Source organism: Lithobates pipiens, unplaced genomic scaffold (assembly GCF_037356315.1).
Source record: "Lithobates pipiens isolate NorthernLeopardFrog02 unplaced genomic scaffold, aLitPip1_a1.2 Scaffold_18, whole genome shotgun sequence".
Lineage (NCBI taxonomy): Eukaryota > Metazoa > Chordata > Amphibia > Anura > Ranidae > Lithobates > Lithobates pipiens.
In genome coordinates, this window is record NW_027507758.1 from 540,891,429 (window position 1) to 540,963,517 (window position 72,089).

The following is a 72,089-nucleotide window of genomic DNA, read 5'->3' on the forward strand; positions in this document are numbered from 1 at the left end:
AAAAAAAAAAAACAGAGGGCTCTGTGTAGATGGCTAGGTGGTCAAAAGCCACAGCATGGCAAAAAGTAACAAATAACAGAACGATAAATACAGTGGAGAAAAAATAAAAATAAAAAAATGTATCCCCTGCAGATTTTGTAAGTTTGCCCACTTAAAAAAAAAAAAATGTATTTGATTTATTTTAAATGATCCACACAGAATATCAACCAAAAAAAAAAAAAAAACAACACAAAAAAATAAAAAGGTTTCATAGTAAGGTTGAAGAAAGACACCAGTCCAACCTGAGTGAGTGTCTATAATTGTCCCTATCCCTGTACATTGTACACTCACATCGGTCCCTACCCTCAAAGAGCTCACAATCCAAGGTCCCCATTCATATACTAGGGCCAATTTTGGACAGAAGCCAATTAGCCTATCTGCACGTCTTTGGGTTGTGGGAGGAAACCCATGCAGGCACAGGGAGAACATGCAAACTCCAGGCAGGTAGTGTCGTGGTTAGGATTTGAACCAGCGACCCTTCTTGCTGCTAGGCAAGAGTGCTAACCACTACACCACTGTGCCGCCCCAAAATTAAATTAAGTTGCAGCTCAGTGAGTAAAATAAGCATTTGACCCCCCCAAGCAACATGACTTGGTAGGCAAACAAAGGTAAGACGCTTCTTGTAGCTGGTTGCCAGGTTTACACACATCTCAGAAGGGATTTTTGTCCACTCTTCTGTACAGATCTTAACTAAATTCTTATGGTTTCTTGGCAACTCAGTTTCAGCTCCCAGTATGAATTTTAGATAGGAATAAGGTCTAGAGACTAGCTATTCCACTCCATGACCTTAATGTGCATCAAGCCACTCCTTTGTTGCCTTGGCTGTAGATTTTGGGTCACAGTCATGCTGAAAGACCCATCTTCAGTGTCCCAGATGAGGGAATGTGGTTTTCATTCAATATACAATTTTAAATTATATGGCCCAGTCCTCTGGTCCCATATTACAGCAAAGTCAGACTATCTTTAACAGTGAACAGCCCCAAAGCATGTCTTCACCTCTGTGCTTGACTGTAGGGATGGCGTTTAGGTTATAGTCAGCATTTTTCTACCTCCAAACACAGCAAGTTGCGTTAATGGCAAAGAGCTACATTTTGGTCTCATCTTACCACAGCACTTCCTCCCAATCCTTAACTCACTTTTCTCATGATCATCCTTACCCCATGGAGGCGAAACCTTGCATGGAGCTTTAGACCGAGGTCAATCGATGGTTATTTTGCATTTCTTCTGTTTGCAAATAACCACCTTAACAGTGGTCACTCCCACCAAGCTTCTTCTCTTGGTCTTGTAGCCCAGTGGTCATTAACCCTGTCCTCAGGGCCCACTAACAGGCCAGGTTTGCAAGATAACTGAAACACATCACAGGTGATCCAATTTGCTGCTCAGCAAATTGCAGCATTCTAATCTGCATCTCCAAGGTAATATATAAAAACTGGCCTGTTAGCGGGCCCCGAGGACAGGGTTGATTACCACTGCTGTAGCCCATTCCAGTCTTGTGCAGGTCTACAATCTTGTCCCAGATGTCCTTTGGCTTTGGTCTTGCCCATGATGGTGAGGTTTGAATGGAAGAAGGATCTGGCAGACAGGCGTCTTACATTCACACAAGTTGTCCTTAGGAGCACCTTCTTAAAATTGGCAAGCCTAATCAGTGTACCACATACTGTATCCAGTCTGTGGGAGCCATTATTGGTGGGGGCGGGGGTGTATAATTATAGACCCTTCAATTCTTTGCAAGTGGGCAAACATACAAAGCCTGCAAACACACAAAAGTATGTACGGCACAATTTGAATATTTTGGATAAAATGAAACTAAAAAGACACCCGTCAGGTTTTGTTGTAGCCCGTGACCCCACTGGGGAGCTTCAGACCATTTTTCCTGGTTACTACTGTCCATGATACAGTAAAGGGATGGGGAGATAGATTAGTTTGGAGCTGCCACAGGAACAAGAGGTGAGGGAAGATCTTCCAATGGGGACACCTGTCAGAGTCGCAACTGTCCAACAATGGATTTTTGTTCATTGGATAGACCTCAAACCAATCATAGCAGATCAAATAAAAAAAAAAAAAATAAATAAGAAGTGTCTTGTGCATATGAAGTCTGAACCCCAAATATGCTAGCCTTCAGCAGTACGAGCCTCCTGTGCAGTCTCACGAAAGTGGAGGTAGAGCCAAATTGCTGTGGAAGGGTGTACCTCAAGGGAGACTATTTAGAACTTTGCGGATTTGTTTTAAGAGATGAAAGCTCCAGGCCTCTTGCCCTTTAATAACCTAGTCCTTGACCCAAAACAAGCTGTCAAAAAAGTTGATGGGAGCTCCAGTACATCCACCATGAACAATTTCCTTTAAGGAAACTGGTCAGTGAAAACAGGAGCCTGGCAATTGTTTCATTTGAAAGTATTGTAGCCAGTGGGTCAGCATAATGCAACGTTGTATTGTTACACTGAAAACAGTGTAGGTAACCATTTTTGGCTTTGTATCAGCCCTGTACAGCACAGTTCAGCGATAGAAGTAGCACCAGCTGAAAGCCACATGGCTGCGTTGCAGTACAAGCAGCATGCCGTTAGGAAGAGAGTGAGCAAGCAATGCAAGCTCAATTTCATGCAGTTTTTCCTTTCACTGTCCAGTCATAGGCTGGAGGTGGGGAGGATACCCATAAATGAAAAGTAAATGAAAAGTAAAGCTGCAGTAGTTTTAGGTCTCTTGCCCTACCAGGGACCAATCACAGGACTGCAGACAGAAAAATAGCCCTCATGCATTCATTTTACCTGTGTATTTTGCCTGGAGTTCAGCTTTAACATCAATTTCAGACACAAATGACCAACTGAGTTTTCCAAGTAAAGTTTTATTACAGTAAACCCTTACAACACATTGCTTAAAGTGGATTGGATGAATAACTTTTTTTACATGGCATAACGATTACTACATTTCTAGAAAAAAAAAAATATATTGAAACCAGCATGTGTTGCATAAAGTCATAGCAAAGTTGTAAAGGCACAAAAGATTGACAATTTTTTTTTACCGAAAAATACAAATTTACATAACTGTTTATTGCTGACTTCTCACCTTTAGTCCCTGAGTCAAAAGCCCTTTTAATTAAAAACTGCTCCTTTTATTCAGCGGATTCTTGCTAAGCACACCCCCCTTGTTGTGGGGAGACACCTACTGCATACAAGGAGTTCTATCAGGGGTAAGGCAAGAATTAAAAACAATCTGTGTCGAAAATTTTTAAAAACCTATTTACAGATATAAACATCCAGCAGAGTAAAGGCAGTCTGCTATATAGCATTATATTTTAGAACATTTGGGGGGAGTAATCCATGAGACTTACTCAAGTCAACCCAGGAGGCCCCCCAGACAGTCCCAGTATTTGGATCCCTTCAGAGACGGATTTCCAATGCTCTTATGAAGGTCACCAAGTAATGCAGCACTGTCCTACCTTGTAGTGGGGAAAGGGGCACTGCTGGCCGGCAGCTCTGGATCACGACTTGTTAAAACCTTCCAGAGGGGAGAACACCAAAACCACACACACTTACTAAAAACAGCCAACTGTGCCACAAGTGGCTTACCTAAAGGATCCATTCACACCTACAAGTTGTATCACACAGATTTGATATGGTTTTAAATGGCACTAGTTCTCACCCATGTGATGTGTCCAACTGAAAACGGATGTTGTACTTTCAAAAATGCATCAATCCTAACATGGGTGTTGGTGTCTGGTCAGTAATTTGGGAAGCATTAAAGACATTAGATAAGCATGACAACCAGGTTTCTATCTACTCTTGTATTCTATAGGGTACAACACTTGGATAAGGGTTTAAAACTACTTTAGGTCTCTGCCACTGTCCGTGCCTCAGGTTGGAATATCAGGTGCAGTTTGGGATTGCCCTCTAAACATCAGAGTGCAGCATCTTCCCACAGCCTAGCCCCTCTTGTATGTGAGGGAGTTACAATATATCACTGCTGAACCCTCCGTGACAAGCAGATGTAGGAAGCCATAATGAAAACACAAACACACACACACACACACACCCCATGACATCAGTCAGTGAAACACCCCGTAGGTCTTGCTAGAAAACCCTCATCTCCTTTATTTTATATACACTGCTCCTTCACGGCACTGTGCCATCTTACAACTGCCTGTACAGCCGCTCGAGTTAACGGTAAAGAAAACCAAAAATACTAAAAAAAAATAAAAAAAAGTTAACTTTAGGATTACAAGTCAGGTAAAGGGATGTTTGTTCCTAAAAGATGAAAGAAGCCAGTGTGTTGGTCAATACAACCGACTACCCATAACAAATACTTATACCCCAAAACTCGTCATACTAAACTCAAAAGTTTAAAAACTTATTTTACAGACTCAAACCTCTCTCCATGCATACATACCATGTTCAAAAAGCAAACCATTTCTAGAAGGATAGCAGGACAAGACATTGGTTAAAAATAAAATAAAAATACCCACACACAAAAAAACAAACAAACACCCTCTTTAACCTACAATTTTACACTTTCCCTTAACTCGTACCAAATTTACATTAGAAACATACAATTGCATTTTAAGAACACTATACATTAAAAACTGTTGGCACTGCACTCAAAGAAATCACATGGGGCAGATAGAAAAGGAAGAAAGGAAGGAAGAAAAAAAAAAAAAAAAGGAAGAACGAACATTTTGGCTTGGTAGAGTCTACACAAGAATTATAATTCTGCACATAGTTTATAGAAAGCAAATATCTGTTGAAAAGCAAAAACAAGTATAATTAAAAAATAAAGCAGAAAAAAAAAAAAAAAAAAAAACACACAGACCTGTTGACAGGGTAGGGTAGTGCAATAGATTTAAAAGTTAATATATATTAAAAAAAAAAAAAAAAAAAGTGCACATTGGAATGCAGTTAATGCTTGAATATCAACTGTTTGTGTGCATAAACCTGTTAAAGCTATGAATAAATGTGTGGCAGTTTAAAGCTTAAGAAAAAAAAAAAAAAAAAAAAAATTTTTTAAATACCTCTTGGCACAGCCTGAAGATTGAATATAGATAGGTACATTGAACTGACACATACAGTTCCAATATTTAATCAAGGTATGTTGAAAATGTGCACTTTTAACTGGGTTGAATTCTAACCAACGGGACAGGAGAAACTTGTGCTGCTTATAGTCGATCAGACTCCAACATTTGCCCATACAGTGCAAGTTACAAAAAGTCTGCTGCCTCTGACTGCTACGCACATCAACTCAGCCACAGAGTTCCACATTAAAAGCTTGCAATTTAAGTGCTGGAGTCAAAACTAAAAACAGACTAACCATTTTAAAAGGTCGGGGGGGGGTGGTGGTTGGGGAGCAGCAGGGAATTCTGTCAAAATTTTTGGTTGTGGCAGAACAATCAAGCAAACAAAGCCAAGTTCTTGTTAGAACGTTGAGCACATTTGTACTTTCTTCCGACACAGTTAAGTCAAAGTTAGTCTTTCACCTTAGTCCAATTTAGACTGGCTGCAGGAGACAAAAAAAAAAAAAAGCCTTCATCTTCTAGAAGAGGACACCATGTTGTACAAGAGCCACTTTAGACTAGGAAGGTTTATTGGAGTCTGTACCAAACAAAAGCCACAAAAGAAAAGCTGTGGGCGAGGTCAACAGTAGATAGGCCGTTAGGGCAACTAAAAGTGAAAATGTTTTTGTTTTTTTAGCCATGGACGTCTACGCATAGAACTCCCTCTGCTCCCGTGGTTTCTGGTATCCCCCATTTGACTGTTTTGGCTCCTCCAAGGAGTAGCTTCCTTCATCTTTCTTCTTCATCCGGTAGAACACAAATGCCACCAAGGATGCAGCAAACAGTAATCCTGCTAAACCGCCAGCAATGATACCTGGAATTGGAATGAAAAGTAATGCATTAGGCTTGGATAATAGGGATTAAGCCCCTTTCACATGGGTGTGTGCCATTAGTCTATTTTTTAGCCACCCGATGTATGGAGAAAAAATAAAATAAATCAGACAGCAATTCATTTCTATGTGCAAACACGTTATCCATTTAAAAGGCGTTCAAGTTTTTTCTATGGAACAAGTCTCAGTTCCATTACATTTAAAATAGATTTGAATCAAGGAAAACATATGTAAAGGGAGGTCTGTCTGCATCTTCAATTGGTTGTTAGGAGCTGCCAGTGTACGAAGGATAAGTCATGATTAAGCACACAGCAGGTGGACAAAAACCAAACTGAAAACGGATGTAAAACTGGATGCAAGCTGAATCTGTTATTCTGCATAAATGTGACTCGCATGAAAAAAAAAAACACACAAAAAAAGGGGAGGGCCTTGAAAAGCACATACATGCACACCCCCAAACTTTTTTTTTGTAAACACAAGTGTGACTGGTGCATTAGACCCCTTTCACACAGGGCGGATCTGTTTTGACAGGCTCTGCTTTCTCAGCAGGGATCACCCTGTTGATCCCTCTCCTCTATGAGGAGATCGGATGAAAAAAACCTAGACAGCCTGTCGGTTTTCATCCAATCCCACCCACTGGACGGATGGTGGACGTGTCGCCATAAGTTTGTTTTCAGCAGATCTTATCAGATGTCAGCGGACACATATCCGCTGACATCTACAACCCAATAGAAGTCAATGAGTGGCACGATTGGACAGGCAGGTTTGATCGTGTGAAAGGGGCCTTACAGTATTAAGTACAAACATGCCTCTGCATAAACCAAAACATTCCACCCCCGCCCCTTACCTGCAAGAAGCTCCTTCCTTTCCATTATTCCATGTGAAGCACCTGCACTGCCATCACCAGGGGCAGGTGCCATCCTGTTATCAACCGAAGCTGTAACTTCAAAAAACAAGTCCTGGAGAAAGAAGAAAACACAAGAAGCCTTTAACAAGTATTTGGAGAAAGGAGTAAGAAAATAGAGACCATTCAATGAGGTTAAAGCATTTTTTCTTGTACCTCTGGAAATAAAGTTTATATGAGGATATTTACAGTGAAAAGCTATCACTTTTCTAACATGGACAGTTTCAGATATAAAAGTAAAGAATCTTCAACACAGAAACCTAAAAACTTACATCTATTGGTTCCACCGGCTCCACTGGTCCATCTCCCGATTCCTCCTCACTGGAATCTGGGAGGTCTTTGTCTTGTACTGGACCAACAGTGTAGTTATACTGGACAGTTGAGCCAATAGGTTCCTCATCTTTAGATACTGGAACTGCAGTTGTCGTTTCTGCAGGTGGAACGTTGACCCTCCTGCCCTTAGGTTCCTTGGTATGACCTATATCCTGCTCAGAGGCAGTAGACTGGGTGGCCCCTGGTGTAGTTGTATGGTGATGATGGTGTTTGTGATGATGGTGCTCATGGCCATGGTGTTTATCTTCACTAGTTGGTGTTGTGGTGGCTTCTCCTTGCTGGTTTTCATCTTCTGGCTCAAGATGGTCAGATTTTTTCGTCGTCATCTCAATAAGAATATCAGATTCATCCAATAGGATTGCAGTGGTGGTGGTCGCAGTGGTGGTGGTCGCAATGGTGGTGGTGGTCGCAGTGGTGGTGGTATGATTATGATGATGGTGGTGATGGTGATGTTTACGAGTGTGTTCTTCATCTGTCACAGTAGTCTTTTCCACAGAGTCCACAAAGCCTGGAATTTCAACAATATCTGGTAGACCCGCAGTTGTCTCCTCATTTTCTGCATATACAGTACTCGTTAAGCCTGAGGTGGTTTCTGGATGGTCAACATGTTGGGCTGAATCTTCAGTTGTTGGTACGACTTCTTTAACCAAATCAATGTCACCCCCATCTGGAGTACTTGTGGTAGTTTCCTTAGGGGGAACAAAAGGCTTTTCAACTTCAGTAGGACCAGTAGTGGTGTCAACTAAAACAACCTCAGCAGGAATGGATGTGCCTGGCGTGGTTGTATGGTGATGGTGGTGTTTTTTTACATCAACAGATTCTACAGTAGAGGACTGATGGGTTGTAGGTTCAAGAGTTGTACCTTCCTCAAACGGTTCTTTCCCAACAGGGCGAAAACCAAAAAGATCGAGATCATGTGGTTGAGTAGCATTTTCTACATCAACTTTTTCAATAGTAATATCCGTTTTCTGGGCTGTGGATAACTGTGTAACCGTAGGGGCTAGAGGAGAGACTTGTGTCGGGGAGACAGTCTCTACCAAGACACCTAGAAATAAGAAAAACCAAATGAATAAAGTGGGTTTTGACCAAATAAATGCTATAAAAAAAATAAAAATAAAATAAAAACATTTTCACCCTACCAAAACCAGAACTCAGGCTTGAGAAGGAAAAAACATGCAACGCTTGGCACTGTCAAGTTAGCACACTTACTTCACTGTGTTGGCCACCCCATACTTTGACGTGTGTCCTTGACTTTGTTTTAATGCATCTTGTGGCAACAATTGAAGAGGCTGGAATGTCAATTATCTCCAGCAAGCCTTGCCACATGTCTACAGTTTAAATAAATGGGCTTCTGTAGCAAATTTTACTGGCCATTAGCAGCACTATGGTGAGGTTATGGGCTCCATTTAAGGGCCTTCGGTATCAAGTTGGCTCTTTATACTTTGCAATCATGTAGTGCGGTGAATTTAGAATTTTCCAGTACCATGTTTCACCAAGGTGGATTTACACTTTAAATTCTCCTGCAGTTCAGTTAAGAACCAAAAAAAAAAAAAAAAAAAAAAAAAAAAAAAAAAAAAGGCATGGTTATCGGAGGATAGCTTTTGTAATAACTGAACTTACTCTCCATTCCTGAGCCTGAAAAATCCTCCTCATCATCTCCAGAGCCACCAGAGCCATCAAGGTCTTCAGGAGCTGTGGTTTTCACATTCTGAAAAACAAAAATCACGGAGTAAGAAAACGCAAGCATTTAGCCTCAGTACCCGTTAATTCAACTTGCACACTTGAACTTTCCAAACTAGGAAAAAGAAACTGAATGAGGTCCACAGAGCACTACATGGCTTTTAAAAGTAAACGTCTACTCTAAAATAAAACCCGTCCTCGGCAGCCTTTTGAAAATTGCTGGCCGACTGTAAAACTAGCTTCAGTAGTTAATGATCTAGAACAAGCACATAGGCCTTCCATGCTAGTATTCAAAGCTATATGGCCATCTTCTGCATCAACTTGTCTCCCCACCTGTACATTACAGACCGACATCTGCACTCTGTCCCAGCAACCCCTGGTCTCCTGCACTGTACAGTACCCTGAACCGCAACCAAGAAAAAAAAAAAAAAAAAAAAAAAAAAAGAAGTGTACCAAAAGATCTTTTGTAGTAGTGAACACTAAAGGATTTATAGACATGTTTAGTTGTTAGACCCGTTTGCCTCCACTATAGTTAAAGGAAACATACACTGGATTTTAAACTTCATTTGAAAGAAAAAGGAAGGAGTTCAACAAGTATAAATGTATGTAGTTGCATGCAGATAAATTGGGTAACCCATAACTGCTGTTTTTAGGTCACCAATTTCTACCATTTGAGCATTTGGTGTAGGTCTCTAATGCTGGTATTTTATACCCAAAGCTTAGTATTTATATCCCTGCTCCCCACCCAACAGTGATAGGGCACTCAGGCACCAAGTGCTGCCAGGTAAAGGGGCAGCCTTTTCACAAAAAATTCCCTTGCGGTCATCGCTAGCGGGTGCCTAGCTACCAGCAATAAGCACAGTTTTCTCCCAGCAGGGACAGCTTCGTCCACCTGCTCCAGTGATCTCCACTCGCTTATCCCATGTTGAGCAGCCAGCTCGATTCATAGTGAACACAAAGTCAGTCGCTCACAAGCGCCATTCAGAGAATGCAAAGTGTTCTGTGATTGTATGAGGTGGAGAGGCAGGGAGGTGATGTCACTCCACCTCATCCAATCAGAGAACACTTTGCATTCAATCAGGACAAACAAGGCATCTAATAGATTTCTGTGCCAAGCGGCCAACCTCCTGTCTTTAGTAAGCTTACTTCAGCAATTTCCAGCTTCCAGGGGTATCAGCCAGGTATGGTATATATGCATTGGTACCTGTTGGACCAATATTACCAAGTAAAAATAAACCATACATGGAATTCTTTTGTTGACACAGCGGCCACTGTAATAAGTTTCACCTCCTGCGCTGCCATTGGACGACTGTTCTGTCCATCATAGGAGGCGGGACTTTGTATTAAAGAGGCCACTGGAAAAAAAAAAAAAAAAAAAAAGGGGAGGGGGGGGGGGGAGGTTTCTCCTTATGTAATCTGTTGGCGCTCACCCTGTCCCCCTCCGAGACTGCAGATGGGCATTAGTCTGTACTCATAGCAATGGAGGGTGCTGCAGATAGGCACTGACCCTTATTTTGCTTCAGTTATTTATTTAAAATAAATTTCCCTGAAACTTCCCTCTTAAAGTGAAGGTGCGTGATATACGCTGATAAATACGGTATAGCCAAATCACACCCAAGCTCATCTCTTCACCACACAGCCACAAAGGCAAGAGAATTCTTATTGGGCAGTGCATTAGTGCTCAGAACACACTTTGAACCATTAAATTCGGTCTAAGAAAGTCAGACAAAAACGGTCGGCCCTCACGCATGTTCATCAAATCTGGCCCATTTTCAAGTCTTTGGAAAAAGTTTGGACACCCCTGCTCTATACATTAGCCAAGCTCTGCTAAAAAATTCATTTAAAGTATATTTACAGCTAAATTTAAAGTTTTTCAGCCATAGCCCACCTCTAAAAACAAATCCATCTAGCCCTGTAAAGAAGTCGCTGTACTTGCCAGTTCTGTAGCCACTCCAGTGCCACCCTGAGCTGTCAGTGGTGGATTCTCTATGTAGGCGTGTGCAGGAGAGGCTGCTGACAACGAAAGCCCCAAAGGAAGTCTATGGGTGGTGTCACTTTCCAGCCGTTGTCAGTTCCCTCCTGCACACAACATCCGCCACTGGAGACCGGACCAGATCGGCTTCAAAACAGGTATGTATAGCGATTTCTTCTTTACTGGGCTAGAGCAATTCTTTTTTAGAATGTGGCTGCGAGTGGATAGAGTTAGTTTGGTTTTAATGTATTTAAAAGTAGACGTTCACCCAAAACCCAACAGTACTTTAATCTTCCATTCAGAGAACCATAGCATGAATCAGCTTAGCCCTCAAGATAGGAAGGATAATTAAGGTGTGCGAGGGTGGACTGAAATTACAGTTGGGAGGATTTGCCGTCTGACTAGACATTTACATCCAGGGAATGACTGGGGCCATGAGGATTTGTGCACATTAAGGCTCAGAATGACTTCAAGGCCCGTCTCAAGGTTCCCAAGTGACCTTTTAAGGGATTAGCGATTAGGGGAAAGAGGGCCACATCCCAAGACGCCGACTATCGTATAGAGTGGATGTGATTACATGAAAAGCTTGTGCTGTCTTTAAATTAATTTGATATTCAGCCTTTGTCCTGGACACTGACAAAAACAGCCAGTAAATGCATTTCTACAAGACCTGACTGTATTGCGCAGCACTGTCAGCCCAACATATTTCAGCCACTTGGTGATTAACAGCCCGTTCACACCTGAACGTTTTGTAGCCCTACGCCTGAAGCTACAAAACGCTGGAGGGGAAAAAAATCCATTATTCTCAATGGAGATGGTTCACATCTCCACTCCATGTCGCCTGAAGCCCTACGCCTGAGGGGGAGGGCTCTTCAGTACCATGATATCTTACCAACTGTCCAGTGTGCAGTCTGGGGATTGCGAAAACAAATATGCTACAAACCCTTTAATATCAGCACCATCGATGACTGAGCTTTGTAAATGAGTCGCTACCGAGAATGTTGGTAGTAGTTGTCACACAAAGCCATTTCATTGTCTGGCTGGAGTTGGATTTTACACACATGCGTGACACGGTACTCATCCAGCAGGAGCTCAGAAAGCAAAAAGGGACTTTTCATGACCCTGTTTGGTCAACAACTGTGTGCCAAAACTCCCGGAGAATGCGAGACGTGAGCATTGAACAATGAGAGCTTTTGAAAAGGAGGGAGAAAAAAAAAAAAAAAAAAAAAGTTCCCTTTTTAATTCACACTCCTTAGACAACAAGTGTGTGCCTGCACTGCTGATCCCCCGCCAGGTCATACAACTATCGGTTTACACAGGATCCACACCGGCCTGTGGAGGCAATGGGCTCCCTCCCACACATTGACCAACAAGTGCAGCTTGGATTTTGAGACAAAATACAAAAAAAAAAAATAAAAAAATAAAAAAAAAAAAAACCTTGAACGCCTTAACCAAACATTTGGTATACTAAAAAATGTGTTGGGTTTGTCTAATCCAGTAATAGACAGCCACAAAAAAAAAAAAAAAAAAAATAATAAATAAAAAAGGGCCCATGCACACTGGGGGGTGGGGGAACAAAAAAAAAAAAAAAAAAAACGCACTTCCAATCCTGTGCCAACAGCCTTAGGAAAGACCATTTGTTTCATCATGTCTGACCCTGTGCAATGCCAACATAAGATATGGGGAGATTAAAACTAAAGCAGACAAATTTGGAGCAACTTGTTTGGTTAAGCTTTGAAAGCAAAAGCAGAATCTGATTGGTTGCCATGCACAGTTGCTCTAGCCTTTGGGAGAAAAAAAAAAAAATAAAAAATTCCCCTAATTGTAGTGTTTGGCATTGGAGGAAAAAGGCAAGAGGAACTTCATACAGCTATGGGAAATGAAGTCTGTTGCGACAAAGAAAAATAAAAAATAAAAATAAACTAACCCCCCCACCATGACATGCAATTGTGCAACAGGAAGGAGACGTGAGAATTCTATGGAGATGTGTGAAGGTGTGCTGTAAGGGGTCTGCACAGAGCCATGTTGAACACCTTTGGGATTATCTAGCATGCATATTGTGAGCCAGGTCCTTCTTGTCGTCCATCACAACCTGACCTCACAAATGCACTTTTGGCCAAATTGATTACATAGTTGTTTTTAGGCTCAGATACAGTCTTGAGGACTATAACCGTTATGCCTTGCAGCAGATATTTGGGGATCGCCTAGGTCAGCAGGAACAGGTGTTTAGCATGGTTTTTAACTACACCCTGTCTAACTAAATGGGCCCCTGGGGGCAAAGTTAACCTGTCACCTTGACTGCTTAAAGCAGCGTTTTACCCAAAAGGGGAAGTTCCATTTTAAGGCCTCCTACCCCGCTCCAGTTTATGAAATGGCACATTTGGAGGTGGGGTGTTAGGCCCCTTTCACACTGGGGCGGTTTTCAGGCGTTACAGCCCAATAAATTTTAGTTCCGAATATAAAAAAAAATTCTCTGGAATGGTGTCTTCCGTAAGTGTCCATTTTATAAATGCCACGCTAAAACGGATCAGGATCTTTAACCCCCACACCACGTGGTAGCCCCAGGTGCACATAAGCAGTTTTGCTCAGCTGGCACACAGTCCACCGTAATTGCAGCTTTCATAATACAGAACAGAGTATCCTTTACTATTCCAATCAGAATGCATGCAAGGACATTGAGAGGCAGGGTCATAGCAAGCACATTCATCACCGGTATCACAGCAATAAGCCACTACTAAGGGGGGGAAAAATAAAATAAACCCCCCCCCCCCCACAACCTTTACTCTGTTCAGGGCACAGGAAGCCTAGTAACTAGCATTTTCAAGAAGCTCAGCAATGGCAGCCTCCATACATGAAGGAGCACATGCATGCTTTAGCCCAAGAATAGGCAATTAGCGCACAGCGTTTGAATAAGAGTGAGCATCAGCAGCTGGATTGACACACCAACATCTCTCCTGGATTTAGACATTGCAGGTATGCCATATACCCCATTGTCATGGCATTGAGCTGGGCACTGTCGAAACTTGATAGACTGTATTCATGGTGTTTGAATCAGAGCATGTGCTCTTGCATTGGCAGAGGCGAGTATCCTGTGCCATGCATCTGTAAAGCTACACATCAGAACTACACGAAAGGGGTTTTGTCCAACAAAAAAATAAAACCCACACACAAACTCCCTCTGTTGGGCAGTCAAAGCACTATAGTTTGCACCCAATTAGTGGAATCGCACCTTTACGTGTTAGTGTGCCACCATGCATCTGGCACCTCAGTGCACCAAGGCAAGATTCGGTACAGCCATTCCGAGAACATATTGCATTCTCGAATTGGATAAGGTGGAGAGGTCACCCCACCGCAATTCGCGGGAAGAGAAGTGTGAGTCCAGCTTTAGGGAGATAGCAATGTTCATCAGCCGAACTCCTTGTACTCTGGGAAAGAATACAAGACATTTTCTGAATGGAGGAAATGCCCATGTACGAGCAGCAGACCTCACAGCAGCCAAACTTGCAGATCAAAGCTCATTATTATGGTAAGCAGCATAATACATCTAAAGTTTAGGCGCCAACGGCAATCCTCTAGACATGGTATTTTAAGAATTAGAGGTAACCAAGCTGGACTCTGCAAAAGTCAAAAAGAATGTGTTTTCTTGGTGTTCTACTTTAAAGCAAGTAGGTGCACGGAGTGTTATTACTGAACTAGTGAGTGACGTTTCTATGGGAATTTAGTTTTGAGACAATCTAAAAAATGAATTATACATTACAATCCTGAAGCACACAATTCCTCTACGCAAAGAGCGTCTTACATTCTCTGGCCAAGACAGCAAGTTCACAAAACAGGAGTCCATTAAAATGGAAGTAAACCCTTCCAAACAACTTTGACCTACAGGTAAGCCTAGATTAAGGCTTACCTGTAGGTCCAAGTAATATCTCCTAAACCTATATGGTTTAGGAGATATTTGCCCGAAAATGGGCACCGCTGTCTACGGCGCATGCGCCGTAGACAGCGGCGCGCATGCGCACTAAATGCGGCAAGTCCAAGAATGGATTTGCCAAATTTGTCGACTCCCGTGCGCATGCGCGGGAGTGACGTCATCGCGGCCTCGCCGTATGACAGCGGCGGAGCTGCGAGGCGCGACTCCCGTGCGCATGCGCGGGAGTGACGTCATCGCGGCTTCGCCGCTGTCATTGGTCGGAGCTGCGAGACGCCACCAGCAAGATGGACGCGGCGGACTACAGGGATCAAAAAAAAGGAAAAAACAAGAATCTTTTCCATAAAAGGGGTTAGGGACTTTTAGGAAGCCAATGCCGGGTAAGGTCATGTATTTCCATCCCTAGGGACTTACAATGATATCATGATTTGGTAAAGTCATGAATATCTATCCCATGTACATTTGAAAAAGGAGGCTTATCTAAAAAGACAAGAAAGGTGGGACTTTATATGAAGCACCGGACAGCAAAAAGGTACTAGGATGAATATATGGAATTTTATTGGAAAGCTCAGTTAGAATTTTTATACATACATAGTATCAATAAGCAGTTACATGGATAATAATTAGATCATTTAGGTACAGTCCATATAGATTAATGGTAATAACAATAATAGGCAATAAGAATGATAGCAATACAGTTATTAGTAGTAATGCATAAATATATACACATAAGATTCCACAGTTCATCTCAAGGAAGGTAGGTAAAAATTGTATTCGAATGGTATTGCCTGCGGGACCTATGGCCTCACTAAACCCGAAAGGGTAATTAATATAATCATTTAAGAAATCTTGGTAAGTAAATAAATACACGGCAACCAGTAGCTCTACGCGTTTCGTGGCTTTCACGCCACTCGTCAGGAGCAGGAGCGTGTAAGGTCTGCAAAATATTACTGATATAAAATAAAAGAAAAGTTAATACAGGACTACAGGGATCAGCGGCGACTTCGCTGGCTCCTGTGTCAGGTAAGTGACACAATGAGCTACTATGCGATGCATAGTAGTCCATTATGCTTTACCTTTGCAGGGAAAAAAAAGAGGAAGTAAACCCATCAGGGTTTACTTCCTCTTTAACTAATCTACAGACAGACTAGGAAGTAACCACACAATAGGTAGCTTTAAGGCATGGGTCTTCAAACTATGGCCCTCCAGTTGTTCAGGAACTTTGCCTCATGGGATGTGTAGTTTCACAACAGCTGGAGGGCTGTAGTTTGAGGATCCCTGCTTTAAGGTGACCCCACCTTTGTGAAATCCTGTACAGTAAGTAGGACAATGAAAATAAATTGTGCCAACGCTACGGACTGGAAGTTTCCATTTTAATAAAAGGTCATGGAGATGGGTCACCAGCTTGATTCTAGCTCACACGTTTCTATAGTACCTAGATAGCAGCAGGACAACCTGAACATTTAACCAGGCAAGATGGAAAAAAAAAATAATAAAAATAAATAAAGTATCTATAGCCACTTTTTTCCCCAGCTTCGAGATTGAATGGAAAGTGTTGGGGGGAGAGGGGGAGAGGGGGGAAGAGGGGGGGAGAGGAAGAGGGGGAGAGGGGAAGAGGGAGAGAGAGGGACTGACTCACCTCCTGTTCAGGGAAAAGAATGGCCCCTTGACAGTGTAAGGGGTTATTTGACAGCAGTAAAACCTGGCGATACTCTAAAGTAGAATGCTAACTAGGCAAAGTATTGGAAAAAATATATTACACAAAAACATCAGACTTTTGTACAAAGTACAAACACGCATGCTCAGAATCAATGCAAAAGATCAAACAATACAGAAGTTGACCAAAGGTGGCGCTGGAGTAATGGAACGTGCTCTTTTGAAATGTCATCAGTATGTTGAAATGTCACTACGTTCATGTTTGTTACCTAAAAAGTCAGATCGTGTGTATGCAATACAAACTTACGGCCAACACCCTTTGTACAAAAGTCCACAAGAAAGTTTGTACAGTAAGTCCGATTGTGTGTATGAGGCATTACTGGACACTGATGCGCGCACAAACAGTGTATGAGCAGTTATATATAAAAAAAAATAAAAATAAAAAAAAAGTCTACTTGTTCATGGTTCCCACATGTAGGAGGGACCACAATAAAAACCCTTAACGACAATCTAAATACACAGACTCGCTCATCATACTGCTTAATGAGCTTTTAAGGTTGTGACTCCAGGGCACGGTGTAATGAACAGATTTTAAATTGTGCAACATTCACTAGATTTTCAGGCATGTGGTTACATGGATTAATGCTCCACTCCCCACATGTCGTCATATAATAGGGAAAATCCAGGTGACGGAGCAACTGGCACTCTTACTGTATAAGTATCGACCATAAAAACCCTGTAATTCTAGGAGACGGGCTCATAACACCCTCCCCCAGCAATGTACCAGCTTAAACCCTCTCCTGCACCTCTAGCCTGTTCAACAGCTGGACAATAAAAAAAGGACTCCTCCAAACCGAGTTACTGGTCTTGCGATAGGTGGCTTTTATGGCAACCTTAGAAATCCAGTGCCAAGATATCCCACCTTAATGCCCTTTCCTAACCATCACAAAATGATATGAAGCCTACACTACAGATTCTGCATAATTCTGTGACGAATAGAATGACTAAATAGGAATCTGGCTCTGAGGAGATAACCATGCTTTTTACCCCTGGAGAACAGAGATACTTGAGAAATCGCACCTAGAGTCCCAAAGCACTATAGAAACAGTCAGCACATCCTACCAAAACCTCTATACAACATTTGATCATTTTTAATCAGGCCGACCATGAAAACAGAAGCGCAGCTTTAGGGCTTGTTCGCACCATGACCATTGATGCGTGGCGATTCGCATAAATCAATGCAAGGCCCACCCCTTCATACAGAACTATAGCCCTCCCCGCCATCAGATATAGGTTTTACAAATTTTCAACAAGCGGCACGCATAGTCTTGCAGGCATTTTGTCATTTGACCATTTTCAAAACCTGCAGAAGAAGGCGAAGAGTAGCTGACGGAGTTTATTGTGACAGCCTACACAACTTCCTCCTGAACTTTCTCCACAAGGAAGAGACCTGTAATTATACTGTGGAAAGCAGACAAGTAAAAACAAAAACACAGTAAACCCAAGTTCTCTTCACATGCAATTTGCGGATACCGTTCCAAACGTCAACCATAAAATTCTTCTACAAAACACGTTTAAAAGGGTCAACTGAACTCAAAAACTGAAGATTTGCCACCTTCCAGGGAACGTGTAGACAAGTTAGGGTTTGCCCAAACAATTTGTGAAGATCAAACTTTTCTTCAAATCGCTCCTGAAAAATATCAGTAAACTTCCCAACACGCGACTGTGCCTAGGCAACCCTGTTCCGTAGCCTCATGGCTGTTAGACTTAAGGTTATTGTGAAGGTCACTCCTGTCATCCATGGTTCTGCATGCTAAAGAGCAGGCTGTACACAACCTCCTACCCTGCAAGCTCTCATTGCTTTGTTTTGTGGCCTCTTAATTTCTCCTGCTGTTTTTATTGATCACTACCGCACCAAAGGAGCAGCTCTGATATCAGGAAGCAAAGCACTGCTCCTCTACCAAGCTGGTCACCTCCACAGACATTATGGGGCAAGTGATCAACTGCTGAGAGACTACAAGAAATACTGGTGACAAGTAACCCTGTAGCCAAGCAAAATGTTAATATAGGAGGAGCACCAAAAGGTCATGGGACCCACCTACTAGCATCAGTAAGCAAAGCCATTTTCCAGAAGATGGGGCGAGTATAGCTGGTGTACCCCTGGACAAAACCGTTAAAACACTCCCTCCCAAAAAAATAAATAAGTGGGCTCTGGGCGCAGAGCATTGCACCCAAAGCCCACCCAGTTCTGCAACAATAACGAATGAGCTGGGCGATAACAGGGTAGCTGGTTAATGCAGCACGCACACACACACTATTTAAATCTTCGCCAAACCTGCAGTGTGGATTCTTTCCTGAATACTGCACTTTATATTTCCAGAAGACCAAATACAGCTAGAAAATCCACACTGCAGCCATGTCCTTGAACTGTCTGCTTTCCAAACAAACAGCAGTCACAAGGCAGATTTGTGACCCTGATCATGTGTCCTTGGTTTACATAGCTTTCTAATAGAATAATCATTCACTGTCCATTTAAGATATGATCTGATGCTGGAATTCTGCAATGCGTATAAAGTAGAGCTACAGAGTAAAGTCTCCCAAAACAGACAGCTTCTATGTACAAGATCAAACTCAATGGGGTCAGATATAAAAATACTCCAAACAAATCATTCTAGTGAATATATGGCCTGGGGAGGAAAAAAAAAAAAAAAAAAAAAAAAGTGTGAATTACTTCTATAGTTAATACCAATTATCCCCTGCTTAGACAGAAACAAGGGCAATATATTAAAAAAAAAAAAAAAAAACCTATGCTACTAGGTTCACTTTTAGGTATGTAGGCCACACAGTATCCAGTCACGTCAGGCAAGAAATGGCTTGGAGAAATTCTATTGGTAGACTGGTTTAAATCTTTGAGGGTCCATGCACACTGGGCTTTTAGCCAGTGTCCTATCATATTGTGTCCCTCCCATCGGATAGTGTCCACTGTGTACTGCGCATGCGCAGTACACAGCACACACAGATTCCGAAAATAGCTGAAGATGAACGGCACAGTGAGTCCAGGTTCTAGCCCCACCATCCAAGTGGACATAGAGTTAGAATATAAAAAGAGCCGTGCACAGCGAGGACGTGCCCGAAGTGTGGTGGGCGAAGGGGCCCTCTAATATCGGCAGCCCTATGTCCACTTGGATGGCGGGGCTAGCACCTCCACTCACTGCGCAGGCACCGTTCAGCTTGAGATTTTCCGAAGATCCTTCTGCTCCGTACGGCGCAAGCGCTGCACAGTACGGGGCGGATAGTAGCCGATGGCCGGACTGAATATGCCAGAACACCGGATACAGCAGCAGCTTGGGAGGGAGGGGCCAGGAGTTTTTCTAAACACTAACCAGAGCAACACAATATTACACTATAGCAACATTGTACTACCGAGAAAACGATCATGATGATTTTTTTTTTTATTTTTTTTTTTTTTTTTAAAACCACATACACACTGATTGCATATACCAGCGAGTTTCAGTTATAAGTAACCATATTCACTGAATGAAATGGATTCAGTTTGTACTGTGATTAGCCACAGATGAGCTGTGATTGGCCCAGTCTGTACCGATCACAGCTAGCAACACAACTGTACACAATAAAATGGCATGAAATTAAGACATCCATTGTTTACAATTGTCATCTGCTGCGATTGGTCACAACAATCACATGGTGCTGGCAGGGCAGTGACCAGGTACAGTACTCCGTCATGGGCTATGACCGGTAACAGATCACACCATCATAGGAGGTCCACCCAGAATCCTGCCTGGCCATCAGACTATAGAACAGGTGGTAATTTTTTTATTTTCACTGAGCTTAAACCAACATTAAAATGTTCAAACAATTTTCTCCCAAGTTTTTTTTCTGTTTTAGCCCAGTGTGCATGGACCCCCAAAATTATATAGTGAAGGGGATAAACAAAATTTGCCCCCCCCCCCCCCTTTTCATTTGAGTATCCAGTTAAACAGCAACGCCCAGAGTGCCACAAGTTACAGCAGCCAATACATTTCATAGGCAGACCTGTATAGGATTTATTCAGATTGGCAGCGAGCACCATAGTCACTCAATTAACACAATGTTCTTTGCAAAATGTATTTAGCACACCCATCAGAAATGTTTGAATTTGCGGTGTGTTAAACCGTTACTAAACCAACGCTAAAATTAGTCGGTATATGCAGTAAAGCACACTTGTTGTACTCACTGAGGAATCTAAGGGGTTAATCCTGTGCATTGTGTAAAAAAGGTGGTTTGATCCAGTCTTTAATTCTCCTGCCTCTGTCCCCAAGCCATCTCCTGATGGAACAGAGCCTTGGGGGCATTCTGCACATGCTCAATTGGGTAGATAATGCTGGAGTTTGTCTTGGGAAAGCACATGTGATCAGCACAGAACCAAACAGCACTGTCCAGAGGGTCAGGTACTCTGAAGTCTCAGCAGTCTTTAGAATGGAGAAAAAAATAAAAAAAAATAATAAAAAAAAAATATTGCATGCATACATACAATGGGGAGATGGAGAAGGTATTGAATTTATTCTCCAGTGTTTGAGAGAATCGCTAACCAAAACTGCAGTGTTTATCCTTGACACATCACAGGAAGCACCCTAATGGCTAACAGAGGACAGAATTAGAACACTTAACATTAATAAATCACCAGGACCGTGGCTTGCACCCAAGGGTTCTTGGAATTCAGTCAATTACCAGACCATTGTTCCTCATTTTTACTGACAGTGACTGGAATGGTACCAGCCGATTTGAGAAAAGCCAACGTAGCACCAATCTTTAAAAAGGGCCCAAAATACATCCCTAGGAATTACAGACGAGTTAGCCTAACATCAATAGTATGTAAAATCTTGGGGGTAAGGGACTATATACAAGATTTTAGTAATGAGAACGGTATCATTAGCAGTAATCAGCATGGATTCATGAAGAATCGTTCTCGACAAACCAATCTATTAACCTTCTATGGGAGGTGATGAGTTGCCATCTAGATAATGAAAAGCTTGGATATGTGGTATCTGGATTTTGCAAAAGCATTTGACAATTCCCCGCAAAGGTTTACTGTACAAAATAAGGGCCGTTGGCATGGATCATAGGGTGAGTACATGGATTGAAAACTACAACGGTGAGTTCAGAGGGTGGTGATAAATGGGGAGTACTCGGAATGTTCAGGGGTGGGTAGTGGGGGTCTCCCAGGGTTCTGTGCTGGGACCAATCATATTTAAATGTATTCATAAATGACCTAGAGGATGAGGTAAAAAGTTCAATCTCTATTTGTGGACAATACTAAGCAAAGCAGGGCAAGAACTTAAAAATCGGCAGGATGTGAAAACCTTGCAAGAAGATCTGAACAAAATTGGGGAGGGCAACTATAAGGCAAATGAGGTTTAATGTAGAAAAATAATGCACATAGGTGGCAAAAATATGAATGCAATCTATACACCGGAGGAGGTAGATTATAGCAGCAACTTGCCATTGCTGAGCCAAAAAAAAAAAATAAATAAAAAAAAGCAAACAGAATATTGTCATGCATTAAAGTGGTTGTAAACCCTTTTGCATGACTTCTATTGATATAAGTAAGCCTGGAATAAGGCTTGCCTATTAGGTAGTGGAAATATCTCCAAAACGTGCACCTTTAAATTTCATTTGTAGTGCGCCAATGTAGTAATCGGCACATGCGCTGAAGAAAAAAAAAAAAAAGAAGGAACACCGTGCCGTTTCTTCCCCCAGTGCGTTTGCGGTGACTATCCCCCTCCAGGGATAAAGCGATAATTTGCCAACCCTATAAGACTCTAGTCTGGTGGTACCTGGAGTATGCTGTCCAGTTCTGGGAACCAGTCCTCAGGAAGGACGTACTGGAAATGGAGCATATATAAAAGGGAAAAAACGAATCCAATAAAGCATCTGGAGGACATTGGTTATGAACACTGAACTTATCCCCTCAAGTGTCTTCTCCAGAGAATAGGATTTCACTTTACAAATGCCAATACTAGTGACCCCACAACTGGGTTAAAAAAAAAAAAAAATAAAAAAAAAACCACCACAGGTTTAACCTTAAACTACGTAGAGGGTTCTTTACTGTAAGAGCGGCAAGGATGTGGAATTCCCTTCCACAGGCGGTGGTCTCAGTGAAATATATATATATATATATATATATATATATATATATATATATATATATATATATATATATATATATATATATATATATATATATATATATATATACACACACACACACACACACAACGTAATACTAACGCATAAAACACACACACATAGGTTTGTCCATCTTTTTTCAACCTCACCTACTATGCAACAAGACTGATATATGCTGATGAGAAAAAAAAGGTATTTAGCGGTTGATATTTACTAAAACTACTGCATTTCTGTGTACTGTGGGAGACCAGATAGTGAATGCAGGATCCTGGGTAACGATTTAGTAACACTTTAAAAGGTTAGGTTATAACAAACTGGGCATAAAGTATTTAATTCTGGTGACCTAGAAGATTTGGGCAATTACCATGGTGACAGTATGGTAAACACAGTTTCTAAGACTTGTGTGAAAGCGAAGGACTCCCTCACCCCACCCCATTCCTCCTCTGTGCAAACAGCTGGCATGACCCAGCACGGCTGGCAAGAGGCTTCTGGCTCACATGTACACTTCCATGGGTAAAGCTGTACTTAGTGGGGCAGAGGTGCAATCACAAGTCCATGCAAAGCCCTTTCCACCCGGCTTCTGAAGCCAGTGACTTACAGGAACAATCATGCAGATTGAATGTCCAATGCAAAAATAAAATTAGTCTCAATTTATTGCTTAGCATCTGTATGAAATCTTACAAATAAATGCACATCTGGAAGAACTGTTAAATTAGGAAACCACATACTAACAATATGTTACTGTAGAATGCCCAGCACAGAGAGCCAGAGAGAAGACAGTCAGGACACCTCCTTCCAGCTAGGAGAGAGGGAATGGAGGCCTTCCCTTCTGCTTAAAAAAAAAAAAAAAAAAAAAAAAAAAAAAAATTAAAATAAAAAAGTAGGGGGTATCCTTTCTCTGCTAGGATGAAGATGAGCGAAGGGCAATAGACAAGACTTCTAGTATTCCAACTGTAAATTTACTGTGTGGATTACAGAATTGGGTACCTTGAGCATCACAATGGCTTCCAGCCAAAAAAAAAAAGAAATAAAAAAAAAAAAAAAAAAAAAAAAAGAGGCAGAGGCTGTACAAGTGATATAGAACAGAACCCAGGAGACATTTATGAAGGCTTATGGAGCCCATGTAACAATCTTAAGCAGCCCGTCGCCAGACTGGTTACTTTAACAATCCTCCCATAACATTACGTGTGCACTCCTGGCACCCAAAAAAAAAAAAAAAAAAAAATTTAAATAAAAAAAAAAAAAGTCATAGTTACCTGCTCTGTGCAATAGTTTAGCACAGAGCAACCCCAATCCTCTTCATCGGGTGCCTCACAAAAAGCCATTTTTCCTGGGGCACCTGTGCAGGCCCACTGCTGTGTCTTAACAGCGGCCTCCCCCCATGGCTCCTGCTGCCATCTGGCCAATGAGGAGAGGCAGCAGCTGGAGCCACTGTGCACATCGCTGGCCCAGGTAAGGAGGGAGAAGGTGGAGGGGCAGCTGCAGCACAGGTGGTTTTTCACCTTAATGCATAGAATGCATTAAGGTAAAAAACCTGGGAAAGTGTTCCCATGAGCAATCTTCAATAAAACCTCACTTTATGGTCACTGTTGACAGAATTCTCAGATTGGATGAGGTGGTGCGACGACCTTACGATGGCTACCTCGTCCTATCCCATTAGAGAAGGTCTTGAAAAACCTGTGGCAGAAGGCAGGGCCTGGAACATCGTGGAGATCATTGTAGAAAGGCTGAATACTACACCAATTCTTTCTTTGTTTCTATAGGTATGAAATATTAATCCAAGATGAACCAAAGTAAGACAACCCGTCTCCAAGTCCCTTGAAAGAGTCCACAATGGCAACTTCACCATTCCATCCTCAGGCTCCTTGTAGTTAGGGCTGGGCAAATCCCTCATTGGGCTTCATGTACATGGGACGTGGTTACAACCTCTCCTGAAAGATTTAACAGATAGTAACCCACGTTCAAAACTTCTGTTTTGCTACATTTAGAAGTGCTTTTTCTCCAAAAATGAAACCAGGCCTGTAACCGAAACTCAGCTAAACACGAGTTAGCGCTTGAAATGCCTGTAAACTCAGATTTTGCATTCCAAAAAAATGCCTCTAACAACTCAACTGCCTAGAAATGACCATGTATACATGTACTGATAAGATAACAGAGTTCAGGGGCAGCTGAAAAAAAAAAAAAAAAAAAAAAATTAAAAAAAAAAATGCCCAACTGTTACTAAACGTCCATAAACGACCAGAAGCGTAGATGAGCCCTTACAGTCATGGAGTCCAGTTACCACCAGCACCCAACATTCTAAAGCCTTTACCATGGTCAATGCACACTCCTGTTCCTTGGCCCCATACACAGTCTACATTTGTGGCTACTTTTCTGCCCAATACTGAACATATTTATGATTGTAAAGCTGGTCTTTACAGGGCTCTTAAAAGATTAAGCAAGATTTTTTATTTCAAGTTCTAAAAAAAAAAAAAAAAAAAACACCCAACACACCTCACTTTACACAGAGCAGGCCTGTGCTATATATCAAAACTCTACGTGGCATCAGACAGTCTTCACACAACTGGCCTACAACTCAATAGCCAACTAAAGCAGTGCACCGATAGAATCCACTTTGGGCAACTCTTTAAAACCAGGGTGGCAAACACCTGATTTTACCTGGCCTTTCTTTGGACTCACAGGGAGCATGAACGAAGGGACAGCAATTCTCTGCAAATAAATGACAAGCCAAGCAAGCAAGGGATCTGATGGGACTTCTAAAAGAATAAAAAAGGTGCCATCTCCTCCCTATTGTCTGAAAGCCTGAAATACAATATTATAGGTTTCAACTCAATACTACATTGTGCATGTCCAATCATGAGCTTAGTGCAGCATGGTATCGCTGTACAGTGCTTAGCCCATGGGCAACCATTTTTAAACTTCAAACCAAACAATTTATCATGTAAACTACTAAAGCAATATCAGCCTCTCTTCTACCCAAGCCTAGGGACATATAGGTTATTTGAGATTTTCAAGATTTGTTGTTTAGCATTCTGAAAGTTAAGCTGCAGAATGACCTGTAAGGGGTGCTCCTGCTTAAACCTAATCTACCTTGTCAGATCCCCCTATGCAAGCTCCAACCTTTTACAAGCGACATTAAGGCTTCATTTACACGGGACGTTGTTTAACCTCTCCTGAACAATTTAACTTGACAACGGGAAACTGGTATCTAAAGGTTTAGCTGCATGTACATACCATGTTGAGGCAAGTTTGTTAAAATGAAAAAACTTCCATGCACGCTGTAAAATAAAAAAAAAATCCGAAATGCATCCCAAACAAGCATCAAGAACAGATTCGGAGAAGTTTATGTGGTGTGAGCTATCCCCATAGTCAAACTCCAAACGCTACGGATTCCAAAAGAAAGCAGAATGCACAGAGGGATCCCAGATTTCGTCCTTAAAGATGGGTTTGCTGCAGTTTGCGCAATGCAGCTTTCCTTTGCTAGCAGTTTGTGATCTACAAAGAGTACACCACAGTATAGAAAGTCAGTATGTCAAGCAAATAACTTTCTTGTCCTCAATGCAGTTAAATGCCAGACTCAGCACCAAGTCAATATTCAGATTACTTTAATCACTTTACAGGTCCGTAAAAAAAAAAAAAAAAAAAAAAAAAAAAAAAAAAAGCCTATACTTGCTGCTCTATGCAAGGGTTTTGCATGGAGTGGCCCCAATCTGCCTTATCTTTGGGTCCCCAGGCAGTGCTCCCCTCTCCTCCATGGAGAGCTGCTGCTGCATCCATTGACATAAGCAGGACTCATCCCTGCCCCCACGTCACTAGATTTGATTGATAGCAGGAGTCATTGGCTCCTGCTGCTGTCAATCTATCCAATGAGGACCCGAGAAAGTGGCTGGAGCTGCTGGGTTTGTTCCAGCGCTGGAACAATTAGGTTCAGGGAGAAATATATTTAAAAAAAATAAATAAATAAAAAAATAAAAAAAACACACCACACACAGAAGGCTCTTCATCTCAATACATAGTATGCCTTTACAACGCCTTTAATCCCAAGGAGAATTTAAAAATTCGCAATGAACAGAAGACTAACGAAAAAAAAATTAAATAAAAAAAAAAATTAAAAAAAAAAAAAAATTAAAAAAAAAGACCCACAAACACAAGTGTGTGGATTTTAGGAAAGTAAAAATGGCATTTAGGTTTGTTTTATTGGCAAGGAGGGATTAGTCCTCCTCGTCAATTTCCAGGTCTATGACCCTGCCTGAAGCTTACTGTTTACCTACCATACTGTAAGGAATGAACTTTGGAGAAAATGGTCAATACAGTTCATACATCAGAAACTGGTAAAGTGGGCTCAAATTAACCAAAAAAGTGCACCCAAGCAACTAATAACCGGCTTCAGTTACATGTAGGTCACCAGGCAATTAGTCAGGCAGACAAATGACTAGATGGGGGACAATTAAGCCACACCCAAGTTAGTGTCAAAACATGCAAGATGTACTCCAGGCTTCCGCTGGAGAAAGTGCAAGAGCAGAAAGCCAAATGGAAAATGCAGGCGATGCCCATTAAGCCGCCACTGCTGTGCAAAAAAAAAAAAAAAAAAAAAAAAAAAAAAAAAAAAAGAAGAAGAGGGAAGAAGAGAGGTATAACTCACGGACTATGCCATGTACACTACAAGGTTGCTATACAAAGACTACTGCTGTTCAGCACATATTGCAGAGCTATAAAGAGTACACTCAGACATTCCTCACCAATAATCATACACCCTCCGATATAAAAGCACAACTGGGAAGGAAAAAAATAAATAAATAAAATTTACACACACACACACCAAAAAGCCACTTGTAGATGCCTAAATGACATTCAAGTCCCTATCCATACTTTTAACCAGCTTTCAGATTACACTGAATCCCCTGGTGCGCCAAGCACCCAATGCCTACACACCCGTGATACACACACAAGACAGTCTCATTGCTTGATAAATGGCTGCCTTACAGTCACAACCTACTGATAATTCCTTTATCACTTGATCATACAGAGCACATCAGCAGACCAAAAAAAAAAAAAAAAAAGGGGAAGGGTAGAAAAGCTGTCATGACCTTGGGCACAATACTCAAGCAGCAGTAAATAGTTGGCTGAACATTTGCAACCTCTTCTCTGAAAACAGACACCATTTGGTTTAATAATGTGATATAGTGCCCGGGCCTTTTGTGGCACTAAGGTCAGTCGCGTTCCCGGTTTCAGATAAACAACCAAAAAGTCCAATAAAAACTAGACACTTTTTTTTTTAAACAAAGGGGTGATGGCAAATGGACTATAAGGCTTAGGGTATGACCACTGGCAATTCCCCCCCAGCTGGGTATTTAAAAAAAGTTCACATTCAAGAACACGTTCCACACATTTTAGGGTGGAGCACGCAACATTTTGAAATCCTGCAGCCTTCCCCAGTCCCCCCCCCCCCCCCCCCCCAATCCCTGCACTCAGTGACAGCAGGCCAGGGAGCTTCACCACGTACCCACTGTCACCATTTTACAAGACCGCAGCCAAGTCATTGATTCACAGGTCCCTGCGACTCTATGAACTACAAGTACTGACACAGCCTTTGCCGTTGTCAGCTTGTAGTTCACAATGAACTACCAAGGTGCTGTTGAGTGCTTGATTAGTTCAGGGAGGCCTTCCTGTCAGTGTGAAGCTGCTTGTATGATTTGATGGCAGGCAGCTTACACTGACAAATTGTAGAAGTCATGCACAGCACTCATGTTTGTTTTTCCCTCTCCCCGGTATGCATGTATGTATGAATGCATGCAAAAAAATAAAAATGGGTTTTAAAATGCATGCAAGGGGCGCTTTGATATAAAGGGACTGCAAACATTACAGTGTCCCTTTACTGTAAAGGGACATCACTGTGACCCCTCTACAGTGCACCCCAGGAGACTGAATTGTAAAGAGGCAATGTAAAGAGGGCTATAATGTGCAAGGGAATAGGGGACACTAGGATGCAAAGGGGGACTGAGGACACTGCAAATGTGGTTTGTGGTGTAAGCGGAGCCCCCCCCCCCCCCCCCAAAAAAAAAGGGACAGACTTGCAAGTGTTTGGCTTCCATGAAACTGGTCCCTGGTACCAAAGAGATTAGAGACTGCCGCTTTAAAGTATATGTACAGAATGTTGGATAGAACATGAAAGGGCAACCTGAAACAAATAGGAGGCACTACAGGTGGAAAATTGGTCTCCAACAGTTGCCACCACAACCAAGTTTTGAGAATACACACACCCTAGTGGGCTTTGAACCCAATGCAGCAACACCGAAAAAACAAGGGCAAATTAAATCTGCCAGAAAGGAAAAAGATTTAGACTCAAAATCCTATCTGCCGGTCATACAGATTCTTCAGTGGCAACTCTAAAACAGTCTTCAGACATTCCTGGCCCATTTGTTCACGATCATGGATTCAGAACTGAAGCTAGTGGATAAGCATGGCCATCAGGCATCAAACATTAAAAAAAAAAAAAAAAAAAAAAAAAGTGGGCAGCAGGGGTGGCCCCACTTATTCTCATGGCAAATTTACTTTTAATGTGTCTAGCCAAGTCACAAATGGTTATTTCCCATACTTCAAAGCTTCAACACCTGAAGGTGTCACTTTACAAGCTTACCTTTTTAACCAGTATAATTACCATCCGCCCCCCCCTTTCAGGAAGCCAGGATTGGAACTGAATGATCGGATAAAAATTCCTTCACCAATATGTAATGCAAAACACTTTGCTAAACTGTAAATGATTATTAGAAACCCAGCTAAAAATGAGCCAATCCAAATTCCTAGCATAATTTACAGCGTGTAAAGGCAAGGAGGGAAAAAAATAAAAAATAAAAACAGTAGCTGTAACTTTTGGTTTAATAGTCTGAGACCAAATTCTAAGGAAATCAATCTACCTGAACTATCTGTATTGTCAGTGGAAGCGCTTCCTAGTTCCCGAGGAACGTCTCAGAAGCCCTGGATGGAAGAGTCTATGCCATGACAGACACACGTGTGCCCTGAGAAGGTAGAGCAGGTAGCTTTTAGCTTCCCTATAAGGCCTCATGCATACAGCTTCTCCTAAACTTCCTAAAGGGACATTTTTGGGACTTTGCTTTTTTGCGCAAGTTCCTGAACACACAATACGAATAAACCCCCCCCCCCCCCCCCCCCGCCCCCCAAAACCACACAGTTTAGGCAAGTTTAACGCTGAGAAACAGCCATTACAAACCAATGTGCATGAGGCCCTAGGCTTGCCATACACAGTGTGAACCCATGGATGCAGACAAGACACTTTTTTCCAAGGCAACTACCCAACTTACCAGGTAGGAAGTTTCCCTTGCACAAAGGGAGCTTGCAGGTTGGATAACTTATTACTGTGCTGTCTTTAGGCTCCATACACCACTAGCAGCTTTTAGAAACAAAAAAAAAACAAAACAAAACAAAAAAAAACGCTGGCTGAAAAATGCCAATAGCAGTTTTGTGCTGGCTTGTATATTATTTGGTTTACAGTAAATGGAATATATATATATAAATTTCTTCTGCTAGTAGTAGATGTTGAAGCTCCAAATTGGCAATAGCTTAAATTAGTGTGCATGGACAGAACCATTTAGCTTCTAGAAGAAAAATGCTAAGACACTAGTGTGCATGGAGCGTTAACCTCAGTGTCTGGCAGCACTTGTCACTCTGCCCCTTTCCGGTGAGCCCAGCTCATAGTTGGCAGCAACCCCCCTGGTGGACCAGCTAGAAAACTGCACGTATAGATATTATACAGAACTTGGGAGCTTCCAGAGTGGAGTGATGGCATGGAGTTCTGCTAGGACAAAAATTTGCATCCAAATGCAGCAGAAGACTTTAGGAAAATAAAATCAACTGCACCTACATAAAACCTTATGTCAGCACATTAAACAAAGATTACTGAGCCAACCTCATACACCATCGTGTCTGCACTCGTTAGTGTAACTAGGTCACCATCACTGAATAATGGCAGGTAAACATAGCCTCCTAGGAGCTCAGGCTATGTGGGAATTTTTTTCGATTAATGAACAAACCACCACAAAAGTACAACATGCTAATTGGTGGGTCTTCTGCCTTTAAAGCAAAGATAAATACACCCAAATGGCAGGCACCTTCTTTAAACTGCTACGGAACTGAGCAAGTGACTGAACGATTGACTGACTGTGTAAATGGGTTTTTCACACTAAACAAACTGGAAAATGTAAACCTCAACAGAGCATAAAAAGCAGAGCAAACTCTACGTAGAAAGCCATGTCCGTATAGAAGACAAATCACAGGGGGGGGGTGTAGAAGAACAAACATTTTCATCAAAGCAGAGCCTGCAGGCTTCCACAACCACATAATACTGCTACCGACAGCACCGCAACTACAGAGAACCCAAATTCCATTGCATTAGGGACAACCCACCTTGGGGACATCTTCTAGCCAAGAAGCCAGGGAATCTGAAACAAAAACCTAATAGGACTTACCGATGCCAGTAGGAGCAATCCATCTAAAAGTCAGAATCAGAACACACTACATCTACCTGAAGTGGATGATCTCCATTAGCGTCAATATTTACTCTCCTGTCCACTGGATGTGAGGGAAACCACCTTGCAAAACAGATTTGTCCCAGATTTGTTTATGGACAAGAAAAAAGCAACCTGCAAGGCAAAGGCATAATGAGCTAGTATGCATAGCATTCTAGCTCATTATGAATAACTTACCTGAGAACGAAGCCCCCAAAACGGTCCTCCGTCTTCATGTTCCCCGCTGCAATGTATCCCGGAGTGACTTCCGGGTCTTGCTGCTCACGGCGCCGGAGCCGCGATGACGTCACTCCCGTGCATGGGAGCCGACACGCGCAGCATATCACTGTGATCTGAGGGCTGCCCAGTGCACCGTTGTCTATGGCGCCATAGACAGCGGTGGCTGTCTTTTTGTAAATATTTCCTAAACCGTATAGGTTTAGGAGATATTTCTTGGACCTACAGGCAAGCCTTAATCTAGGCTTACCTGTAGGTCAAAGTGGTTTGTAAGGGTTTACAACCACTTTAAGGCTCCACATTAGAGGTTATGTTCCAAGGCAAGTTAGGCAACCTTAAAGAGTTGGAGAGCTACCTGAACAACATGGAAGAAGTCAAATCACTGGGCAGCGTCGCCTGCTCACACCTGATTTACACCTCCAATAAACCTCCAGTTGCCATACTACGGTGTCGCAATCGCATGCGTTGCATGGCAATCATGGGTTTGAATCAGGTGGTGAAGGCAGCAACATATCCTTACCACCTGTCAAACACTCCTATCGCTTTTCAGATAAGCAGTGGCACCCTTAGGACTCTCAGAAGAGTGTAAACTGCAGCCCTATACCATTATGATCAGTGCATTGCTTCACATTGACCTGAAGATCTCTCCTGCTGCTGGCATCACTCTGGACACCGCTAGCTGGGATGAGAGGTGGCGTGCAGTTGGTATCATTCTGCATGGGACAGAAGTAAGTACTACAGAGGAGGCATCGGCTTATGGGGTTCTTGGTTCCTACTACAGCTCCACAAGTAAAAAGTCCCTCTGCATTGCACTCTGGAATGGTGGGTCAGCGGGTCCAGACCGTCATATACTGGTTGCAGACCCCTGTTCTAAGGGTTGTATCCAGTACTGAGAACATTGGGATTGGTTGCAATTATGTTGTGAATTGGTTTTGCTTGCATGCAGGCAATATCTGTTTGCTTGGATGTTGGTTTTATTGATTTGTGCGGATGGCCTTGCAACTATTTTGAAGCCAAAATACATGCAAACTTAACCACACACACCTAGAATTGCATTTCATATTTTTGAGTCACAGAATATTTTGGCTTCAGAAAAAGGTTTTAGGGCATTTGTAAAAGCCGTACAGCAGGTATTAGCATAACATTTTATTCATATTTTCTAAACGGCAAAACTAAAAAGAACTTGACTTTCTAGATAAAACAACCGTTCCTACCAGATAAAAGAGGTTACATTCCATTAGTTTCTCTCTCAAAAGATTCAAGCCATCCTCAGGTGACCAGCAGAAGCTCAGAAGTCACCCTCTCCCCTCAAACTTCCCAACTTAAAAAGTGGTTGTAAACCCTCCCAGATAGAAAGTGAAGAGACTGGCCCAGGCAATACAGAGATGAAACAAAATTCTCCTATAGATACATTGCATCTGTTTATCTGCAGCATTTGCTACATCTGTTCAAAGTCCAGAACTTATAAAGTTTTACTTGATCATTTGAAAAGAGGGGGCAGAGAGCCAAGTCACACTGCAGAGCTCATCGAGGGGAGCAGATTGGAGGGAAGGGACACATCCCTCCTTCATGGGGGGGGAGGGGGGCTGAAGCGCAGGCACCTATATAGTGTAATGAAATGTGCACATTTGTTAGATAAGAGATTGGTGACATTAAGTAGGGCAATGTTAGAAACTGTTCCTTTTTAAATATATTATATTGCTGTTGCCCTTTCAGATTTTTCCTAGTTTCCTGTAATATTGGCTGAACGTGGGGAAAATGTTCTCCAGCAAAGCAAACTGGCTGAAGTAAAAGCCAACAGGGGTTCTAATTCTTCCCCACTCAATCCAAGACACAGGTTTTGCCCCTAGATGCACTTTAGGATTTCTATTTGATCGTACACATTTTGTAGTACACCTTGCTCGACGAGACAGAGGAAGAGCCTGTAAGCTGGGTGGCTTCTATTCAGTCGCAACAAAGGAGTGAAGCGGGGAAACCTTATCTGATGTGCAAACAATACTGAACCTGGGACCTGTTTACAGAGAACACCAGCTGAGGACACTGCATTAGACAGATCACTTTTCATACCGGCAAGTCATTCATAAACTGACAAAGTCCATAAAAAAAAAAAAAATTTTTTTTAAAAACACCCACACATCACACACCCCTTTATCGCCCCTAGCTAAAACAATTCCCCATTTGTGTCTCACAAGTCCCCCTCTCAGACACTGCAGCTCACAGTGGGAAGGTTTCAGCAACACAGGCTGTGTATCCAAAACGCAGCAGGCAGGACTAGTGTGACTAAGTGCCGAGTGATCATCTACATACTTTTGTAGATCAGCAGTGGTAATACTTATGCCCACTGAATCCATTTTTTAGTCCATTCTAGTGCAAACACAAGTAGTCTGCTCTGACTTCAGAAGCAGTGCAGCATCATTGCCAGAATCATTGAAAGTTGAATTAGGTGGAATGCACTGGCAGGAACAACATTTGAGAGCACAACTAGGGCTGTTGCTAAAATGCGTCAGCCGTTTTGCTTGTCACTTTATGTAACCAACCATTAGGAGAAAAAAAATAAAAAAAAAATAAACACACAGCTATATGTACTACAGAGTTGCCAGCTCAATCCTTTTACTTTGACAACTGAGAAAATGAAGGGCAGATGAATTTGTTAAAAGACAAGTACTAAAAAATAAACATTTATATTCACTTTGGATAGAGCATCTGTCTCTTGCCGGCTCTGCAGTGAGAACGAGCGAACAGTTGATCACTCAGTTCTCCACTCTGAGCAGAGAGCTGCAACTGTCAGTCACTGACTCTCTACTCTTCCCAGTCCCTCCAGAGCTCATAGAAGTGCTGGGCTGTGGAGGGGCTGGCTCAGGCTCTCAGCAGATCGCTGGTCCAGGCATCTGGGGATTGGGATCTTTCCAGAGCCAAGACCAGCTGAGCGAGTCAAAATAGCTTTGGCTACATTTCTCCTTTAGGTTCTGCAGCACATATCTGTTAGCCCTCGTTCACAGCGGTGCGGCTTTGATATTGTGCTACTTCAGCACGATTTGCACTGCCAATTTCATCGAACAGAAGTCTATGTAAGGCCCAATGAAAATAGTTTAGTGCAGGAACCTTTTATAAATCACTGTTATATGAACAGTTCCATGCCGGCAATGTGGTGTGACGTCATGCGATTTGACTGTTCCAAATGGCATGACAAGTCACATGGGTACGAACGCGGGTTTAGAGGAAGACCATGGTTCTATTATCCATCTCTACACATGAGGGAGGGTCTGTGCAGCATTAAGAAAGAAAAAAAAAAAAAATTATATAAAAAAGTCCCAGCTTGCAACATTTGATTATTCCAGAAGTTGATGCTTTTTCCAAAATGCTGATGCACACAGCCTCACTCAGTGAGCACGTGCATTACTTCCTTATTTCACTGGAGATTCTTGGCCACCTCAAAAATATAAAAATGCATTATTTGACAGAACACATTTCCTACTAAACACAATAGCTTAGAAATCTGAAAGCCAAGCGGTTCCTTTTAGTGGTATCATGTGAGGAACGACTGATAGGGAGTTTCTGCAGCACGTATGTTGTCATCCAAATCTGTCCACAACAACGCAGAAGTAATTCAACTCATAACGTTCTACAGGATATCAGCAAGATGCAGAGGAAGGAAGAGTAAAAGGGGATTTCTTCCTAGAGTCCTAATGAAATCAGCTACTGTAAGTACATTCCAGGTGCAACACAAACCATCTTCGTTAGTTTTCTTCTAAACTAGCCACAGATGCAAAAGAAAGTCCACCCCCTGCCAGCAGCTGCAGAGTAGGACCCTTGATCTCCAAGTACACAGTGGTCTCATTACAGAGGTCCAACACACCCCCTACCGAGTCAGACCTATAGCTCCGCAAATCAGGAATGCTCATGTTCCCACGGATTGGAGAGCTCTGGTTATGGGGCATGTCAAACCTCATAGTGCCCATCGTTGGGCATCAGCAGGGAGGATTAGTGCCCTATCGGACAGATAAAGGCCAAAAGGCCGCAGTTTGAAGACCACCGTGCTACAGAGATCAAGGCCTCTCCACAATTACAAGTAAATATAGTTCACATACATTCATTTTAACTACAAAAATGTTAATCTGGGAAAAATAGGCAGGTCAACAATAGAGAAGAGTGCCCATTTCTACTTCTATCCATGCCATCACTCACCACAAAAGAACATCTATCCTTTTGCGTTTCTCCTGCCGGTAGTGGGCAGGCAGCTTGTGAACTTTGCGATCACACATGGCAGCCATTTAGAAGCTTGCAGTTTACTGCTTCATGAAAATGTGGACAAACTACTAAAAGCAATTTTAGTCTTTGTACAGCTCTATAATCCTCTACAAGCAACAACCCCAGATACAGAGCGCTGAAAGCAAAACCCAAACCGCAGACAAAAATCAATTAATCCTTGACAAACTGCATGAGGTCAGCATACAAGTTTAACCTTCTGTTCAGAACGCCTGTGCACCCCATCATTATATAAACCTTCAAGCAACATCTCGATGCCGCAGTGATCAAAAAGGAAGAAATTTAATTGGGGCAGGTAGGATCTCAATTTGGCACCAACATCCAGCTCAGCTTTGGTGACATCAGCTTAGAGGCTACGAGTTTGTAAAGCAGTAAACGGACGTTGGTACACAGAACACCACTAAAGAGAAAGACCAAGGGCGGACAATCTTATCAAACATGGGAAAGTTTCACTCAGTCGGCCACATGACGTGTTCCCCGCCAAGCCATGTAAATCGACTTCACACCCTGCAAGTCAGGACATATACGTGTCAGGGACTTCTGGGAGAGGCAAAGGGAGGATCCCCTCAGTGAAAAAACACCCAATCATTGTCAAGATGTCCTTTAGATGCCCAAAATAAGAGGACTCAAAAAAAAAAAAAAAATAAATAAAAAAAAAAACCCAACCTGTCAAACCCTGGTACACATGATGTACATCAGCCTGTGACAAAAGCCATTTTATCAGCACTGACCAGTGTGTTCTGGTTGGGGGGGGGGGGGAGAAGAGAAGAACAGTTCCCCCTGTCAGAGCCCAATAGCTCAGCAGGCAGAGATCACTGTACTAACATTGCATAGTTAGTACAGGAAGAGTCTTTACCTCTCCCCACACATTCAGTGTGTACCAAGCTTTATGTAGATGTCAAAAAAGCCCAAAGACAGGACCTGTAGCAGGAGATTGGTGTGCAAGAAGATAAGACAGACAATGATGGACTTAGAAGTATACATTTTGCAGCATAAAAAGTAGACCAAGTGGGGGGAGAAGAGAAACCAACACACACACACGTGTCTCATTGTGGAGGTGGAAGTTCCTCTTGTAAAAAAAAAAAAAAAAAGCATCAAAATATCCTGCATTTAACCACTTGCCGACCAGCCACCGTCAATACTGCGGCAGGTCAGCTTGTTCCCGCAAATCACCATAGGTGCAAGTCGGCTCTTAAGAGCTATAGTAGGAACATGTGCCTGCTACATGGCAGGGAAGCCAAAGCGCGTGGCTAAGATGTCCGACAGCCACCCCAGAATCGGATCTGTCAATGTAAACAAACAGATCCCTGTTCTGACAGGGGACTAGAGCGATTGCTGTTCCTAGTGATCAGGAACAGCACTCTCTCCCCAAGTTAGAAACACCCTCCAGGGAACACATTTAACCCCTTCCCTGCCAGTGTCATTTATTCAGTAATCAGGTTGTTTTTTTTAAGACTGGTTATCACTGTGCAAGTGTAAAAGAATAAAAAATAAAAAAATACGCTTATTGAAGAATTTTTTATTTTTTGGGGGAGATATAGCAAAAAGTTTTTTTTTTTTAAATGGTCAAAGTCAACTTTGTTTGGATACAGCATGACCGCAGAATCGTTAGTTAAATCAATGCAGTGTCATATCAAAAAAAAGCCTGTCATTAAGGGGGGGGGGGGGGGGGGGGGGGGGGATAATAATCTTCCGGACCTTAAGTGGTTAATAGTTTTGTTAAGTAAAGAGATTAAATCCTCAATTTAAGCCCTTTCACAAGCGGATTTAATCGCTTACTGAATATGCAGCTTCTTTATCTTTTAATCCTTGCCTGTGTTCCACTTTAGGCTGGTGCCGTGACCACTATCCCAGGTTTCCTACAGCCTCGTATGGAGCCACCCTTCCATGCAGGGACTAGAGCTGCTCCTCCCTTAAATCTGGTAGGCTGCACTGTCCACTCTCATGTGCAGATCAGACATTCAGAGGAGCAACACTGAGAAGGAGCCAGCAGCATTAAAAGTTGTAAATTGTACCTGCTGGAATTAGCATTTTAATAATGGTTACTGAAATATAATACTAAATATAAAATACTATATATATATTTTTTTTTTTTCTTTTACTGTGCTCAATGTGTATGCTAAAAGAACACTGAGGGTTTATTACCACAAGTAATTAAACAAATTTTATTGCATCTTACCAATTCTTAGATGTGATGGCAGTTTTAGTTCTTTTTTAGACTCCCTATTTTCATCTAATTGATCCAGCCAGTAAATTTTTCAAAGGAACAAGCCAAGCCCTCTTCTAGATGCAAGAGTTTACAGGGATGAGAAACCAGTTGGTACTGACAGGGGTGCTTAAAATCATCAGCTTTTATGCAACATTTATCCAAAAAGATTTAAAAAAAAAAACCCAGTCTGACATGGTAGCTTCAGTTTGTTAGTGTATTCATACCTGCTAGTATAGCTAACATTCCACTCCCCCAGCCCCCCCCCCCCCCTGCTGCTGTCCACTTGTGCTCCTTCATCCAGAGTGGAGGCACTCCAATCCAGGTGGTGTGCTACTGGCCAAACAGGGAAAATCCCCAAGGCTCTGTTCATTCATAGGCAGTTTGAACTGCAGCAAAAATGAGGGACGCGTTTGCAATGGCATTATTTCTAAACGTCACCCCAAACTCCTAAAGAAACACGTTCCAAAGCTTGGCAATGCAAATTTTGTCACCCAAAAATTGCAGCACAAATAGCACTGCACAAATAGCACTGCACAAATAGCACTGCACAAATAGCACTGCACAAATAGCACTGCACAAATAGCACTGCCAAGACTTGGTACATGAGCTTCTTTGGAGCGGCGGGAAGCCTATTCAAATGAAAGTGGCACTTTTAAAAAACCACACATACATAGCGCTGTAGCAGCGGTCGCTGTGCTCCGGTGTGAATGGAGCCACATCGAAGGTGTTGCCAAGCATTTTTGGTTTTGGGTTTAATGAGACTTTGGAGGAGGCAAATATTGTTAGCCACCTAGAAGAGTGTTTGAACATTTCCTTTACATTTCGTTTTACAGGCGTTGTTGCAATCATTCCGGCGACTATCCTGACTGAGCTCTAGTATGAAGTAGGCACATTACTGGAAAGTGTTAAAGCTCTGCAGGGCCAACATCAATACATCACTTGTATTATATATACCAACAGGGAATGTTCCAGTTCTCAACCTCCAGAGCCAGCCTGGGAGGACTGGAGACAGAGCAGACGCTCTCTGCACATCACCTGAAAACAAAAACAGAACAGAACCTGTGGCCTGCCTTGCAAATCAAAGGGCAAGCGCTGGGGGCCACAAGGGGCAAAAGGATGGAACTTGGCATGCGCCCCCCAGCAGCCTGCACAAACCCCTCCGTCTGATCAGCTCTATATATTATTTGGAGAACAAGCGAAGCACAAAGATGACAGGTAATTCGATTCCTCCTGACAGTGAAATAATAGCCTTACAAGTCTCACCCCATGCCATGATCACTAGATCACTCTACCTAGTTAAAGGGAAACCGTCAGGTATTCTCAGCAAGTGCTTCAAGTCTATGGCAGTCATGTCTGCAGATCAGCATTTCGTAGTTTTAAAATGCCCGGCCAAGCAAAAACAGGCAAAGACATCAGCGGCTGGTTGAAGGACCGCATTAATGGAGTGGAGGAGAAAATAGTTGCACATAAGAGCAGCGAGCCAGTTACAAGAGATGAAGGGTGAAAAATCTGGTAGACTAACAATGTATTGTTCCAAAGGAAGAAAATAAGTAACCACACACACTGAAATGGAAAGCCTTTATAAAAAGAATATCTTGTTTATATACACCCAGACTGAAATGTTGTTAGTCCTTTTACATGTTATAGGCGATAGCAGGGCAGGCAAATTACTACTTGATTTACCAAAACCATTGGCAGAGGTTCCAGATTGGCACCTTTGTCCCCACTCCAAGGTCAGGTATGAAGGCCCATTCAGTTTATGGCCATCTGTAGCATAGATCCTAGAAGTTTAAGTGCAGTGTCCTGTAAACATTTGGCCAGGTGAGACATCTGATCAGATTTATAGGAGGATGAAAATCAGGTAATAACTGATAGGAAACGTTTCATGGAAGCCATCCAAGGCCCTTGTAGTTGATGGAAAGTGATCGGGTTTGCATGCCTCTTGTAATCATTACATAAACCATTGTAACCAAATATAACCAGATTTCCAGGGCGCAAAAAAAATGGTCACATTTTGAGGGCCAGTTTTTTTTTTTTTTTCTTATTCAGTAGAGTTTGGAGCATAACAAAAAAAGGTTTGTATCCCAAAAACATTGGCCACTGAATAAGACGAGGTTTTGACTTGGGGGCCCATTCACAACAGAAACCATGCATTTTCATATACACATTGAAGCGTTTGTTGCACGTTTTGAGATCACTTCTTTCTTTGGGCTTATGTGCGCCGCGTTTAAACGCATTTGCATTGAAAAATGCAGCTTCCTAGAATTTTTCTCCACTGCACTGGTATGAACTACACCCATTAAATAACATGGATTTTGGACTGTATAGGAAGTGGGAATGTGTGCCTGCCCATTTATGATGAACTGGCCGAAATTAATTTAGTGCGTGGCCCTGTCAATCCACTCCAGCCCAACATCCTACTTAAAAATTGAAGGAGCTGGGTGGATAAGTGACATCTAAGACCTGGTTCATACCCATGCATTTTTTAAGTTTTATAGAAATGCACTAGTCTATTTAACATTGTTTCCTATGGGTCACGTTCGCGTGCGTTTTCCAGCAGTGCATTTTTTGGGAAGGGTCGGGGACTTTTCCTTCCCTGCAGAAGATTGCATTTTTTGTTCCATAGACTGCAAAATGAAGACAGGAAATGCATCAAAAAAACAAACAAACGGCGAAGCATCGCAAAGTCAGTGTCACACTGATTTGAGCAGTTCCATTGCTGACAAAAAGGTGCAACTTCCCATGCGATCTGGACCTGTCAAATCACACAGGCCAAAACATCAACATCTTCAAATCAGATGCGGACAGTATTCGACTGAGACCTGGCATGTTCTAGACACCAGAGGCCTTCATTCAACCTGAGAAATAGCACAAGTGTGTCACAAAGTCACCAACTCCGCTACATGTGCCCACACCAAAGCAGTTCTTTGGCCTCAAATGTGAATTCCAATGTACGATCAATATCTATTCCACCCAATATCTCCTCAAGAATGGAGGAGATGGACGTGACAGAACCATGCACACTGGGCAAGTGCAATATAAGCATCAGAAAGTCACAAGGCGAGATCGGCACTCATAATGGCTTCCAACAATAGTAAGGCCCCTTTCACACGGACGATCCCTTCAGGTCCGCCTGTCAGTTTTTCCAGGCGGACCTGAACGGATGCTCCATAGAAGTCTATGGAGCGTTGGATGTCAGCCGTGACAAGTCCGCCGACATCCGACCCGGAAAAGTGTGATGGAGGAAAAAGCCATTTTTCCCCATCCGTCATGGGATGACGACGGACACTGCGGTCCATCGTCATCCGATCTCCAATAGGGGAGAGCGGCGCTGTGACAGGTCCATCCCTGTGCAGAGACAGACCTGTCATCTTCCTGCTCAGCAAGCGGATATCCACAGGGCGGATCAGCACCGATCCGCCCCATGTGAAAGGACCCTTATTCTTTATTGCACAAAGATGTACAACAGCCAGCACATTTCAGCCTTTATTGTTTATGGGGCTTTAGACCTATCAGTTTTTTTCTGCTGAGTTTTTCCTTCAGATTTACCAAAACCATGTAGTGCAAGGGCCTGCCTGATTGCATACAAATTGAAACTCCTAAGGATTGACCTCATATTATATGGTTTTGGTAAATCTGAAAGGAAAAACTCAGCAGAAAAACTGATAGTGTGTATGGGGCTTTAGTCTTGGCCAAAAACTTTTTGTAACAGAACTTGTCACAATGCCTTTATGGCTTGTTTGTCCCGGTGACAACCACTACCTCCATTCTTGTCCTGGTGTCACAAGGAAAGGAAGTGAGGGATAATGGGGTTACAAGCAGAAATAAAAACCCCTTACATGGTTAAGAAACTAATCTACCTAAAACATTGCATTTTTCCTAGAGTTAGGCTTTAAAATTAGGGTATATCAGGATGCCACCTTTCCTATTAAACACGGGCAACAAGTCATCCAGCCAGGCAGTAACGAGCTCCAAAAGTTATTAAATGGAGAGCAGAATGGAACCATTTAAAGTGGGAAAAAATTAAAATAAATAGTTGACAAATTAGCACACTTTATAATAAATAAAAATAAATAAAGTATGCCCAACTGAAGCTCTGAACCTAAAAACCAAAGCTTCCATACAAGTCGGCTCCACAACAACAGATATGTCCCCTCCTCCACTGAGCAGACATGGTTATTATATTTTCATAAGTCACATCCATTCTGGGGATTTTCCAGGTGACTTTGAACAGTCACAAAAGATCACATGTGAACAATACACTTCAGTGACATAACATGTTTTATATTTTGCAAAAAGGCAATTTTTTGCCTTCGCTCAATGGAGGAGAAAAAAAAAAAAAAAAAAATCAAAACGACGGAGAGATAAAAATCAGTATAGTGCAGGGTTTAAACCAGCTGAAGATCAGCTGTGGTCTAACTGGATAAGTAATCAAGTTAACCACACCAATGCGATTATCTGACGTCTAACAAGATCAGTAATTACGTTATCCTCACCAATGAGATTATCAAGAGCCTCATCTAAAGTCATCAGACTACACAAAACAGCCAGATATTCAGCAGAGAGGAAAGACGGGCGCTTTAATTGCTTTTCACAAAGTAGACACCACGTGCTCCAAGCCAACCACCAAGCTCCCTAGTCTGACCACTGACTCCTAGAATGATTCTGCAGGCACACTTCTAGAAGGGCTGGATAACGCCCAGGGGCCAGCCTGTCAATGCAATCAAAACAGACATTCACCTGACTTCTTGGGACCATTTTTTGTTATTTCACTGGGTTCACACTTGTGCGATGCGGGAAGCAGCGCGATTCCTGTGTGGATCCCTGCATTACATCTCACACCGCTGAGGGTGTCAACGTTAATGACACCCCCAAATCAGTTCACACAGAGAAAACTGTAAAATAGGACAGGAATCGGCTCACATGAGTGTGAACACCCATGTGATCCGATTCCAGTGCAGTTTGGGGGGGTCCTGCACCATTTTGGTGTAAATGCGATTTCGGCCGTATGGTTCCATTTGCAGTGCATAGATATTGCATGTGATATGCACAGGATTCCAGTGTGAACCCAGCCTAAAGTATCATTAAACCCACATCATAAAAAACTATAAATAAATTGTGTATTACATGCCGTTCATAAATCACTAAGATTCTTTTTTTTTTTTTTTTTGTGCAAAAGTCCTGGTTGATCCTGCTGTTCATGTTGCCAATTCAGCAAGGGATTTTGCAGAGCAGTGTTGTCAGCTCTGCACATGCTCAGTTTTCAGTGAGATTCTATGCTGAGCATTTGCTCCCCATCACATCAGAGCAGCCCATGTGACTATAGTCACATGTGGGCATATACAGTGCTAAATTACAGCTCCCTCCCTAATAACCACCTAAACACAACAGGGTGAGATATTACATGTAGCTTAATGGAGGCTTCACCTTCCTCTTATCCAAAGAGAAAGGCTGAAGGGGCTTGACAGCCTGTGACTGGCAGAAATCTGCTCATACCATGTTATTGCCAACTTCAAACATATGACCATTTAAAAGTTCATCGATATTAAAATTTGTATTCCAAATGCCTTTTTTTGGGGGGGGGGGGGGGGGGGGGGTTGACCAGAAACTCCTTCTGCTTAGGTTTCCCTGCAGACAGGCTGGGAAAGCTGGGTCATGTGACAGCTGTATAGCCGTCAGGAAAAAGGTACTTGGATTTTTATGAAAACTAATGCCATTATCCACATACAGAATTAGAAGGGACATACAGAATTAACAGTGCGTTTTAAGGCTCACTAAGTGCACTGCTTTACAGAAAGCAGACTACTCACACCAGTGCCTTAATTACGGCTGGCATCTAACTTTTCAGGTTGTAATTGTCAATGGAGCTAGCGCCTTGGTTGGGCAGACTGGCTCCCGATTCCATTATTAAATTTGTTCCCCCTGATTAGCAGTCAACTGATTCATAAATGTAATTTGAAGATACTCAAGCAGGAAGGTCGGTCAGAAACACAAGGTCACCAGGGGCATGGCCTGAAACCCCTCTGCCTTGGGTTTAGCTGCCAGTACCTACCATCTAGGGGCCCAATGATTAAGACACATGCATGCAGTTCCAAGCATCAGAAATGCTCATCATAGCTCACAGTCACCAGTTCAAGTCAGGGAGAAAGACCTCACTGGGGATTCCATCACTAGACATTTCAGGAACTCCTTCAGATCCCTGGTGAAAGCTCTGTTCACACTAGTGCGATTTAAGATGTGACATGACAATGGAAATCACATTGTTTTCAATGGTGTCCAGTCACATTAATGCAGCACAGAGCAGTTTTGAAAAAAGGCTTCTGCACTGCGATTTTGCCCCATAGAACATACAAGGCTTATCAAAGTTGCATCCAAGTAGCACCACATAATCACACTAAAAGTTGGATCAAAATCACAGTGCAGCATTGTGAATCTAGTCTAAAGATGGCTACACCCTTCTTATATTGTAAAGCGCTGCATAAACTGCTGGCGTTGTATAAATCCTGAATGAGAAACACACACACACACACAATAGGATCATATAGTCAATCCATTCAATGCAGCTAAAATTATTAAAACTGAATATACATATCAAACCAAAGACCGATTTAGTAAGCTTTCAATCAAACTCTGGCAAGACAATCTGCGGTGGTGGAATTTTGTTGATCGCTTTGGACAATTATCTGTGTTCTTAAGTGATCCAATTGCATGCACAATTTTCAAGCATGTTGCATCGTTCAATCTTTTAAAGTGGGGGGGGGGGGGGGGGGGAGAGAATCAAGCTGTTTGGGATAAACGGTCAAAATGCTACCTGCATGGTCTCCTTAAGACCACCAGCATTCACCTGTACTTCAAGGATTAACCCCTTTTTACCATATGCAACCAAGATCCTGGCCAAACACCCCACATCTGGACACACACAGGTAATCCACCCCACAAGTGTTTTAAGGCCACACAGAAAGAACAGCTGGCCCCGCATGAAATTATTCCACCATTTCCCTTCTATGAAGGGCAGGATCAGCACACATGCCAGATCTGGCAAAATAGGAATCCCAAAAGCAGATGGATATTTCTTTAGACTTTCCATAGAACATTATACACAGCATTCAACTTCAGTGAGGTCTCCAGACGGAATACCACCAATGAATACCAAGTGAAAAAAAATAAATAGTAACATAGTAGACAATCATATGGATGGTCAGATCATTTGCAAAAGAATGGCGCAAAAAAAAAAAAAAAAAAAAAAAAAAAACACACAACACACCAACACACACAAAAGAATGACTAATGACCGCCTTAATTGTTCAGCAGGTGAGGATGGAAAGGATTCACGAGATGCAGGGCACCGAGTATACAATAAGGCACAAGTACAGCATAACACCAATACTAGCACAATACACATCTGTTTAATCCAACAGTCTATCACTTCCCACCCACCAAAGTATATGCCCATCCAGCAATGAATTGGGGGGCGCTAATTTAACACTTGCAGAATAGTTTTGCTACTCTCATCCTGCACAGAAAAGGTTAATGACCCCCCACAGTATCAAAGACCCAGACCACCCTCCGCAAGGGGCAGACAAGTGACTGCTGGAAACACATCTAGGAGCATAAACAGAGCTACACAAACCTCCAAGACTTTGGCTTGATCCTTCAAAGAGAATACTAAAATAAAAATACAAAAACACAACACTTGCCCCCTTCTAAAACAAAATAGATATAAAGATTTCTCCCCTTTCAAAAATAAATATTGTTAAATTTGACCCTTCTAAATGGATAGTTAATGCTTGCCCATTAATTAAAAAAAAAATATATATATAAAATAAAGTAGCTTGCCACTGCTAAAAGGATGGCAAAATAAAGTGTGTGCCCCTTCCAATGTTGTTTACTAAACATGAGGTTTCAATCATCACTCTACAAGCCAAGATGTGATGCAGAAAGATGATGTACAACATGAAGCAACAACCCCTCCAAATGCTACACAACATAAAGAAGGGACAAATAACGAAAAATAAATCAGCCCTCCCCATGCCATCACACACACACACACACACACACACACACACAATAAAGCACAGAGTCCATAGGCTGCACACACTGTCCTCCCTTCCATACTATATAAGTCTAATAAAACACATAAAGATATAAAGCCTCCCATCCTTAATGGGGTGCTGGGTAAATCATGGGTATTACATATGGGGGAGCCCAGTGATGAGGGTATGGCGCACACAGGTGCAGTGGCGGAGCTCCCCCTCCCTCCCCCAGGTGAGCCCACCGCCACCATTGTCAAGTTTCCCTCCAGAACTCCATAGGCAGAGCTCTCCTCCCTCCAGTACTAAAGGGCCCCCGGACCGATCCTTACCCCCCAGGCCAGTGAGCTGCTGATCCCCAGTATATAAAGCAATGGTAACAGGTCCATGTCTGCGCTCCGTCCTCCTCCCGGCTCTTCTCCGCTCACTCTGCCGATCCGATCCTTTCCTTTACTGTCCAGGAGGAGAAAAGACTTCCCACCAGACACACCCCCAGCCGGCCTAGCGCAACCGCACAGCGCCACCTGCAGGCGGCATACAGGTGTGCTCACCGAGTCCCCGCACAGAGGGCAGGCTGGGGCTGCTAGTGCGCCTCCTCTACACACGTCAGCATTAACAATGAGTTTATGATATTAAAATAGTCATAGTTTGCCTCCTGCAATCATAGGTCTCCTTCACACTCTGTGAGACAAGTTCAGCGTCAACTAGTGCTGTTGCCAATAGCAACCAATCAGTCTCAATCTTTCATTTGCTCCACCCAGCTTATGAAATTAAAATGTAAGGCTTTATTTACATGTGCTTTGGTCTGTGAAGAGCATTTCCACTTTGGAACCACCTCCCCATCCCATCTCGAGTCCGACTCTATCCACCCCATCCCATCCCAGCTCCATAACCCCCCCATCCCATCCCAGCTCCATCCTGGCTCCATCCACCCCCCTATCCCATCCCGGCTCCATCCATCCCCCCATCCCATCCAAGCTCCATCCAGCCTCCCCTGATCCCATCCCTGCTCCACCCCCCGATTCAATCCCAGCTCCATCCACCCACCATCCCATCCCCCCGATCCCATCCCAGCTCCATACACCCCCCATTCCATCCCGGTTTCATCCTTCCCCCCATCCCAGCTCCACCCCCGATCACATCCCGGGTTCATCGTTCATCCACTCCCCCCATTCCATCCCAGCTCCATCCAGCCCCCCATCCCAGCTCCATCCACCCCCCCCACATTCCATCCCAGCTCCATCCAGCCCCCCATCCCAGCTCCATCCACCCCCACCCCATCCCTGCTCCATTCACACCCGCCCCCCCATTCCATCCCAGCTCCATCCAGCCCCCCGACCCATCCCAGCTCCATCCACCTCCACCCCATCCCTGCTTCATCCAACCCCTCCATTCCATCCCGGCTCCATCCACCCCCCCCATCCCATCTTGGCTCCATCCACCCCCCCCCCCCCAACCCATCCCAGCTCCAAATTTTAGTCTCATCTGACTAGAGCACCTTCTTTCACATGTTTGTTGTGTCCCCCACATGGCTTTTCATAAACTGCAAACATGACTTCTTATGGCTTTCTTTCAACAATTACTTTCTTCTTGTCACTCCTCCATAAAGGGCAGATTTGTGGAGTGCACGACTAATAATTGTCCTGTGGACAGATTCTCCTACCTGAGCTGTGGATCTCTGCAGCTCCTCCAGAGTTACCATGAGCCTCTTGGCTGCTTCTCTGATTAATGCTCTCCTTGCCCTGCCTGTCAGTTTAGGTGAACGGCCATGTCTTGGTAGGGTTGCAGTTGTGCCATACTTTTTCCATTTTCGGATGATGGATTGAACAGTGCTTCATGAGATGTTCAAAGCTTGGGATATTTTTTTATAACCTAACCCTGCTTTAAACTTCTCCACAACTTTATCCCTGACCTGTCTGGTGTGTTCTTTGGCCTTTATGATGCTATTTGTTCACTAAGGTTCTCTAAGAAGTCTATGAGGGCTTCACAGAACAGCTGTATTTATACTAAAATTAAATTACACACAGGTGGACTCTATTTACTAATTAGGAGATTTCTGAAGGCAATTGTTTCCTCTAGAGTTTAGTTAGGGGTATCAGAGTAAAAGGGGCTGAATACAAATGCACGCCACGCTTTTCAGATATTTATTTGTAAAAAATGTTGAAAAACATTTATCATTTTCATTCCACTTCACAATTGTGTGCCACTTTGTGTTGGTCTAACACATAAAATCCCAATAAAATACATTTACGTTTTTGTAACATGACAAAATGTAGAAAATTTAAAGGGGTATGAATACTTTTTCAAGGCACTGTACACTCAACCTGCCCATTACAGGTTCCTGCTGAACCAGCCGAGATTTGGACTGTATATGGCTCTTCTAACCTGCACCAAGAGGCCAGACCAACCTCTATATTCTGTTTTATACAGTATATTTATTTGGACAGTGGATATACATCCTTAAAGTGTATTGCCCTTGTCATGTTGTCACATTTTTCTGGCATGTATTTGCATATATACTGAATCAAACTAAGGCAACCGTCTGCCTCAGGCAGCATTGAGGCCAGAGTCCTTACTGCAGCTCAGTAACATTGCCCTGTTTACACTGAGAGCACCATTAACAAGTTGGTTGCTAGGATGCTGGCACCTGCATCATAACAACCAATGACACTGTGTGGTCCAGCCACCAGCACCCTAGCATCAACGGACTCACAGCATTATTGGTTGTTAGGATGCTGGCAGCCAAGTCACAGTGCCATTGGTTGCTGTGCTAGGGTCCTAGCAACCAAAGGTGGGGGGGGGGGGCAAAAATCAGCTGCATCGGGCATTAATGATCCTTGTCCCGCTCCTATATGTACATGCCCCAGGCTCCCCTGGGGTCAAACCTGACCCTGGCAGCTGGAAGGCCTGATTCTGTGAAATATAGCAAGTACTATTTCAAGCAGCTATCCAGTTAGAACAAGGCAAATGGTCCCCCCACAGGAACTGCCGTTTGCTGGCTTGGCTTTTAAATGGAATCTGCACTGTATGAAGGCTGTGTCTAACCTTCTATTGAAAATGATAATTGAATGGCTGTCTTTTACTTCAGTAATTAAAGCTGAACTCCAAGAATTAAGCCACTTTGTAAAATGTGCTGGTTTACTATGCAATACGTTATGCCACCTCCTGGACTTACGTATCTCTTATTTACAGGTATACTCAGTGCTTGGAGTACATCCATCACTATACCTTGATGCTCTGATGGGAGCAATGCTGCTTTCTCATACAGCAGCTGCTTTACCTGCCCCTCCACTCCCCGGTCACAGAAGGCTTTGTATTTTGTGAATGCATTTGCATATTAGAAAGCGCTCTTTGATTGGGCAAGAGGGGTAGAGGTGCTGCAGGAGCTGAAGCCCAAAAGTTCCGTATCGGAGCGCTGGAAATAGAGCGATAGCTATACTTCCAGCACCCACTAAAATTTTAAATTGGAAAAGAAAGGGATGTCTGTAGGCAAGTGGAGGTCAGAGTTCCCCTTTAGCTGCAGGGCACCTCCCTTGGTAGGTGAGCTGGTAGCTATAGCCCTTGGGAGGAAGAGCGTTGTTAGCCCTCTTGGGATGCCAGCAGCAACAGAAGGATGTCCATCTAAATGTGGGAGAGCTCCCCCTGGAGCTTGGGGAAGAGGCTCTGGAGAAGAGAAGGCCTAAAGCCTTGGATTAGTACACACTAGTGGGACATTCCAGGACAGTACCTGAACAGTTATCAGACTATACCCTGGATTTGGAAGCTTCATACCTGATGTTCTGCATCTACTACCTTGTACTGGATTATTGTAAGGGTCACACCCTGTGTTATACCAGCATATGGACTGTTACACGCTTAACTACTTTTATTAAAGCAGAACATAACCCATAACAGTTTGATAACAACTAATGTTCTTGTTGTTGCTGGAGGCAGCCATTTTTGTTGAAGCCCAGAGCAGTCACTTCCTTATTGGGAACTCTCCCCTCTCCTTGATCTTAAAAACCATGTGACTTTCTTCAATTAAAATATGTACCTTTCCAGCCTTTATTGTATGTCTTGGCTCAGTTAGAGAGGAAGGCTGACAGAAGCTTTAAGCCCTGTACTCACAGGCTGGTTAAAAAAACAAAAAAGTCTTACATTTGGCCGTTTGTATGTTAGTCTGTCTGACAGAAGCTGGCTGTTTGGCTGGCTTCTGTCAGATGAGCATGCTGGAAAACCAGCAACTGACCGACTCCCAATCTGCGCTCTCAGCCAAAGATCACACTCTACAACTCAACAGTGATATGAACTACAGCACTGTAAAGCCTGGTACATACTACAGTTTTTTTTTATTCAACCCAGCGGGGTGCTCTCAGCCAAAGGTCACACACAACAACTCAGCCGGGGAGATCGCTGTACTAACTTCGCATAGTAAATACAGCGGCTGTGACCGGAGCTGTAATTTTCTTTTCATTCACCCTGCTGGGTTGAACAAAAAAAACTTGCAGTATGTACCAGGCTTTACAGTGCTGAAGTTCATAGCACTGTTGATGAGGAAGAAAGGAGAGAGAATTAGGGAGATAAGATAAAACGATAAGATAAGACACTATTCTTGTAATGCCTAGTATACATGATCAGAAAATTGGACAAAAAAATAGGATTTTAAAAACAGCTTACCTGTAAAATCCTTTTCTTTGAAGTAGATAGGCAAGGCAAGGTATGTTGTTTTCTGCCCAAGTTAGGATATGATTCACCTCTCTCTGGGCCACGCGACTTCTCGTGCCCCCTTGGTGATTGATATAGACCACTGTTGTGGCATTGTCGGATTGGATTCTGACAGGACAATTCCATAATCTGAGCGTCCAGGCCCCTCAGGGCCAGGCGTACTGCTGGAATCTCTAGAATATTGATGGACAAGGTCATCTCTCATTTGGACCATTTTCCTTGGACAGACGCTTCTTCTAGGATTGCTCCCCAGCCCAGAAGGCTGGCATCTGTTGTTACCACTTTCCAGGTAACTGGTAGAAAGGATTTTCCTTTTTGGAGATTCTTGGTTATCAACCACCAACTGAGGCTTTAACGCACATTTGGGGATAAACGCATTGGGAAGTCTAGAGCTTGGACCTTCTTGTTCCAAGTTGATAGGACACTGTTTTGCAGTAGTCTGGAATGAAACTGAGCATAAGGAACGGCCTTGAAGGAAGCCACCATCTTTTCCAATAAGCTCATGCAAAGTCAAATAGAAGGATTTTTCTTTGCTTTGACCACCTGAATCAGTTCCCTTATGGAACTGATCTTTGCCTGGGGCAAAAACACCCTCTTCTGAGCTGTATCTATGATGAGACCCAAGTATTTCAAACTCCTTGATGGTTTTAAGGAAGATTCCTCTAGGATGAGAATCCAACCTAGGTATTCCAGGTAGCTGACCGTGGTGACCAAACTCTGGTTTAAGCGGGCTACCGACTGATCTATCAAGAGTAGATCGTCTAAGTAAGCTAGAATCGTTAAACCCTGAGCCCTTAATCTGGCTAAAGGGGGAGCCAAGACCTTTGTAAACACTTGAGGTGCAGTAGCTAGACAGAAAGGCAGAGCTACAAACTGAAAATTACGATTTCTGGTGAGCGGGAAAAATAGGTACATGGAGGTAAGCATCCTTGATGTCGATTGACGCTAGCAGTTCTCCACCTTATAGAATGGAGACCACTGATCGGATTGACTCCATGCGAAAAGATCGGATATTCAAAAAACGGTTTAGATCTTTGAGATCTAAAATGGGTCTGACATACTCGTTTGGTTTTGGTACCGTGAAAACGTTTGCATAAAACCCTAACCCTCGCTCTTCCATGGGGACCACCAATATCACCTTTGAGACAAGAAATGGTCAAAATCTAGAAACAGAGACTTCTTTTTTTTCTGTATCTCTGGGAACGTTTGATCTGAGAAAGCGAGGAGACAGAGGCTCTCAGAACTCTAGTTTGTGTCCTAGAGATATTGAGGAAACCACCCATTTGTCTCTGCACTGTTCCTGCCAGACCTTTGAGAACTGCAGAAGTCTTCCCCCCACTCGAACGAGCGAGGGCACCCCTTCATAAGGAGGTTTTAGTAACTTGTTTTGTGGGTTTCCTTCTCCAGGTCCTCTTTTGTCCCTGGGGTTGACCCTGAGGTTTACATCTTGAACTTGATACTTTGAATGGATCCGGCTGCATAGCTAGCCCCAGCAAGGATTGCTCCAGTGGAGCTCAGCAGAGCACATCTTCACTCGTGACCAACACCTTAGACACTGGCGAAAAAACTGAGGTACTCCCAGTAGTGGGATGGGTTTTATAGGGAGTGGACTTCTTGGGCCATCACCTGAAGATGGCCTATAACCCACATAGTAACTACTATGGCTCTCTGTCTTGTGATGTACGATAATGCCGCGTACACACGATTGGACTATCCGGCGGACTTGGTCCAGCAGACCAGAGTCCGCCGGACAATCCGCCCATGTGTGGGCTCCGGCGGACTTTTGGGACTGTGACATCATAAGGGGGCAGGGTCACCATGTGACATCACCCAGTGACCTCGCCTCTTGTCCCTATATAAGTCACTGCACAACGCGTCCCTGCCAGTGCGGCCAGAGAGAGCATCGTGTCAACATCGCAAGGGAGAAGAAGAGAAGAAGGCGGTGGCGACAGAAGACCAGGCCAACGCTAGTAAAAGAGCTGGAAGAAGAAAGTGGAGGCCCGGCAGAAGAACCGAAGAGGGGGACAAGACCCCCGAAGAGCGGAACAAGACCCCGAAGTCGGAAAAAGACCACCGGACAGAGGGCAGCCATGACGAAGAAGAAAGCCGGGCTCCTCCGCTAGTAAAAGAGCTATCAAAAGAGCAGAAGATAGCGGAGGAGTCAAGCGAGAAGACCCCCCAAGACGGAAGATCACCGGAGCTGTTTAATAAATTATTTTCAAAACTTGTGTTGTTTTTTTATTTACACTTTTTTCACCAGGTGAATGGGTAGGGGTACATTGTACCCCATACTCATTTGCATAGGGTGGGGGGCCGGTATCTGGGGGCCCCCTTATTAAAGGGGGCTCTCGGATTCCCATAAGCCCCCTGGCCGTAGACCCCGACAACCAACGGCCAGGGTTGTCGGGAAAAGGCCCTTGTCCTCATCAACATGGGTACAAGGTGCTTTGGGGTGGGGGGCCGCAGGGCCCCCCTTCCCCAAAGCACCCCCCCATGTTGAGGGCACACGGTCCCCACCCCCTCGCTCGTCCCCACCCCCTTTGCTGACCGGCCAGGCTACGTGCTCGGATAAGGGTCTGATATGGACTTTGGGGATATGTTTTTTTGGCATAGGGCTTCCCCTTTAAGTCCATACCAGGTGACGGGCTAGCGACGTGTCAATCTCGCCGATGGAGGCGGCGACATTGACTTCCTTTGCTAGTTCTGTCTACCTGGAGCCGCGTTCAAAATGAACAGACTTTTCTCCATGTGTGGGCAAGTCCGTTCATTTCAAAAGTCTGGTCGTGTGTGGGCAGGTCCGCTCGTTCGAAAAGTCCGGCGGACCTCCGCTGCAAAGTCCGGCGGTTTGTCCGCCGGACTAAGTCCACCAGATAGTCCAATAGTGTGTACGCGGCATAAGAAATACCGCTTTTTAACTGTTTGTACAATAATCTGATCATTAGTACACAGCTTTCAAGAGCCAATCACAACAATTCAGCTGAAGGGACAAACATGATAATTTTTCAATAAGTACAGTATTCGTCTGAAAAATATCTGAAGAGAAAGACCACGCATGCTCAGAAACAAAAGAATACATTACAATACAACACATTACATCACTTCAAGTTGTATTCTGTCTTACAAAAATTTTCATAAGTTTAGTAACCTCTTCATATTCAATATGAGACTAGCATGTGTAACGGTGTAATTGCCACTAGTAACAAACATCCACCATATCATCTCGCTGCCAGACTCCCATATATTACTTGCAGTGACAATGAACAGTTCTTTGCTGGTTTTGTTTTTGTTTTATTGGGGGTACAACTTGGTTGGGGAAAGGGGTATATGGCATGTCCATAGAATAGTTGTTCATGTTGCCATCATATTTAGAGATTTTACAGATTAGCATGAAAGAATGATGTGCATGTTTAACAGCTACAGTCTCTTCCTTGCATCACCATGCAGACTATTGTAACTCCTAACCCCATAACGACTATTGCTTCCAGAACTTCCTCACCCATGACCGTGTAAGGATGAGAACATCACTCTTGACCATGCAAGGGTGATGTTCCCAGAAATCCTCTTCTCCTGCACAAACTTATACTGTAGTTATCACTGTAATGTCACATATTCTTCTGTAAGCAAGAAGGACCCACTCTTAATAGTTCCTCAAGCTAGCTCTAGATGCTCACTGCTACTAGGCCAAAGGCCTGAGTACCCAGAGGCCTAGTAGTTTAAAAGCACATTCTGAGTGATGGACTACTGTTCCAAGCCAGCCCTGCTTGCAAATCCTGTGCCCTCAGGCCACATCGATTTGACACTACTCCTCATAGTCTCTCCTCTGATCCAGGACTTGACCGTGTAATGATGACCGTGTAATCAATGACCGTGTAATGATGAGGACTTCACTAATGACCGTGTAAAAGTGAAGTTCCCTCACAGACTTCCTTGCACATCCAGCCCTCCACTGTGGTACACTCGCCGATCTTTCTCTGCCTCGAGTCCTTGATGGAGAACTTAACCAGAACATACGTTCCGACAGCTTCACCTGCCCCTCTGCTCCAGGAGTTCCTTATCAATGACCGTGTAATGATAAGGACATCACTAATGACCATGTAAAGGTGAAGTTCCCTCACAGTTCTCCCTGGGCCTCCTCCTACGATTGGCGCACCCCCTCCCCCCCAATGGGGGTGCCCTCCTGCTGCTGTCTAGTACTCTATTCTCCGCTTCACCCAGCCGACAACTTCCCCCAGTTGCCTGTTACCTCAGATTATATAGGAGGCCCGCCCCCTGCCAATACCAGTTGGGGATTGTTCAGGGCTCCCACATGAGCTGCCTGCCACTCCAGTTTCAGGTCCTGCCCCTCTTCCAGAACATTCTCCCTGGAAGCAGGGGAGTCCCCTCAGAACTAGAGCACTGTTGACCACACCCACTGCTACACTAACCATTCCCTGCCCCCAGATCAATATAGACAGGCCTAGCTCAAGCCTGCCTAAATTTACCTGTGCTGACAGTCTCCCTAGTAAAAATCCTATACTAGCACCTACCTATTGGTAGAGGGTGCTACACATGCAAAAAAAAAAAAAGGACGATCATTTGTCTGATATTCTCATCATGTGTACTAGTGGTACTAAACCCACAACAGTAAAATCAGTCTGTATATGCAACATAGCATGCTTGTTATACTCTGTGGAACTGTGGAACTTAAAGGGCTTGTAAACTCTCGTGTTTTTTTCACCTTAATGCATCCTATGCACTAAGGTGAAAAAACTCTGGCAGTGACCAGACTCCCAGCCCCCCGTTTTACCTACCTGGGCCCCTTCATTCACTGGGCGGAGACGCACTCTCCCTCTCAGCATGGGATCTCGGCTCTTGGTTGGATTGATTGATACCAACGCAGCCATTGGCTCCCGCTGCTGTCAATCAAATCCAATAATGTGGGCGCTGGGTGGCGAGGCCGAGTCTGGCATTCTGTGTCTATGGACGCAAATGCTGGACTCAGGAGCACACCCGAAAGGTGACCCCCAGGGAGACCGCTTCTCCTAAGGGGTTATCTGATGCGGGGAGGAGCCGCGAGAGCTGCCGAGGGACTCCAGAAGAAATAGATCGGGGCCACTCTGTGCAAAATGAGCTGCACAGTGGAGGTAAGTATGACATGTTTGTTATTTAAAAAAAGTAAAACTCAAAGCTTTACAATCATTTTAAAGGGCTAATCCTCTGCATTGTGTAAAAAAGCTGTTTTATCCTGTATGCACAGATCCTTCCCTCCTGTACTGTCTATCTGGGTAAGGCCAGCTAACACAGGCAGAGTAGTCAACCTGCACATGCTCAGTTGTGTATTTTATGAATGGAGAGCACATGTACTTGTTGATCAGCGCTAGCCAGGTCACATGATATTGGCATTACACATGTGGGCATGTATACAGGCTACAGTGGAAATCTCCTCCTTCCTGAACTCTCAGCACTGTGCAGTTTATCATGTAACTGTGGTATACAGATCATCCAAAAAAGGTATATAGTGGCAGTATTTTAATGTAAAAAAGATGATTTATAAGCTGTGGGAACTGTGGGGGGGGGGGATATGAACTATTTTCATATTACTGGATTTAGTAACACTTTAAGTTCAACTTTTTTTTGTCTCCCTGGGAACAGAGTTAGTCCTGTCACCTCTCCTGCTTTTCTCTTTCCCTAATCTGTGTTCCCTCCGCATAGTCTGTATCATTCCTATTGCTTTCTTCCCCCTTCAGCAATAGTAAATCTTAAAGCTTTCAGTTGATCAGCCTCTAGTGGCACTGATTTTATTTTAGGCACAGTGCCCAGAATAGAGAGCACCTGAGCATGTGCAGAGAAGGGCGACACAGTGTATTGCTGGATTTTAAACACAATAGGCATTTATTTTTAATGATTTACAAACCTATACCTGCAAAAAGGGTCATCCTGAAATAATGTAGTAGGACTTTGTTTTCTGACTAAAGTTCCACTTTAAGTAAAGTTACAAGCAAAGTTACTCCTTGTCTCTTTAATGTCTCAGTTGGGGACCAGTATCTGGGCAGTTTATCTTATGAAGTTACTCAATACTGCTCAGCAGTGTGTGTAAAGAAGAGTAAATTCAGTTCAGGGGGTGTCATATTAATTGTGAAGTGTTTGGTGCAACCTGGTAGGCAATAGAGTTGGAGGTGGTTGGAGGAACAGAGTTACTCTCCTGGTCACCTGCTTCATCTTCTTGCTCTGCAGGAGTGATGGACCATGCCGCTATCTTACATTTCTTGGTGTTTCCAATGCTGCATCCTCTGATGTGTGCTCTGGTTCCAGCTGCCAGACCCTATAGTATTACTGTTGGGCCCAGGGCCAGATTTTGATTTTGGGGGCCCAGGGCACTTTAGGTTCGGCGGGGCCCTCATACATAAGAATTACAATGCACAGCAAATCACCACATTTACATATCAAAGTTCATTAATTGCATGCCATGGGAACTGTTGTTATAAACAGAAAGGTTACCTGAGTTCTATTCTTGAAGTAATTACATGTATGCGTGTGAAAACATGCCAGCACAACTCCAAGTAGATTTTTAGGTAAGACAAATTGCAAAGATCATAGCTGAGCTTATTTCCATAGATAACAATGGTTGACTCAACAAATTACACAACAAAATGAAACGCTCATCATTATGAGGTCGCACATGCAAGCACACGCACAATCATAGGCTACTTTCCTTAAACCAGACCTTCGCCTTGCCCTCCTACTTTCTCTCAATCCACTTCTACTCTCCATCTCTCTCACAATCAGACATTGGTTTTTAAATACAGTTTTAGGGGAACCCCTCCCTGCACTTCCTGGATTCTGGCCTAGGCAAGAATGATGAATTCAGTTGCCCACTGCCTCCTGGATACGCTCATCATGCATTCCAGGAGGTTTCAGGGTATTCTACAGCGCAGGAGGCGACACGGCAGGCAGAGGCGGCTCTAGACTTTGTGAGGCCTTAGGCAAAACTTAGGCATGAGGCCCCATTCACTCTACAGTTTGTAGAGGCCAATCTGCTGACAGCCTTAAAGTGGAATTTAACTCTCCTATCCTTTACAGCCAAGGAAGATGCTTCTGTTTGATCTACAGAGACTGTGCACAGGAGATGGTCAGAGACTGTGTGAGTAAGGAGAAGCGGCACAATGATGATCCCACCCAGTAGCGGCTGGTGCTCAAAATTTTTTTTTTTTTAAAGAAAAAAAATAAATAAATTGCAGCCTCACTGTACCATCAAATGCAGCCACCGTGCCCATCAAATGCAGCTGCCACTGTGCCCCATCAAAGGCAGCTGCCACTGTGCCCCATCAAAGGCAGCTGCCACTGTGCCTCATCAAATGCAGCCGCCACTGTGCGGGGTGGCTATTTTGGTGCCCCTGCAAAGTGCTGCCCTAGGCCTGGGCCTTGTCAGCCTAGGCCAAGACACAGCACTGAGACAAGGTACAGACCATGAGACCATGACAGACAGACAGGGTACTGGGGACAGACCGTGAGAGACAGACAGGGTACTGGGGACAGACCGTGAGAGACAGACAGGGTACTGGGGACAGACCGTGAGAGACAGACAGGGTACTGGGGACAGACCGTGAGAGACAGACAGGGTACTGAGGACAGACCGTGAGAGACAGACAGGGTACTGAGGACAGACCGTGAGAGACAGACAGGGTACTGAGGACAGACCGTGAGAGACAGACAGGGTACTGGGGACAGACAGTGAGAGAGACAGGATACTGGGGACAGACAGGGTACTGGGGACAGACCGTGAGAGACAGACAGGGTACTGGGGACAGACCGTGAGAGACAGACAGGGTACTGGGGACAGACCGTGAGAGACAGACAGGGTACTGGGGACAGACCGTGAGAGACAGACAGGGTACTGGGGACAGACCGTGAGAGACAGACAGGGTACTGGGGACAGACCGTGAGAGACAGACAGGGTACTGGGGACAGACCGTGAGAGACAGACAGGGTACTGGGGACAGACCGAGAGACAGACAGGGTACTGGGGACAGACCGTGAGACAGACAGGGTACTGGGGACAGACCGTGAGACAAACAGGGTACTGGGGACAGACCGTGAGACAGACAGGGTACTGGGGATAGAGCGTGAGAGACAGACAGGGTACTGGGACAGACCGTGAGAGACAGACAGGGTACTGAGGACAGACGGAGAGACAGACAGGGTACTGGGGACAGACCGAGAGACAGATAGGGTACTGGGGACAGACCGTGAGAGACAGACAGGGTACTGGGGACAGACCGTGAGAGACAGACAGGGTACTGGGGACAGACCGTGAGAGACAGACAGGGTACTGGGGACAGACCGTGAGAGACAGACAGGGTACTGGGGACAGACCGTGAGAGACAGACAGGGTACTGGGGACAGACCGTGAGAGACAGACAGGGTACTGGCGACAGACCGTGAGAGACAGACAGGGTACTGGGGACAGACCGTGAGAGACAGACAGGGTACTGGGGACAGACCGAGAGACAGACAGGGTACTGGGGACAGACCGTGAGACAAACAGGGTACTGGGGACAGACCATGAGACAGACAGGGTACTGGGGATAGAGCGTGAGAGACAGACAGGGTACTGGGACAGACCGTGAGAGACAGACAGGGTACTGAGGACAGACGGAGAGACAGACAGGGTACTGGGGACAGACCGAGAGACAGATAGGGTACTGGGGACAGACCGTGAGAGACAGACAGGGTACTGGGGACAGACCGTGAGAGACAGACAGGGTACTGGGGACAGACCGTGAGAGACAGACAGGGTACTGGGGACAGACCGTGAGAGACAGACAGGGTACTGGGGACAGACCGTGAGACAGACAGGGTACTGGGGACAGACCGTGAGAGACAGAAAGGGTACTGGGGACAGACAGTGAGAGACAGACAGGGTACTGGGGACAGACAGTGAGAGACAGACAGGGTACTGGGGACAGACAGTGAGAGAGACAGGATACTGGGGACAGACAGGGTACTGGGGACAGACAGTGAGACAGACAGGGTACTGGGGACAGACAGTGAGACAGACAGGGTACTGGGGACAGACAGTGAGACAGAAAGGGTACTGGGGACAGACAGTGAGACAGACAGGGTACTGGGGACAGACAGTGAGACAGACAGGGTACTGGGGACAGACAGTGAGACAGACAGGGTACTGGGGACAGACAGTGAGACAGACAGGGTACTGGGGACAGACAGTGAGACAGATAGGGTACTGGGGACATACAGTGAGACAGACAGGGTACTGGGGACAGACAGTGAGACAGACAGGGTACTGGGGACAGACAGTGAGACAGACAGGGTACTGGGGACAGACAGTGAGACAGACATGGTACTGGGGACAGACAGTGAGACAGACAGGGTACTGGGGACAGACAGTGAGACAGACAGGGTACTGGGGGCAGACAGTGAGACAGACAGGGTACTGGGGGCAGACAGTGAGACAGACAGGGTACTGGGGGCAGACAGTGAGACAGACAGGGTACTGGGGGCAGACAGTGAGACAGACAGGGTACTGGGGGCAGACAGTGAGACAGACAGGGTACTGGGGGCAGACAGTGAGACAGACAGGGTACTGGGGGCAGACAGTGAGACAGACAGGGTACTGGGGGCAGACAGTGAGACAGACAGGGTACTGGGGGCAGACAGTGAGACAGACAGGGTACTGGGGGTAGACAGTGAGACAGACAGGGTACTGGGGGCAGACAGTGAGACAGACAGGCTACTGGGGGTAGACAGTGAGACAGACAGGGTACTGGGGGTAGACAGTGAGACAGACAGGGTACTGGGGGTAGACAGTGAGACAGACAGGGTACTGGGGGTAGACAGTGAGACAGACAGGGTACTGGGGGCAGACAGTGAGACAGACAGGGTACTGGGGGCAGACAGTGAGACAGACAGGGTACTGGGGGCAGACAGTGAGACAGACAGGGTACTGGGGACAGACAGTGAGACAGACAGGGTACTGGGGGCAGACAGTGAGACAGACAGGGTACTGGGGGCAGACAGTGAGACAGACAGGGTACTGGGGGCAGACAGTGAGACAGACAGGGTACTGGGGGCAGACAGTGAGACAGACAGGGTACTGGGGACAGACAGTGAGACAGACAGGGTACTGGGGACAGACAGTGAGACAGACAGGGTACTGGGGGCAGACAGTGAGACAGACAGGGTACTGGGGGCAGACAGTGAGACAGACAGGGTACTGGGGGCAGACAGTGAGACAGACAGGGTACTGGGGGCAGACAGTGAGACAGACAGGGTACTGGGGGCAGACAGTGAGACAGACAGGGTACTGGGGGCAGACAGTGAGACAGACAGGGTACTGGGGGCAGACAGTGAGACAGACAGGGTACTGGGGGCAGACAGTGAGACAGACAGGGTACTGGGGGCAGACAGTGAGACAGACAGGGTACTGGGGGTAGACAGTGAGACAGACAGGGTACTGGGGGCAGACAGTGAGACAGACAGGGTACTGGGGGTAGACAGTGAGACAGACAGGGTACTGGGGGCAGACAGTGAGACAGACAGGCTACTGGGGGTAGACAGTGAGACAGACAGGGTACTGGGGGCAGACAGTGAGACAGACAGGGTACTGGGGGTAGACAGTGAGACAGACAGGGTACTAGGGGTAGACAGTGAGACAGACAGGGTACTAGGGGTAGACAGTGAGACAGACAGGGTACTGGGGGCAGACAGTGAGACAGACAGGGTACTGGGGGTAGACAGTGAGACAGACAGGGTACTGGGGGTAGACAGTGAGACAGACAGGGTACTGGGGGTAGACAGTGAGACAGACAGGGTACTGGGGGTAGACAGTGAGACAGACAGGGTACTGGGGGTAGACAGTGAGACAGACAGGGTACTGGGGGTAGACAGTGAGACAGACAGGGTACTAGGGGTAGACAGTGAGACAGACAGGGTACTGGGGGTAGACAGTGAGACAGACAGGGTACTGGGGGTAGACAGTGAGACAGACAGGGTACTAGGGGTAGACTGTGAGACAGAGACAGACCATGAGACTGTGACAGTCAGGGTACTGGCCATGAGACCATAGCAAGACCGGGTAATGTATTATGTACAGACAGCTGACAGCATGATGATGCATGTACTGTACCTGCTCCTCAGTCTTCTACACTACTAAAGGCAGCATAAGAACGAAGCCGGCGACAGGTGATGTTGTCTTTGCGCTCCCTGGCCTCATGCAGTGCAATCTGGGAGTTGTAGTCTCTGCACAGCACGGGCACCAGAGGCCCAAGTCTGTTGTCTGTGCTGTGTAGAACTACAACTCCCGCCATGCACTGGGGCCGCCGACTGGGAAAAGGCTAGGACAGCGCCGCAGCGGTGGAGCTGTGTTTTGGATGCAGCCTGACTGAGCCGAGATGATTGATGTCATCTAACTCGTCCGCGGCGGCGGCGGTAGAGGCTCATCAGCTCAGACAGGCGGCGCGGCGTCTATGTGTAGCACCCGCCCGCTCGCCCACCCGGCAACACACACTGAGCGTTCCACTCCCGAGTCCGCACACTGTTTCCTGTCAGGCAAATTAGGCGCCCGCGGCCCGCGAGGCCCTTCTGAGGGCGAGGCCTAAGGCAATCGCCTAATTTGCCTAATTAAAGAGCCGCCTCTGACGGCAGGTCATCGGGGGATGGCTGTCTCTTCCTGGGTTTTCAGTAATGGTGCGCCGCACTGTATGCACATCATTGGTGACTAGCTTCAGAGAAAACGGAAGAGAGAGATGGTTTCTGAAGATGTCAGAGAAGATGGCGACACGGGACTGTGTGTACAGAATCCTGCTGAATTCCCTGGGCACATGAGTATGTTTTTTGTGGATAAGTTAGCGAAAAAGGTAAGGGCATAGGGAGTGAAGTTCTTCTTTAAGGATGTAAACACTCTATGGCAGCGATGGCGAACCTTGGCACTCCAGATGTTTTGGAACTACATTTCCCATGATGCTCATGCACTCTGTAGTGTAGTTGAGCATCATGGGAAATTTAGTTCCAGAACATCTGGGGTGTCAAGGTTCGCCATCACTGCTCTATGGGGTTTATTCATAGCTCCCAGCTGTCACTGATTTTGAGGGACTGTCCCTGTTTTGGAACAAAGTCCCTCTTTGATCCTCATTTGTCCCTCATTTTGGTCTGATCTATATAGTTATATAAAATGCACTATTTAATCTTTCAAAAAAAGTGTTTCCCAGTGCTAAACTTTTCATCCAAATTATAAATTGCTGCATTTGTAAATGTTAGTAGCCAGTGTAAAGGAATAGTAGTGGTAAAAAAAAAAGTCCTTATGGATTTAATTAACCTTTTTTTTGGTTAATTCACCTTTAAGGGTGTGTGTCAGGGGGTGTGTCCTATGCCTATGTCAGGGGGGCGTGTCCTATGCCTACAAGTAGGTGTCCCTCATTCCCACCTCAAAATGGTGGGAGGTATGTTCCATTTTGCACTGCAAGTGCACTTGGAAGTGCAGTTGCTTAAAGAGGGAGTCCGCCGGGAGTGCGCGTTTTTTTTTTTTTTTAAAAGCCAGCAGCTACAAATACTGCAGCTGCTGACTTTTAAAATAGTGACACTTACCTGTCCAGCGCTCCCGCGATGTCGGCACCCGAAGCCGATCTCTCGATCGTCTCTCGGGTGCTGCCGCCGCCATCTTGGGTATGGGAATCAGGAAGTGGAGCCTTTCAGCTTCATTTCCCGGTTCCCTACTGCGCATGCGCGAGTCGCGCTGCGCAATAAGGATGGACCCGCTGCCTCTGGGATCTGTGTGTTTCCCAGCAGGCAGCGGGGGACTTTTGGAAAGGGGCGTAATCTACGCTCTGCTGATGTTATCATCCAATCATGTACAAGAAAAAATGCTGTTTTTTTATTTTCCTTGCATGTCCCCCTCAGATCTACACTTCCAAGTGCAGTTGTAGTGCAAAGTGGTTTTTCCTTTAGTAAATAAACCCCAATGCATACTTCAGTTGAGTCGCCATGATTAGTTTAACCACTCAAAGTCTGAGCGAATATTGGTAAAATCTAAAGACACAATAGCGTTCTTTTACGCTCCTAGAAGCTGTTAGCATTTGTTTTCCTATGTGTCCATGCACACTACTTTAGTCCATTAGCATTTTTTGAGCTTCAGGGTCTAGGAGCAGAAAAACAATTGTTTTTGTAGAGTTTCTTGGAGCGTTTTTCCAGCAAAGACGCTCCTAAACACTACTATTAGCATTTTTTGAGCTTTTCTTTGCCTTTTTTTAACCACTTCAATACAGGGCACTTTCGCCCCCTTCCTTCCCAGCCCAATTTTCAGCTTTCATCGCTCTAGCGCTTTCAGTGACAATTGCGCGGTCATGCTACACTGTACCCAAATGAAATTTTTATCATTTTGTTCGCACAAATAGAGCTTTATTTTGGTGTTATTTATTCACAACTACGTTTTTTATTTTTTGCGATATAAGCGCAAAAAAAGCGGAAATTTGGAAAAAAAACTATATTTTCTTTTTTCCATTTTAAAATAAATCCAATAAAATCAAATTTTGTCATAAATTTAAGCCAAAATGTATTCTGCTACATGTTTTTGGTAAAAAAAATTCCGTTAAGTGTATAATAATTGGTTTGTGTGATCACGGACATATGTACGCAAATGATCATGTACATATGTGTGCAGGTGATCACGTACATATGTGTGCAGATAATCATTGGGACATGTGATTTTAGTGGGACATATGTGGGGGACATGTTTTTATTATTAGGGACATGTGTTTTTATCATTTGGGGACATGTATGTTTTGGGGACATGTGTGGGGACTGTGTTTACACTGTGTTGTGTGTGGTGTGTTTACACTAGACTGATGATCAGTGAGTAAAAAGCTGTAAAAAAAACAGCTCATACTCACTGATCATCAGCCGGCTGCAGCGTTCTGCTCTCCTCTCCTCAGCGATGACTTCCGTGTGAGGAGAGGAGAGCCGATTGCCTAGCAACCGGCTGTTTGTTTACATCACATGACGGCCGTGATTGGACACGGCCGTCATGTGATCAGGAGGGCCAATCACAGAGCCCTCCTGCCGATCTGAGATGTGCTAAGTCCGGGTGACACGAGCACATCGGGATCGCGCCGCTGTGCGGGCACACGCGCGCGCGATCCCGCTCCTTCTGAAGGACGTTCCTGAACGTCCTATCAGAAGTAGACGGCTCCCACCCGGCTGTATATATGCATTGGCCGGGTGAGAAGTGGTTAAGGAAACTGTAAAACACGAATAAAATGCTAATGTTCCTAAACGCTGCTAAACGCTCCTGAACTCTACTAAAATGCTACTGCAAAAAACAGTGTTTTTTATCCAGCATTTTAGCTTAACCACTTGCCGACCGGGCCAAACCCGAAAGACAGCTGCAGCGCGGTCGGCTTATTCTGGGAGGGCGTCCATGGACGTCCTCCCAGAATCTTGCTCCCGCATGCCCCCGGGGCATGCATCCAGGAATATCTGTGACTGGAGGACCTGGCGCATCATGGATCACAGTAAATGCCCGCTGACAGCGATCACTTGTAAACAAACCGGCGTCATGTTCGGTTCATCTTTCCCCTCCTCGTACCGATCAGTACAGTGCGAGGGGAGAGATCAGGTGCAACAGTGCTGTGGGCTGGGTCTGTACTGCCCATAATGCTGATCTGTGCCCATCCCAGCAATACTCATCCAGCCATCCCAGCAATACTCATCCATCCATCCTCAGCAATACTCATCCATCATCCATCCTCAGCAATACTCATCCATCCTCAGCAATACTCATCCATTCATCCATACTCAGCAATACTCATCCATCCATGCTCAGCCATTCATACTCAGCAATACTCATCCATCCATACTTAGCAATACTCATCCATCCATACTGAGCAATACTCATCCATCCATCCATCCATACTCAGCAATACTCATCCATCCAGCCATACTCAGCAATACACGTCCATCCATGCTCAGCCATACATAGCCATCCCATCCACACTCAGCCATCCCCACCCAGCCATCCCCGATCCAGCCATCCCCACCCAGCTATACCCGACTCAGCCATACCCAGCCATCCCATCCATGCCCACCCAGCCATACTCAGCCATACCCAGCCATCTACATTCATGGCTCAACCATGCTTAGCCATCCCCATCCATGGCTCATCCATGCCACTACAGTGCCTGAAAGTGTAATAGGTAGTCAAATTTTATTTAAAATGTATGCCCTTAGAATGCCTGATGGTGCTCCCTTCATGTTGGGCCTCTGCATGTGGCCAGGCTGTGTAAAAGTCTCACACATGTGGTATGACCATACTCAGGAGGAGTAGCAGACAATGTTTTGGGGTGTAGTTTTTGCCATGTACATGCTATGTGTTAGAAATATTGTATAAATAGACAACTTTGTTTAAAAAAAATGCGTTTTCATTTTCTTTCCACATTTTCCAAAAACTTGTAGAAAAAATCACATGTTCAAAAGACTGACTATGCCTCATCAATTATACATTGGGTTGTTTTCTTTCCATAATGGGGTAATTTTCTGGCCGTTTTTATTGTCCTGGTTCTCCAGGGCCTTCAAAATTGCAAGAGGTAGTCAAGAAATTAGATGTGTAATTTATGCTCCTAGAACACCTGAAGGTGCTCCCTGCATGTTGGGCCTCTGTATGTGGCCACAGTGTGTAAACGTCTCACACATGTGGTATCGCCATACTCAGGAGGAGTAGTAGAATGTATTTCGGGGTGAAATTTGTGGTATACATATTCTGTGTGTGAGAAATAACCTGATAATATGACACTTTTGTGAAAAAAAAAAAAAAATCTTGAGTTTGCAAAGAATTGTGGGAAAAAATTACAACTTCAAAAAACTCACCATGCCTCTTTCTAAATACCTTGTATTATCTACTTTCCAAAAAGGGGTAATTTGATGGGTATTTGTAGTGTCCTAGCTTATTAGGGTGTCAAGAAAGGAACTAGGCCGTAAGTACTTCAGGTGTGATCAATTTTAAGTGATTGACACCATAGCTTGTAGACTCTATAACTTTCACAAAGACCAAATAATATACACCGATTTGGATTATTTTTTTACCAAAGATATGTAGCAATATAAAATTTGGCCAAAAATTATCATGAAAATTAGAACTAATTTGCTAAATTTTATAACAGAAACAAAGAAAATGTATTTTATTTTTTAACAGAATTTTCTGTCTTTTTTCATTTACAGGGCAAAAAATAAAAAATGCAGCAGTGATTAAATACCACCAAAAGAAACCTCTATTTGTGTGGGAAAAAAAGGACAAACATTTCATATGGGTACAGTGTTGCATGACTGAGTAATTGTCAAAGTGTGAGAGCACTGAAAGCTGAAAGTTGGTCTGGTTAGGAAGGGGGTTTAAGTTCCGGTCATCAAGAGGTTAAGCAGTCCATTACAGTGCAGTAATGTGTGTGTTATGGCACAAATTATTGAGCATTTAATTGAGGTAGCCCATCAAGAATGGGCTGCCAGTGAATGAAACAACATGCAACATAAAATATTGCACAATAATATAATGAGATAATTGCCTTTGTACGTTTGTGACCCATGGCACAACCTTATTCAACCACTTACCCCATATACTGGCCTTATGATCTCTTTTCTATTTATGACAATGTCTAAAAGTTCAATTTTTACTGGCCAAACCAGTAAAATACTAACCATGTGGCAACCCAACTTGGAAGGCCACACACATTACAATCCATTCCCTCTATGCAATGTAAAATGTTTGTATTTATAATTGTTTTTATTTTATCCCCTTAAAATCACTGTGGAACCCCAAATATAATTTATTACTCAAAAAAAAATGAAGGATGCAACAGAAATTAGGACATGCACAATAAAGCAGTGCAAATTAAAATGACCATTAGGAAAGTGGGTTAGTTTACTGCAGCCACATCAATTAAGAGATGATTTCTGATTGGTTGTGGATTTTCTCCAATAAGACTGTTGGTTCTCTATTCCAAAACTCATCTCCTGTTTACATAGCTATTAGGGCTCATGCACATGGGCATAATACAATACTATTCTATATATCTAGGTAGGTTGCAGAGGCTGGCAAAAAGATCCTCTGTAAAAAAAAAAACATAAGGTGCATCAGTTTAAAAGTATTTAGAGGTGTAAACATTTGTATAATGTTCACATCCATAAAATCCTTCTTCCATTCCTCTAGTTCACTTTTCATTCCCAGCACGTACCTGCGTTTCCATGAATGAAAAAAAACAGACAGCTCAGGTCAGGTCAGAGCCGCTGTACTAACAACCCAATGTTAGTACAGCGATCTCCCCTGCTGTGCTATTGTGTTCTGTGTCCCCTCCCCCCACCAGAACACTCCCGTCGGCGCTCTCTGCCATGTCGGAAGACCTTTTTTAGTCCTGACTCTTCAACAGAAGCCAGCCTAACAGTCAGCTTCCCTTGGACTGGCTGCTGCACACATGGGCGGAATGCCATCCGGTTCAATAGTGTGCTAGGCTTTACCATTTCAGCCCTGGAAGGATTTACCCCCTTAATAACAAGGCCATTTTTTGCAATACGGCATTGCGTTACTTTAACTGACAATTGCGGGGTTGTGTGATGTTGTACCCAAATAAAATTGATGTCTTTTTTCCCCACAAATAGACCTTTCTTTTGGTGGTATTTGATCACCTCTGCGGTTTTTATTTTTTGCGCTATAAACAAAACAGCCCGCCAATTTTGAAAGAGAAAAAAAAACAATATTTTTTACTTTGCTATAATACATATCCCCCAAAAAATGGCCAATTTGTATTCTTTTACATATTTCTGGTAAAAAAAATATCCCAATAAGCGTATATTGATTGGCTTGAACAAAAGTTATAGCATCTACAAACTAGGGGATAGATATATGGACTTTTCATTTTTTTTTTTTACTAGTAATGGCAGCGATCTGCAATTTTTAGCGGTTCTACTTAGTGATTGGTGCTAAAAAATAAATTTAAAAAATGCACTGATTACTGTATAATTTACACTGGCAGAGAAGGGGTTAGTATCAAGGGCAATTAAAGGGTTAAATGTGTTAACTCCAGGGCTCAAGTCCTGCGGGAGCGCATGGGAACGGAGTTCCTGTACTTTTTCCACAAACGGAACTCAGTTCCCGTTAGCAGCCGTGTCCTGCAAGACTTTGAAGTATGCAAGCTGTGTGGCAGGTGCTACACCAGTAGCCGCTGCCACAGCTCGCAATAGTAAGTGCCACACACCTGACCATTCAGTCATTGCCAGTAGGGGGCCCCATGACAGCTTCCTTTTCAATCTACCTGTCAATCACAGCTAGCTGACGGGTAGATAGTTAAGAGATTGTATTTAGTCAGACCTCTCGTGATGCGCTCCTCCCCGTCGGTCCCTCCTGATTTTCTGTCTCCTCATCCCCTCCCCCCCCAGTCTCCTGCATACTTGCTCTGTGTGTCCCGTTGAATTCCCCCCCATATGATGAGAGAACCCAGAGGAGGAGCACAGCTATACTGCTCACAGGACATGCAGGGAGAGAGGTGAGCTGAGGGAGCAACATCAGTTTGGGGTGGTAAGCTGAGCACAATACCTGGCAAAGTTTAATGCCAGGAGGGAAGTTTATGTGGAAATATGTGAAGGGTTGGAATAGCAGCGAGTGTGTGTTGGAGCCCCTGCAGAGTTTGCAGCCCCCCAAGCTAACATACATCTCCTAAGCAGGAACACATCACTATCTCCCCAAGCATTCTGTCCAGATAATGTGAAGTTAATTTATGACCTTTCCGTTTAACCCTGTGTTATCCAAACTCTGTTCATTGAAAAGTGTAAACTCCCCACATAAACACTCTATATACAAAATAACATTCCCCAATAAAGATCAGAACATGATGTTCACATTTGCATGGAAGCACAATAGAATGAATGCTGATTATTCAGAGAATTACCGTATTTATGTTTATTGAGGATTTTTTTTTTTTTATGTACTAACAGTTAAGCTTCATACACACAATACAAAATTTGGATGAAAAATACCACTTTTTGAAGTGTTCATGCATATGAGCGTATCTTTTTTTTTTGGTGTGGGAGTGGATCTTGGGTGGGAGTTCCCACACTTTTTTCCCCAGGACTTGACCCCAGGTTAACTCAGTGTTTTTTCTTACTGTGTGGGGGAAGTGCTGACAGGAACAACACAGAAATCGCTGTTCCTAATCACTAGGAACAGCAGATCTCCATGTTGTCCCTGTCAGGAAGGGGATCTGCCTTGTTTACATAGGCAGGTTCCTGTTCTGCCTCTCTGTAACACGATCGCGGGTGGCATGTGCATCGGCTCGTCCTCCGTACAGCGGGCACGCATTCACGCCCACACTGACTATTGCATGAAACAACGTACAGCTACGTTGTTTCGCACAATAGAGCCGTCCTGCCGCATTATATACGTGGTGGGTGGTCTTTAAGTGGTTAAGCCTGTTTGAATGAGCCCTTAAGCCCCATACACACTATCAGATTTTCTGCTGATTTTTGTCTTCAGATTTACCAAAACCATGTAGTGCATACAAATTGAAACTCCTAAGGTTTGACCTCATATTATATGGTTTTGGTAAATCTGAAGGAAAAAAATCAGCAGAAAATCTGAGAGTGTGTATGGGGCTTTAGACTACAGGGACAGAGGAGTAAAACAGTAGACAAAAAAAAAATCACATAGTACACAAAATATCACCTAACACACAAAACAAATCACAAAACTTTATGAATTACCGTAGTTGTAGAAGTGCCAATAAGGTATCCATATATGTTTAGCTATATGTAATTGTTGTAGTCTGTCCTACAGTATATAACATTTGAAATCATCACAATTATGTATTGTGACAGGCTGGCATAATTATGTTTCCCTCTGCTCATTCATGTAGAGATGAGATTGTGTATGTCAGGTCAATTAATACAATGACTTGGCAGTTATAATTAAAGTAAAGACAATGTCATAGTGAATCTGCATATGGCTCTATGATAACAATATTACTATGGTGTAAGGGGGTGCAGCATGTTTTATTCACCTCCATCTTTTTGTTGTGGGCGAGGGCAGGCATTACCATCAATCAAAAACGCCTTCGCCTTGCCTAATAATTCATGATCCTTTCCCTGACTGGGACAAAGATTTTTTTTTATAATCCATCCTCTTTATTAAATTTTTAAACACAAAATTAACAATAAAATTCACAATTCACAAGAGCCTTCATCACGAACATGGTTGAGACAATAGTAAAACCATACACAGCCTTCAAATTGTTACAAGCTTATCTTATAATTGTTCCCCAACCTCCCACCCAAACCCACCCCCGATTTGAATACACACTGACTCCAGCCACCCCAGCATCGATGATGGGTGGCTGATTGGGAGATAGTAGATGCCGCCGGTAACTAGGGAGGGGAAAGGGGGGGGGCAAGAAAGCTCCCCCCCTCACCCATACCCCGGGCGCCACGGCCAGAGGGCGGGCCAGTAACGGGAGGCGAGGGGGCCCTCAGCCCCCCGCTCCCCCCACCGACCAAAACCAGGCCAGGTGGGCACTAGACCCGCCCCCCGCGACACCGTCCAAGGGGTAACCCATCTCACCCAGCCAGGGGTTCCATAGCGCCCCAAATTTCTTTAAGTTGTTTTGTTTTATAAACATCACTCTTTCGCACCAAATTGTGGAGTTAATGGCATTGACCCATGATTCAAATGCTGGGGGGTTCCTGGCTTGCCAATTTACTGCTATCAGCCACCTAGCCTGATACAAACACCTTAATACTGGCGTCTTTGTTAAGGGGGGAATTCTGCCTTCCTCTAGTATCCCCAGGAGGTCCTATTTATTCTATGTACAATTTCTATCCAGTACCTGTATAATTTTGGGCATTTCCACACCATGTGGAGAAGGTCCCCCGACGCCCCACTTTGGGACAAAGATTTACTTGAATTGTAACAATATATTTGGTCCTCTCCTGAAGTGGATTAAAAAAGGGGGCCAGCAGTCACTACTAGCCCCAGGGTCTGGGACATTTCCATTTCATAGGCAAGATGGCATGGCATTATCCCAATCTGTGCAGATTCCGGACTGTGATTGTGGGCATGGTCAGTGAACCCCAGCTACAGGATATGGAAATTATTTGGGGTGTCTATCTGTGGCCCCTCCAATCCCTAATGCCGCATATACACGACCGGACTTTGACGGACTAGGTCCAACGGAATGAATCCGTCGGATATTACACTCGTGTGTGGGCTCCAGCTGACTTTTTTTTCCCAAAAATTCAATGGACCTAGAAATAAAACACGTTTCAAATCTTTCTGACGGACTCGAGTCCGGTCGAAAAATCAGTTCGTCTGTATGCTAGTCCAATGGACGAAAACTGACGCTAGGGCAGCTATTGGCTACTGGCTATGAACTTCCTTATTCTAGTCCGGTCGTACGTCATCACGTTCCAATCTGTCAGACTTTGGTGTGCTTGTGTGTGGCCAAGTCTGTTCATTTGGAAAGTCCGTCAAAAGTCCGTCGGGAAGACCGTCTGACCTAGTCCGTTTAAAAGTCCAGTCATGTGTACGCAACATAA

General features: G+C 44.1%; 1 protein-coding gene across 1 annotated transcript; it reads right to left on the reverse strand.

Moving 5' to 3' along the window:
- Positions 1-2,858: 2,858 nt before the first annotated feature.
- Positions 2,859-46,271, reverse strand: SDC1 (syndecan 1). Its single transcript, XM_077488833.1, has 5 exons — positions 46,160-46,271; positions 8,765-8,852; positions 7,084-8,189; positions 6,755-6,866; positions 2,859-5,891 (listed from the first exon to the last, which is right to left on the reverse strand). Exons 1-5 carry the CDS (start codon positions 46,214-46,216, stop codon positions 5,725-5,727), a joined length of 1,530 nt encoding a protein of 509 aa, XP_077344959.1. The 5' UTR covers positions 46,217-46,271; the 3' UTR covers positions 2,859-5,724.
- Between the last annotated feature and the right edge of the window lie 25,818 nt (positions 46,272-72,089).

Coding starts and splice junctions, on each gene's coding strand:
- SDC1 (XM_077488833.1), bottom strand. CDS start 46,216: ATGGACCTGTTACCATTGCTTTATATACTGGGGATCAGCAGCTCACTG. Junction 8,190..8,764: donor TTCAGGCTCAGGAATGGAGA/GTAAGTTCAGTT, acceptor TCTTATTTCTAG/GTGTCTTGGTAGAGACTGTC. Junction 5,892..6,754: donor AAGGAAGGAGCTTCTTGCAG/GTAAGGGGCGGG, acceptor TTCCAATTCCAG/GTATCATTGCTGGCGGTTTA.